Source organism: Rhinoraja longicauda, chromosome 3, assembly GCF_053455715.1.
Source record: "Rhinoraja longicauda isolate Sanriku21f chromosome 3, sRhiLon1.1, whole genome shotgun sequence".
Taxonomy (NCBI): Eukaryota; Metazoa; Chordata; class Chondrichthyes; order Rajiformes; family Arhynchobatidae; genus Rhinoraja; species Rhinoraja longicauda.
In genome coordinates this window covers 37,750,237-37,811,184 of record NC_135955.1, presented here as the reverse complement: position 1 = coordinate 37,811,184, position 60,948 = coordinate 37,750,237, and the positions used below count along the sequence as shown (strand labels likewise).

The following is a 60,948-nucleotide window of genomic DNA, read 5'->3' as shown; positions in this document are numbered from 1 at the left end:
CATGTGTCAAAAATCAAGCTTGTCAGAGGATGCAACTGATTAGTTAATAGGGCCAAGTAGATATTTTTAGTACATTTTAAGACAAAATAAAGATAAAGTGATTAGTACAATTTTAAAAGATAATTATTTTCTCTCCTCATTACATTTTGAAGTAAAGGAATCTTTTTTATAAATTAAAGGAGCTGCAGGGATAAGCCAGGTAATTATAAACTGGTGAATCTAAAATCTTTTGGTGAATAAATTATTGGAAACATTTCTAAGAGACAAGATTACAAGATTATTCCGCATATGGAAAGGCGGGAATTAATCTATGTTAATCAGAATTAATGGTTATAGGGAAACTTGTCTGAACAATTAGATTGGAATTTTAACGAAGGTGAATATGCTGAGACAAAAATAAATGTTATTTGTAAAGCCATCACAAGCATTTGACTTCATACCAATCTTTTATTAACAGCAAAGCTTAAATGTAATAGACATGTGACACAGGACCAACTTTCCAACACATCACTAAAATATTATTGCACATACAACCTATTTCTTTGTGTAAACAGTAGCTCAAAAAGGCAGTAATTTACATTATAAAATAATTTAAAGGGAAAAAATAGCTAATGAAAGCAAAAATGTAAATTCTTTAATAGGGGCTTTATTTACAAATCTGCATCTAGCTTTGTCCAGTTCCTCTTTAGCTGTAAATGTTAAAAATAAAAAGGGATATCAAATATAATTTAATAGCAAATAATATTTAAACTAGAAAGGGATGCAGTCTCCTGCAAGCATATATTTATGCAGTCCAACAAAGATGATTATCGGATGATAGTTGATATCATTGCATAGTTCCTTTTCGGTTTCTATGATTTCCAGGATACACTTCTTTCCAGTATTTGCTGGCATATGCATCTCTCACCATTGCTGCCAACTGAAGTCATCGTTCGTGCCAAAAACAACAAAAAATCCCAGAATGGTTGCAAAGATGATGATATTGCCCGTTAGTACCAGAGAACACGCTCCCCATTGAATCTGAAATGTAAAAAAATTACAAATTTGAAAGAAATTACATTACTGAAACTATTCATCTGTGATGTCCGTTAATGTCCAACATCATTTTGCTTTTATGTGTCGGAAAGAACTGCAGATGCTGGTTTAAATCGAAGGTAGACACAAAATGCTGGAGTAACTCAGTGGGACAAGCAGCATCTCTGGAGAGAAGGAATGGGCGTTGTTTCGGGTCGAGACCCTTCTTCCGACTGTCATCAGACTGTCATCAGTCTGAAGATGGGTCTGGACCCGAAACGTCACCCATTCTTTCTCTCCAGAGACGCTGCTTATCCCGCTGAGTTACTCCAGCATTTTGTGTCTACCATCATTTTGCTTTTGTTCTCATAACAACTTAGTGAACTAACATTCAGATTAATTTATATTAAGAGCACTATAATACAGTGCTATTTACATTCACATTTTCTGCATAACCTGGCTATTGATTTCTATAATGGGTGTAACATTTGTATTTCCTTTACAATGTTATGTGTAGGATGTAGGTTTGCTTTTAAAAAAATTATGAAATCAAATCTAGAGCACATACCAAACAGCAATGCTTATGGGCATTGCTCATAAAGAGGAAGATCATGGTAATCAAATTTGAACAATTCTCAGGATCTTAGAGATTGATGCCAACATTTTGTTTATTTGATTTCTAGAAGCTTTTGATAAATTTTGGTAATTAAACACCTAATTGACCTGAAAGCAAAATACTCTGTGTGATTGACACCCTAGAATAAAACAAAGTGCAAGTAATACTCATCAAGTCAGGTTGTGAAGAGAAAAAGAAAATTAATATTTCAATATAACAATCTTTCAAAAACTTGGAATGCTGGAATGTGAAATGCACTCTGGTTATTTTGCATAATTATTCTGCTTTTCCTAGTTATACTACATGGAGACTATTTTTGTGTTATTCATTCATTTTGTTTACTTCTTTTACCCTGCCTCATCACTGCTTTTATTATTTCATCTCTCCTACTTTCCACCCTATTGAGGATTTCCCCTTGTTCTCCGCTCTTTTATTCCTCTGCAATTTAAAATCTGTTTATCTTTTAACTATTCATAGATCGGTGGAACGTTCGTCCTACAATTATACAAAATGCCAGTGCAATTTTGGTCCCTTCAACTACAAAAGGATTTACTTACACAGACGGGGATCGCTGGGCGGCACGGACTTGGAGGGCCGAAAAGGCCTGTTTCCGGCTGTATATATATGATATGATGATGATAAAGAGTGCAATGGAAATTCACCAGACTGATTCCTAGGCTGGCAAGACAGGTATACAAGGAAAGATTGTTGAATATAGGCCTATTTCAATGGCCAATGCCTATTGTCTATTTGATTCAAAGTACAGAAGGGAGATCTCACTGAAATGAATAAAATTCTAACAGGGCCAAAAACTCCAAAGACGTACAGGTATGTAGGTTAATTGGCTGAGTAAATGTAAAAATTGTCCCTAGTGGGTGTCGGATAGTGTTAATGTACGGGGATCGCTGGGCGGCGCGGACTTGGTGGGCCGAAAAGGCCTGTTTCCGCGCTGTATATATATGATATGATATGATATATGATAAAAACGCCCGATAAATGGAGTGTTTTCATCTGGCAGAAGAATCTAAAATAATGATAATATATTTAGTTCTCAGATAAAATATGTCCAAGATGAACATTTGGAATTCTCTACCACAGAAGGTGGAGGAGGCCAAGTCACTGATTGTATTCAAGGAAATTGATACTTTTCCAGATTTAAAAGGCATCAAGAGTATATTACAAGCGGGAATATGGTCTTGTATAAAGGATAAGGCCTATGATTACTTTGAATTTGGAGAAGGTTGAGGAGCTGAATGGAAAGTTGGAACAAGAGATGGCCATGTTGCTGTATCACAAACCTGAAACAAACAGCATGTACATTTAGTAAAGGTTCAGACTAACAACGTGAGAGTCGATGTGGACAGCAAGAAATGTTTCACAATCTCAGGATCACTTCTGCATTTTATCTGCCACCTGTTAACATATTTGCATAAAGAACCACTCAAACTGATTTTTTTTCCAAAAACAGTTTGCTGCTGGTTTCAGAAAACAAGTGATTTGAAACAGGTATACATGTGGCAGATTTTGAATTGATGATTGCAATCCATAGATATTGAACAAATACATTTTTGTTAATTAATGGTATATGACCTTTGCTGGCAAGGCCAGCCTTCGATTCCCATTCCAATTGATCGTCAGCGTTGATTAGTAATGCTTTTTATTGAAGTATGGCAATCTATATGATGAAGATACAACATAGCACTGGTGGGTAGGGAGTTCCAATGAAGAAACAATTATATATTTCTAAGTCTGGATGCTGTGCAACTTGGGGCGTTCCCATGCACCAGTTGCTCTTAATCACAGAGCTATACAAAACAGAAGCAGGGTCTTCAGTCCACTTTGTCCATGCCGATGACATGACATACTGAACACGTCCCATTAGTCTGTATTTGGCCCACAAAGCTCTAAACCCATCATATCCATATATCTGTCCAATTTTTTTTTAAAGTCGTAACTGTACCTGCTTCTATAGCTTCCTCTGGCAGCACATTCCAGAAACGACTACCCTCCAGGTGAAAAAGATGGCCCCAAGCTCCATCTTAAATCTCTCCCCTCATTCCTTAAGTCCATGCCCTCAAGTTTTGGATGACAACTGTGTTTATTTTATCCAAGCCCCTCATGATCTTGTACATCTCAATAAGGTCACCTCTCAGCCTCTAAACTCCAAATAAAAAAGTCCCAGCATATCCAGTCTCTTCCTACAATTCAAGCCCACATAGCCCAGGTAACATTCTGGCAAATCCCTTCTGCACCCGTTCCAACCTAATGACAGGAAAATATTAGTCTGACGAGGGTCTTGACCCGAAATGTCACCCATTCCTTCTCTACCGAGATGCTGCCTGACCCGCTGAGTTACTCCAGCATTTTGTGTCTACCAACTTAATGACATCCTGCCAATAACTGGCTGACCAGAACTGCACATTGTAGTCCAAGTGTAGTCTCACAAAGGACATACAGCTGCATCAAGCTGTCCCAACTTTAATGTTTAATACCCTTGTCATCAAAAGCATGCATGCCAAAGGCCTCTGCACCACCCTACTCACACATTTCTTTTTTGAAATATTCTCACTGGTCCTACCATTCAATGTGTAGGTCCTGTGTGGTTTGACATACCAAAGTGCAATACCTCAAATTTGTTAAATTTCCATTTGCAAATACTTGGCCCAGCATCTCAACTGATCCAGGTCCTATGGTAAACTTCAATATCCTTCCAATCAACTATACCAACTATTATGGTGTCATCTGCAAATAAACTAACATTAATGATTTGGATCACAATATGATTAATGTATATAACATATAACAAAGAGTAGTGGACCCAGCTCTGACCTTGCGGCAATCCACTGGTCAGACCTCCAAACAGAGAAACAACCCTCCAAGACTCCTTCCTCCAAGATAATTTTGAATCCAATTGGCTACCTCACATTTGATTCCATGCAATCTAGTACAGAATCAGAGTACAAAAAAGAGATTACGAACCTTGTAAGCTGGTGCCAAAATAACCTCTCCCGCAATGTCAGCAAAACGAAGGACGTCTTATAGAGATATATAAGATCATGAGAGGAATACATAGGGTAAATATATAGTCTTTTACCCAGAGCAGGGAATCAAGAAGCAGACGACATAGGTTTAAGGTGAGGAGGGGGGATCGGAACCTGAGGGGTAACTTCTTTTACACAAAGAGTGGTAGGTATGTGGAATGAGCTGCCACGAGGTAGTTGAGGCATGTACTATCACAAAACTCAAAGGGCAGCAGGGTGCTACAGCAGTAGAGTTGCTGTCTCACAATGCTAGAGACGCGGGTTCGATCTGACTGCAGGTGCTATATCTATGGAGTTTGTACATTCTCCTTGTGATCGCATGGGCTTTCTCCAGGAGCTCCGGTTTCCTCCCACACTCCAAAGACATGCAGGTTTGTAGGTTAAATATCTTTAGTAAGAATTGTAAATTGTCCCTAGTGTGTTGGATAGTGCTAGTGTAAGGGGATACTTGGTTGGCGCGGACTTGGTGGGCTGAAGGGCTGTTTCTGCGCTGTATCTGTAAACTAAACTAAACATTTAAACAATTGGATTTTAGACAAGTACATGGATAGGATAGGTTTAGTGGGATATGGGCCAAACACAGGCACATGGGACTAGTATAGATGGGGCATGTCGGTCCGTGTAGACAACTTGGGTTGAAGGGCCTGTTTCCATTCTGTGTGACTTTCTATTACTCAGTTCGTGTTGGGTAGCATGTTAAAGGAGAAAAGAGGTAAAAAGGCTAGAAGGGATTTCTAAATCAGAGATTTTGCAGCTGAGGGCAATACTGTCAATGGTGAAGCAATTTAGTCTGGGGATGAACAGGATGCTGGAAATGGAGAAACAAATTCTCTCAGTAGCTGTGAGGATGATGGCAATTAGAAAGAAAAGGCTGAGTGAAGTCATATAGGAACTTGAAAAAAAAGACTAAGTTAATAGTGTAGCAGACGTAAATAGTCTGAGTGGTCTACTCGATTCTACATATCTTCCCGTCAGTTTCTATTCTAATCCATATGCATCTTCCCATCTTTATTTTTCTCTCTGTTACATGTTAATGAATTATACAAAATATTAAACATTCATATCTATTGCGCCAGAATTTATCAAACAGACTATGTAGACACAAATTCTTATCAAAATTAATGATTGGGCTTGGTTACTCCATGCCCCAGAACCTATTCTGTACACCAGTTATGAACACCATCTCCATACTGGATCCAATGTTTTGCACTGTACTGCTAGTACTTGTGACAGAGCCAGCCAGCTAGAAACTCTTGTCATATACACCTCCAGCATGGAGGCTTCTCAGGACCATGTATGGCATGAATAAGATAATGGAAAAACAGGGAACATTTAAGGGGGATGCAAACTAATTCCTACCATATAATAAAGAAGTTAAATGGGCATTTTTGAAGAACTGTGCACATGAATTTGGCATTTCACCAAAAAGCTGCCCATGTGTAGACACAGACTCTGGTTTTACCTCCCACTCTGCCATCTTATGGGAAAACTATAATTCTGAGAACCGGGCAGCTTTGGCTGATTGTGCAATATACTCAAACAGTATAATTTCCACTCCACATGAGCATTGACACACTGTTAAATAACCATGCAAAGCCAGCTGTTCCTATGACATTAAATGAGTTAAAAGAAAGCCAACCTTATCGCTGGTCATTTTGACAATTTCTAGACTATCAGTGCCAAGCACCCACATTTTTTTTCATGGGAAACTGCAATGGCCATCCCTAGTGCCTGAACACTATATCGTGGAGTGGTAGACCTAGAAGTAAAATGTGTCCTGTGAAAAGATACCAACAATTGAACTTGGGAATTATTGGTCATGTCATACTAAAGCAGTGGATTAAAATCGGCTTGATCAGTCTAGCCCGGTCCAGAAGCATGAAGATACAATGGGCTGCAGACTAGAGTCACCTACATTTCTATTACTGACTTCATAATGATATTTTATTATTTATAGACTTTTTTAGGATGTTTGTCAGTGCCACATTTAATGCCCATTCCCAATTAGAGAACATGGTGGTGAGCAGTCTCCTTAAATTGCCGCAGTTCTGAAGATACTCAAATATTCTGTAGGTGGGGAATTTCAAGATTTCGACCCAACATTAATGGCAATATATTTCCAAATGTGTATACTATGCAACTTCATTAGGAACCGTGAGGTAGTGATGGGCCCATGCACTCACTCTCCTTATCCTTTTGCTGATGAAAGCTGCAAGTTTGGGAGGTGCTGTGGGGAAATCTAGACAAATAACTACAGTGCATTTTGTAGAGGGGGAGGTTCTTTCTTTTAGTTTAGTTTATAGAGATACAGCACGGAAACAGGCCCTATGGCCCACCGATTTTGCAACAACCAGCAATCACCGCATACTAGGAACAATTTTACAATTATACCAAGCCAAATAACCTACAAACCTGTAGGTCTTTAGAGTGTGGGGGGGGAAATGGAGATTCCAGAGAAAACCCACGCAGGTCATGGGGAGACCATTTGCAAAAGACAAACTCCGTACAGACAAGCACCCGTAGTCAGGATCGAACCCGGGTCTCTGTCTTTGCAAGGCAGCAACTGTCACCGCCTTTCATTTCTATTAGTTTCCTATCCCTTCATCACTTTCTTCTGCTTGTCCCATACTGTACATTAACTTGCAGAAAATCTAAGTAAAAATGTATAAACATAATATTAGTGGTGGAAGTATCACAAAGGTGCATTTTTCACCACTGGTAATGGTTTAGATGGTCAGTTATTGAAAATATGCAGTCAGCATCACCATCTTCCACACAAGTCTTAGTTTTTCAGAGGATGCCAATAGGCTAAATCAGAATGTGTCTTATCATCTTTAAAGTGGAGGAAACCATTTTAGGATTGCTGCTTTTAGATCTAGTTATTATAGGCACGATGATGTCCAGGTACAATTTAACTAGCGTTTTATGAGGACAGAATTTATAGGAGTTTCTTGGAGATAATGAAATGTATGCTAGTTCCCAGAATGCCAAAAACAATTGGGATGAATGCCCCATGTGTTACCTTTTGCAAAATTTCTCAACTTTATGCAACTCATTTTTTGTTTACATTTCATAATTTATTTGAGGAAGAAGTCCAATGATTTATGTATCAATATGCACACTGCTTATTCCCACAAATGGCATTGATAAATGGCCTGATAATTTGTGTTTCCTGATATTGATTTCATTTAAGTCCTTAAGCCAATGTCAATTTTCAAAATAAGCTGAATATTCAAAGAACGTTTTCTATTCTACCTGTTTCCATCTCCACAGATGTCGTCTGGTTGTTGAGCAGTTCTAGCTCAAATATTTTTGCTAGCTGTCCAGAAACTTCAATACAATAGTTTGCTTCTGTGCTAAGCTATACAACCATGCTCCAGATCCAAGTTATCTATCAACACCATTTGGTTATTCAGTTGAAAATAAAGTAAGTATACTTTATGTTCTCCACAGCTCTGGATACATCAATACTTCTGACCTTAGTCCCATGAATGCATTCCACTTCCACCCTTCACATTAGCAATATGCACTATTGCAGGTAATCTTCTACATCAGTGCAGAAGTGAAATTCACCACATCGGCTCAGGAGGTAATCATAATTCACCAACAAAACTTGAATCAAGAAGGGGTTTAAAGAAGAAAGCCAAGTGCTAATTTAATGATGGGTCAAACACAGTAAAACAGCAGAGATGATAGAAACAAGGGAGGCTAACAAATAAAACTGCAAAAGTATCAATAACATTGATTCAAGGAGAACGTGGAGAATATAAATGGATGAGAATTACTTTCTGGAGTCAAATGCATTTAAATAGACAAGGGCTGATTAGGGATGGTCAGCATGGTTTTGTACGTGGACAATCACGTCTCACAAATTTGATTCATTATTTTGAAGATGTGACCAACAAGGCTGATGAAGGCTTGGATTTCAGCAAAGCATTTGACTGAAATATATGGATTTCAGCAAAGCATTTGACAAGATTCCACATGGTAGGCTGCTCTGGAAGGTTAGATCGCATGGGATCCAAGGAGATCTAGCCAACTGGATTGAAAGTTGGCTTCATGGAAGGAAGCAGAGGGTGATGGTGGAAGATTGTTTTTCAGTGTAGCCCAATGACTAGTAGTGTGTCTCAGGGTTCGGTGTTGGCCCAATGCTGTTTGTCATCCATATCAATTATTTGGATGAGAACATACAAGGCATGATTAGTAAGTTTCCAGATGATACTAAAGTAGGTGATATTGTAGATCGTGGTTGTCAAAAATGTCTTGATCTGTTTGGCAGGTGGGCTGAGGAATAGTTAATGGAGTTTAATATAGAGAAGTGCGAAGTGTCACATTTTGGGAAGTCAAACCAAGGCAGGATCTACACAGTGAATGGCAGTGCTCTGGGGAGTATTGTAGAGGGATCTAGGAGTGTAGGCACATAGTTCCTTGAAAGTGGCATCATAAGTAGATAGTGTGATCAAGAAGACTGTCAGCACATTGGCCTTCATCAGTTTGACTATAGAAGTTAGGAGGTCATGTTACAGTTGGAGCCACATTTAGAGTATTGTGTTGAGTTACGGTTGCCCCAATAAGGGAAAGGCTGTAAAGGATGCAGAAAAGATTTAGAAGGATGTTACCAGGACTTAAGGGCCTGAGCTATAGGGAGAGGTTGAACAGGCTAGGACTTTATTCTTTGGAGTGCAGGAAGATGGGGGTGATCTTATAGAGGTGAATGAGATCATGAGAGGAATGGATAGGGTAAATGTACAATCTTTTACCCAGAGTAGGGGAATCGAGAACCATAGAAATATAGAAAATAGGTGCAGGAGAAGGACATTCAGCCCATCGAGCCAGCACCACCATTCATTGTGATCATGGCTGATCATCCACATTCAGTAACCTGTGCCCAATTTCTCCCCATATACCTTGATTCCACTAGTCCCCAGAGCTCTATCTAACTTTCTCTTAAATTCATCCAGAGATTTGGCCTCCACTGCCCTCTGTGGCAGAGAATTCCACAAATTCACAACTCTCTGGGTGAAAAAGTTCCTTCTCACCTCAGTTTTAAATGGCCTCCCCTTTATTCTAAGACTGTGGCCCCTGGTTTAGGACTCCCCCAACATTGGGAACATTTTTCCTGCATCTAGCTTGACCAGTCCTTTTATAATTTTATATGTCTCCTCTCATCCTTCTAAACTCCAGTGAATACAAGCCTAGTCTTTTCAATCTTTCCTCATATGACAGTCCCGCCATCCCGGGGATCAATCTCGTGAACCTATGCTGTACTGCCTCAATTACAAGGATGTCCTTCCTCAAATTAGGAGACCTAAACTGTGCACAATACTCCAGATGTGGTCTTACCGGGGCCCTATACAACTGCAGAAGAACCTCTTATCTCCTATACTGAAATTCTCTCGTTATGAATTCCAACATGCCATTAGCTTTCTTCACTGCCTGCTGTACCTGCACGCCAAATTTCAGTGACTGGTGTACAAGAACACCCAGGTCTTGCTACACTTCCCCCTTACATAACCTGACACCATTGAGATAATAATCTGCCTCCTTGTTTTTGCCGCCAAAGTGGATAACCTCACATTTATCTATATTATACTGCATCTGCCACGCATCTTTCCACTCGCTCAACTTCTCCAGGTCACCCTGCAACCTCCTAACATCCTCTTCGCAGTTCACACTGCCACCCAGCTTTGTGTCATCTGCAAACTTGCTAGTTACTTCCAATTCCTTCGTCCAAATCATTAATACATAAACAGTTGTGGCCCCAACACCAAGCCTTGCGGCACTCCACTCGCCACTGCCTGCCATTCTGAAAAGGACCCGTTTACTCCTACTCTTTGCTTCCTGTTTGCCAACCAATTCTCTATCCATGTCAACACCCTACCCCCAATACCATGTGCTCTAATTTTGCTCACCAATCTCCCGTGTGGGACCTTATCAAAGGCTTCTGAAAGTCTAGATATACTACATCTGAAAGAGTTTAAGTATTTACAAAAGAAACAGGTCACCAAATGGTTGCCGGCTTCTACTTGCACATTGTAAATTGCTTAGCTAAGCAGAAAAAGATAAAGCTGTGTCTAACCTTGAGAAGTACAGCACGTACTTTTACGGAAAAAACCTGACCTTTAGTTGGCTTTGCTGAAAAAAAGAATAAGCTGAGATTGCTTCATTTCGAAAAAAAACCTGACCTACTGATGACTTCTTAATACCTTATATGGACATGGTCTTATTTCTTTCACTACCTTGTATGGGCATGATGTGAGTGGTGCCACCTCATTTACTGATAAGAAAAAGATATAAGGATACTGTTTTGTCCTTTGTTTCGGTGAGTGGGACACGAGTCGAGCTTGGGTGTCTGAATACACCCGGTGCTGATCTCCCCACTCCCGCCCGCCTGGCGTAATAAAGACTTTACTGTTTTACCACTAACCTTGTTGCATTGTTGTCTGTCTAGAGAAAACAAACTTTAACACATCCACTGGCTCCCCTTCATCCATTTTACTTGTCACATCCTCAAAAAATTCCAGAAGATTAGTCAAGCATGATTTCCCTTTCATAAATCCATGCTGACTTGGACTTATCCTTTTACTGCTATCCAAATGCACCGTTATTACCTCTTTAATAATTGACTCCAGCATCTTCCCCACCACCGATGTCAGACTAACTGGTCTATAATTCCCCGTTTTCTCTCTTGCTCCTTTCTTGAAAAGTGGGATAACATTAGCTATCCTCCAATCCCCAGGAACTGATCCTGAATCTATTGAACATTGGAAAATGATCACCAATGCGATCACTATTTCTAGAGCAACCTTCCTGAGTGCCCTGGGATGCAGACCATCAGGCCCTGGGGATTTATCAACCTTCAGTCCCATCAGTCTACCCAATACTATTTCTCGCCTAATGCAAATTTCTTTCAGGTCCTCTACCCCCCTAGATTCTCTGTCCTCCAGTGCATCTGGGAGATTGTTTGTGTCTTCCTTAGTGAAACCAAAGGACATAGGTTTACGGTGACAGGGGAAAAGATTTAATAGGAACGCAATGGGCATCTTTTTCTTCGCTAGGTATATGGAACAAGCTGCTGGAGAAGACACTTGACAAAGGTACTATCAGAACATTTAAGAAACATTTAGACAGGTACATGGATAGGGTAGATATTGAAGGATATGGGCCAAACACAGGCAGGTGGGACTAGAGTAAATGGGACATGTTGGTCAGCGTGAGCAAGTTGGGTCGAAGAGCCTGTCTTCACGCTGTATGACTCTATGACTAAATGAACGCATTGAGAAAAAAGTTGGGAAAACTGAAGTATTAATTGAGTGAGGTAAAACATGGTAGCCTGGCATGACGTAACAAAAATGGCAGCTACATATAATACTTCTGCAATAAATCAGTGTTTTATTAGATAATATAAATGGGAAATGTGATGTATCAATTTGTCTCACATGTGCATATAAAAGTATTCAGAATCATTTCAATTATACTCACCAGCGTTGCTCGAGCAAAAATTATAGGCAGCCCAAAAGCTGAGACGACTATGCCTGTGGTGAGAAATATGGCAAGTTCTTTGCAAGCACTGCTTGCTGCATCAGTGTCAGCAACTACTCTTGTTGCTATGCAGTATGGAATTGGAGAGATAATGTAAAAGAAAAGAACAAATAGTGGCCAGTATTTGCTGAAATAGAAAAAGGAAGAAGACAGGAAGAGAGTGAACTTTAAAACATATTCTATGTCCTTGGTAAATGCTCAGCAGAATATAATAAGGCATCATTTTTCCATTGCTTCATAATGACTATGGCTGTTACATGGATTATCTATATACTAAAGCTCTCGTTTGTTTGTCTGTTCCTGAACTACAGCCAAAACGGCACACGATAGCACTACAATTTTAGGCCCACCTTACTCACTGTTGTCCGTTTGGGCCCAACGGGTCCACTTGGTCTAGTTGTGCATTAAATCTTTTATCATGTCATGCCAAGATTATTTTATTACACAATAATCTCCTATAATCCAACCTGCTTGGGATTTTGATGGTACTGGATTAGCAAATTTTCTGGTTTATTGGATGCTATTGTCTATATATTTACCTTTAAAAAATATATATATTACATAGTATTGTAATACATTTCCAGTGAATCAGGCAGGTTTAAAAAAAGCATGAGAACCGGGGCTCTGGGTGAGTTGAATGGAGGTGTGGCAAACATAACCTGGTGAGCCAGATGCCAAACGATTGGGATCTACAAATGATCCGATCACAAATCATCAAAGTTTTACTGTTTTGAACATTTTCATCAGTGCAGGTAAATCGGGAAATATCACTTCAGTTTAAAAGTAATTAGCAACTAACCCAAGTTATTGTAGAATCACAGAATTATAGTATATAAGGATGCATACTAAAAGATTAATAGGAACATAAGATAAGTGCATGTCAAGAAAACAATTGTCAAAAATGAAAGGGTGGGACTACTTAACAACCCAAGCGGAAATCTCATGAAGGTACAAAGGATAACTAAGGTACTTAATTTAAACTGTATTCTGAACTATTAAAGACATTTGTTAAAGTACCAAAATATATGCTTATTAATAATACTCAAACCTGTGAAATTAAATATACAACAGCAACATGGTTACAAAATATGCTGTGAAGCTGAAAGACCAGTTTATGAGAGCAGGAAGTATATAATAATAATAATAATAATCCATTTATTTTATATAGCGCCTTATCGCATGCTCAAAGCGCTTTACAGAAACAATTAACATAGAAACAAACAGACAAACTATCCTGACGGAAAAGCGGCGAATACACAACGCCAGCGTCCTCTCACGTCAGGGTCCGGCAGTAGACATTAAAAAGCACAGGACACACAGATATAATTTTTTACACAAAACAGCCATCACAGTGATTGCTCTAGGCATACCCTCACTGTGATGGAAGGCAAAGTCTTATCTCCTCCTCATTCTTCTCCCGTGGTGCCACGAGGTGATCGAGGCTCCCAACTTTTTGAAGCCCCCACCGGGCGATGGAAAGTCCCAGGGCCGAGCCGAGCAGGCCGATGAAAGTCCTGAGCCCCCACCGGGCGATGGAAAGTCCCAGGGCCGAGCCGAGCAGGCCGATGAAGTCCTGAGCCCCCACCGGGCGATGGAAGGTGCTGCGGCCGAGCCATGCAGGGTGATGAAGGGCCTGCGAGCGGGTCGATCGTACCTCGCGCTTCTGGGCGGTCGAAGCTGCTACGGCTGGAGCTCCCAAAAGCCGGTCACCAGCCAGGGACCTGCGAACTCCCGATGTTGCGGTCTGCAGGGCCCACGGCCGAAGCCTCCGAGATGGTAAGTCCAGGCCCTGCGACCGGAGTCTTTGAGGTCGATCCCAGCTGGAGGCCGCCGACTCCACGATGTTAGGCCATAGCACGAACGGAGATACGACACGGTAAAGGTCGCATCTCCGTTGAGGAGGAGATTTGAAAAAAGGTTTCCCCCAACCCCCACAGTGCTGTTCATGCGTGTCAATGTTGGCACACGCTGCTCTTTTTGTAAAGATTAATGGCTTAGATGTTCAGAGTGTTTCCTTAAGATTTATCAGGTGTTGCAAACCTTAGAAATGTACAGTGAGAAGGTTATTAACATACTTTAGGAAGACGCTCTGTAAAATGGGCAGATTTCTCAGATAAAATTTAATGTTGGAAAATTTGGGGTTTTTTTAAGGAAAAATGATGAGAGGTAAGATAAATAGAATATTATAAATTTATAGGGACCATAAGACGAGAGACATTTAGGCGTTTATACACAAATCTTTGTTAACATGTTAAATTGATGGAATTGCTAATAAAGCCTGGGATCCTGTTGGCTTTCTAGACATGGAGTACCAAAGCAAGGAAGTTATGTCCAACTTTCACAAACTGATTAAACCTCAGCTAGAGTATTGTCCGTGTTTCAGCTGAGGTTTAAACATTTATCATACCCTGGGGGATTATGCAGAGTAGAAAAACTATAATGGCACAAAGGGTGTTGCTTATCTGTGTTCTAGAGCAGGGAACATTAATGGTAATTTAACAGCAGGCTGTAAATTTATGAAGGCCTCTTATAAGAGTCAATAGGAATAAATTACTTTCACACACACGGGTGTAACTAAAGGATATAAGTAAAATGGTATGATAACAAAAGCAAGCAGACACCCTACATAGAGAGTTATGATGGAAGCAAATTCAACAGTAAATCTCAAAAAAAGATTCATAGAACCATACAGCATGGAAAAGAGGTCTTTCAGTCCACTTTGTACATGCTGATCGTGACGCCTATCTACATTAATCCCATTCACCTGTATTAGAGCTGTATTCCTCTCCACCTGCATCCACTGTAGCACAGTAGTAGACTTGCTGCCTTACATCTCCACAGACTGGTTCGGTCCTGATCTTGGGTGCGATCCTGAACTTGGGAGCTGCCTGTATGTAGTTTGCACGTTCTCCCTGTGTTTCCTCTGAATGCTTCGATTTCTCTCCCACATTCCAATAATGAGCAGGTTGTTCGCTTTATTGGTTTCGGTAGTGTGTGGGGTGCAAAACTGGAATAACAAAGAACTAGTGTATGTCGAATTGGTGTTCGGCGTGGACTTGGTGGGCCAAAGTGCCTGTTTCCTCACTGTGTCTCTAAACTAAACCTTTCCTATCAAATTACCTGTATACGTGCCTTTTAAAAGTTTACTATCTCAACTTACAAAAAAAATCTTCATGTTTGTGGAAAAAGAAAAGTGGGCAGAGACTAATAAGGTGGTTTTGCTATAAAGTGTGTTTCCATGCTGTGAATTGGATATAAAGTGAGAGATGAATTGGGGAAAACTGCTTGTGTTACATGGGCCACATTGGTGACAATATAATTTCGATCGGGATCCGAAAAACCACTTAAAAGTTGCTTTGTCAATTGACAGAAAAAAAATGCTGTCTTGGGGGAAAAAAACTGTTTCTACGTAACCTCCTTGCAATAATCAAACATTATTGTCTCTTAACAACAAACGTACCTTAACTGGAGGTGGCCATAGAAATTGTAAAGCAACCGCTTCTATTGACACTTATATAATGATACTCTGTTCAACAATGTAACATATGGCCATTAACATTACCTGTACAATAATAAAAATAAACTTATTGCAATTGAAAAGTCCTTTATTTTTGAAAATCCTGTGGGAAAAATAACTTTATCAAGTCTGAAACTGTCTAGTCCTTAATCCCTTTACCCATTGATGCAGTTGTTTGATACCACGATTTTCTATAACACAAACACTCTTAGGAATGTAACTATCCATTGTAACAGAACTATATTTTATTTTTAGACAGACAAAGCCCAACTCCCCTATTTCTGTGAGATATGGATTAATGATTCAGCACAAGACAGCAAAAACACAACACACAGGGTTTTGATTCATAGCAAGATCTCGTATTTACTTTCAGTTCCCTTTTAGTTGCATTTATCTCAACTAGAATGACATGTCAAAATAGCTTGAAATAATTGATTTGCCATATTTCTCCTGTCGCAATTGGGAACAAATTAAATTTGTAACTTCTCTACTTCTATACACAGCATTTCTCAAGCATCACTTTTGAGGATTAGATTGTATTTTGTGAAGCATTAGGATGATATCCCCACTGAAAGCTGGCTACTATCAGCCTAGAATGATAAGATGAAAATCTCCTTTGACAGTTGATTTTAATAGTTCTGTGTGAAAAGAGGTGGAGAAGTTTCTGCCATTGCCAAGTGACATATGTTGCCAGCACTAAATTTTAAAAAATGCATTCATTCTGTTCCTTTTTCGATCTCAGCATGTCCAAAAGTGCTCTGAGGTGTTACCACTGATTAAATCTAAAAGAAAACAGCGGCCAAACTGTCATAAAGCAAGTTCTCACAACTGGTAATGTGATCCTGATAATATTTTACTTCTTTTAAAAGAGTAATGTTCATTCAAGGGTAAATGTGGAGACACAAGAGGTGCAGATGCCAGAATATTGAGCAGAAATCAGTGCTGGAGAAGCAGGATTTGAAACTATTACCCTTTTGCCTCAGAGGTCAGAACTACCAGCAAGCCAAGACCAACTCAATTTACCAATGAATGGCAGTGAACTTGAAATCTCATACAGAAGGGAGCATAGAACTTAAGGTGCGAGAGAAGAGCATTTTCCTACTGGACCCTTAGAAATGAGGACATGACTAAATGCAGTGGGGTCTTTACTACTAATCATGAATTCCATTGACTCCATTTATACCTCACACAGCCTCATCAAGGCATCCAGCATAATCAAGGACGAGTTGCATCCTGGCCATTCCCTCTTTTCCCCACTCCCATCGAGCAAAAGGTATAGAAGCTTGAAAATGCACACCTCCAGATTTCTTCCCAGCTATTATCAGGCGACTGAACCATCCTACCATAACTAGAGAGCAGTCCTGAACTATCTACCTCATTGGAGACCTTCAGGCTATCTTTGAACGGACTTTACTGGCTTTATCTTGTTTTTTAGACTGTTAATTTATTGAATTTTGGTTTATTATAAATTATCTATGCGCATTGTGTTTATGCTGCTTCAAATAAGAATTTAATTATTCTGTTGTAATTACATATGACATTTAACTCTCATCGCTCGTGAGCTTGGAGGTTTATTTTTATCCTGTTTCCACTTGGGTACATCTGACAGTAACGACCAGCAACACAGTGAAAACGATCACTGTGCCCTCCACTGCTGCCCAATTCATGGCAATCAACTCCACAAGCAGCACCCTCCAATATCATATCATATCATATATATACAGCCGGAAACAGGCCTTTTCGGCCCTCCAAGTCCGTGCCGCCCAGCGATCCCCGTACATTAACACTATCCTACACCCACTAGGGACAATTTTTACATTTACCCAGCCAATTAACCTACATACCTGTACGTCTTTGGAGTGTGGGAGGAAACCGAAGATCTCGGAGAAAACCCACGCAGGTCACGGGGAGAACGTACAAACTCCTTACAGTGCAGCACCCGTAGTCAGGATCGAACCTGAGTCTCCGGCGCCGCATTCGCTGTAAAGCAGCAACTCTACCGCTGCGCTACCGTGCCGCCAAATAATTTTAGTTGCAATGATCCTCTGAGCCATTCTACAGAAACTGTCTACACCGTGGCTTAAAGTGGCCACACGTCATCAAACATACAGCTACTCAGCTCAATTAGTCACTGGAGTATCCTCTGGTCCCCTCCCACACTAATTTAATGTTTAATTTTCTGGTCCCATCCCAATTAATTCGGGTTTTTTTTTACATCCTCTCTTACATTCTATCTCATTTAAGCAATCAAACAAAAAATCAAGAGATACTGTTAAATAAACAAAGCAAAAATGCCGATAGCAGCAAACATAAAGCATTCCTGACCCCTGTCCCAAACATCCATACAATCACCACATTAAACGTTCAGCTAAAAAAATCACACAACAAATTAGTGTGAATATTAGCTGAATGTGCAAATCAGGATTGTGTTGATGTAGATAAATATTACCGGATAGTGATGTCGACAAATGAAAAGGTCGATTTTGATACACAAATGTCATCAAGAGGCAGGGGGAAACGGGAGGGGGGGGGGCAGAGGGAGGGAGAGAGAGAGTGGGAACATGGTATTGATCAAGATCAACCGCGATTGCACTGAATGGCTGAGCAGCTCAAAGGGCCAAATTACTTATTCCTGCTCCCCTTTCTACATTTCTCTGAGGAGATGGACCCCAAAGAGCAAATCATCTTTCTTTTGAACCTCGTTTTAAACCCTGTAATTCTTTTTTTAATCTCCTACTGAAATCAAAACCAATTAAACTTCCATTATATAAAAACAATTTTCAATTAAAGGGAGTAATTGACAAACATCTCCCTGAATTAGTGATGAAAACGTGGTACACATTGTTTACTTGTACTCCGGAAGGGCACATCCAAGCATCAGAAACATCAGTCCAATGGCTCCACCAAATGACAGGCTGATCAAAGCTGGAAAAAGTAACGTGACAAAGCATGATAGTCTGTGAAATGGCAACACCCACCTTGTAAACTTCACAATGGGGTTGCTAAACACTTTATCACCCCCTCCCATTCCCATACTGACCTTTCTGTCCTGGGCCTCCTCCATTGTCAAAGAGTTAGGCCCAGCGGAATTTGGAGGAACAGCACCCCATATTTCGCTTGGGGAGCTTACCCTCAGCAGTATATTGACTTCTCTAACCAAGTAATTCTTTGCTTCCCTCTCTCTTCATCCCTCCCCCTTCCTAAGATCCAAAATGCTGGAGTAGCTCCACGGGACAGGCAGCATCTCTGGAGAGAAGGAATGGGTGATGTTTCGGGTCATGACTCTTCTTCGACCTGAAACGTCACCCATCCCTTCTCTCCAGAGATGCTGTCTGTCCCAGTTATTCCAGTATTTTATGTCAATCTTCAGTTTAAAGCAGTATCTGTAGTTCCTTCCTACACATTCCCCCCCCCCCTTTCTAGTTCTCCGGTGAGTCTGCCTGTCCCCGATTAACTTTTATCTCTGTATGCTTCGTTATCACCTTCTCCTAGCTAACAATGATCTATTCTGCATTTTCCTTGAACTCCATCCCCTTTGATGTCTCGTTTTCACACCTTACGCTTCTTTACCTCTGTCTCCCTCTCCCCACAGTCTGAAGAAGGGTCTCGACCCAAAACGTCACCCATTCCTTCTATCCAGAGATGCTGTCTGCCCGTCTGCTGAGTTACTCCAGCATTTTAGGTCTATCTTCACAATGAACACATTCCTTCTGATCTACAGACGTTTATAACTTGCGTAATTTAAGTTCGTTTTGTCTTTAAATTGTATGTGAACACCTTTAATGAAACTTCCAACAAACTAGGCTTCTTTCCACAGGCCACAGAAAAGAAAATGTTTCATTTCACAATGGCAGAGGTGGTGAGCATGGGGAATGTGGGAAGATGGAGGGGAGGAAAGCGGGAACGGAGTTGGGGGGAGGAAGAAAATGGGGGTGAAGAGAGAAGATGGGGTGAGGAGTGAAGATGGGGTGGGGAGTGAAGATGGAGATGGGGAGTGAAGATGGGGTGGGGAGAGAAGATGGGGGTGGGGAGTGAAGATGGGGATGGGGAGTGAAGATGGGGGTGGGGAGTGAAGATGGGAGTGGGGAGTGAAGATGGGAGTGGGGAGTGAAGATGGGAGTGGGGAGTGAAGATGGGGTGGGGAGTGAAGATGGGGATGGGGAGTGAAGATGGGGTGGGGAGTGAATATGAGGGTGGGGAATGAAGATGGGGGTGGGGAGTGAAGATAGGGGTGGGGAGTGAAGATGGGAGTGGGGAGTGACGATGGGGTGGGGTGTGAAGATGGGGATGGGGAGTGAAGATGGGGTGGGGAGTGAATATGGGGGTGGGGAATGAAGATGGGGGTGGGGAGTGAAGATAGGGGTGGGGAGTGAAGATGGGAGTGGGGAGTGACGATGGGAGTGGGGAGTGAAGATGGGGGGTGGGGAGTGAAGATGGGGTGGGGAGTGAAGATTGGGGATGGGGAGTGAAGATGGGGGGTGGGGAGTGAAGATGGGGAGTGAAGATGGGGTGAGGAGTGGAGATGGGGTGGGGAGTGAAGATGGAGATGGGGAGTGAAGATGGGGTGGGGAGTGAAGATGGGGGTGGGGAGTGAAGATGGGGTGGGGAGTGAAGATGGGGTGGGGAGTGAAGATGGGGGTGTGGAGTGAAGATGGGGGTGGGGAGTGAAGATAGGAGCGGGGAGTGAAGATGGGAGTGGGGAGTGAAGATGGGAGTGGGGAGTGAAGATGGGAGTGGGGAGTGAAGATGGGGATGGGGAGTGAAGATGGGGTGGGGAGTGAAGATGGGGTGAGGAGTGAAGATGGGAGTGGGGAGTGAAGATGGGAGTGGGGAGTGAAGATGGGAGTGGGGAGTGAAGATGGGAGTGGGGAGTGAAGATGGGAGTGGGGAGTGAAGATGGGGTGAGGAGTGAAGATGGGGTGAGGAGTGAAGATGGGGGTGGGGAGTGAAGATGGGAGTGGGGAGTGAAGATGGGAGTGGGGAGTGAAGATGGGGGTGGGGAGTGAAGATAGGGGTGGGGAGTGAAGATGGGAGTGGGGAGTGACGATGGGAGTGGGGAGTGAAGATGGGATGGGGAGTGAGGGCGGGGGTGGGGAGTGAAGATGGGGATCGGGAGTGAAGATGGGAGAGGGGAGTGAAGGCAGGGGTGGGGAGTGAAGATGAGGGTGGGGAGTGAAGATGGGGGGTGGGGAGTGAAGATGGGGGGTGGGGAGTGAAGATGGGGGGTGGGGAGTGAAGATTGGGGGTGGGGAGTGAAGATGGGGGTGGGGAGTGAAGATTGGGGGGGGTGGGGAGTGAAAGTGAGGGTGACCATGAACGGCCATGAGGAGAGCGCCATGAGCCGGGCTCTCATTCACATCTCACTCACCTTTGATGCCCGCCATGGCCACAACAACAAACTCCACTTCCGGGAGCCCCTTCACCCGCCGCTCCCCCACCGGCTGACGCAACATCCGGAGTGCTATTCCCGCCGCCGCCGCCGCAGCCCCGGTCGCAGGCGCCGCCGCTGCTGTCCTGGTCTCAGGCGGCCGCAGCTGCTGCCGCCACCCAGTACCCGGCTCTCCAGACACAGCACAGGCCCTTGACGACGGTCTTTGGCCATATTTGTTCATCTCAGTAAAACATTGCAGACTTGTGGAAATGTAAATGACTATAATTGAGCGTCACCTTCCACTGATCCGGATAGATAGCTGCAGCCAGTGGAATCGACAGAATCGTCATTCACACGGAACTATACAGCCCCCTCGTTTTATTGAGAGGAACAAATTTCGACTGAGCTTTTTGGAGACGCTGAAGTTTCGAAATGGTCCAGAATTTGGAGGCTTGAATGTTCTGCGCCGACTATTGCGCCAAGTTAAACTAATCCCATCTTCCTTCATGTGGTCCACATTGCTCTGTTCCCTGCCTGTTCAACTGTGACTAAATGCCTCATACATAATAATAATAATAATAATGCATTACATTTATATAGCGCTTTTCAAACACTCAAAGACGCTTTACAGGGATTACTAGAACATAGAGAAGAAAATAAATAGATAAATAAGTAAACGAACAAAAAGGAGACAGAAGGTGAGGTGACGGTCAGTGTTTGAAGGCAGTGCTGAACAGGTGAGACTTCAGTGATGTTTTGAATGTGGTGAGTGAGGAGGAGTCTGACGGTTTGGGGTAGTGAGTTCCAGAGGGTGGGAGCAGCGATGGAGAAAGCCCTGTCCCCCCAGGATCTGAGTTTGGTCCGGATGGGGGGACGGGACAGGAGGTTGGCAGCAGCAGAGCGGAGGGTGCAGGTGGGAGTGTACCTGTGGAGGAGGTCAGTCAGGTAGGATGGGGCCAGGTTATGGAGGGCTTTGTAGGTCATGAGGAGGATTTTGTACTGGATTCTCTGGGGGATGGGGAGCCAGTGGAGCTTGTAAAGGACGGGGGTGATATGGTCACGGATCGGGGAGTGGGTGAGTAGACGGGCAGTGGAGTTTTGAATGTATTGAAGTTTACTGATGATTTTTGAGGGTGAGCCATAGAGGAGGCTGTTGCAGTAGTCTAGACGGGAGGTGATGAAGGCGTGGATGAGGGTTTCTGCAGCTGTGGAGGAGAGGGATGGACGGAGACGGGCGATGTTTTTGAGGTGAAAGAAGGCTGTCTTTGTGATGTGTTTGTCGAAGGAGAGGGTTTGATCAAAGATGATTCCAAGATTCCGGATGTGAGGGGAGGTGGATACTGGGAGACCATCAATATTGAGGATGAAGTTAAATATTACTATTCTATTTGCCGGCAGCACGTTCAAGGCACCCACCACTCTAAAGTATTACATCATCTTTCTACTTGGTCTGAAGAAAGGTCCCAACCCAAAATATAGTATCTCCATTCTGTCCCCAGATGTTGCCTGACCTGAGTTCCTCTGGCTGGCAATTACTTTGTTGCTCAAAATTCCAGCATCTGCAGTCTCGTGAATGCCCTTTAAACTTTCCCTCTCATCATAAACCTATGCCCTTTAGTCCTGGGAAAGGATCAATTCTGACCTCCCATCTCTGGAAAGTTAGAAACAAAGCTACAATCTCTGGAGAGATTCTCCAGCTTCTCTGGAGAAAAAGTGATGTTTCGGGTTGGGATCTTTCTTCAGACTGACATCTGAAGAAGGGTCCTGACTCGAAATAATGAGCTAATTCTGCTACCACCATCGTCTACTGTACAAACCGACTGATTGTCACCAGAAGCTTGCGCCTTTTTCAGGACGGACGATGATAGTGATGTAACATTTGAATAATGGACACGCAAGAAGATTTCTTAAGTAATGGTTTTGGTGCTTTCTCCATCTTTTAATCTCTCACATTATGTCAACTTGTCTCCCCCCTTTCCCTCTTTCAATATTTGCATTATTAATCACTGTTCGGATAAAAAATATGGGTGCAGAGAGCAATTACAATGATGTTGCCAGGACTGGAGGCTTGAGTTATAGTGAAAGGTTGAGCAGGCTAGGACTTTATTGCTTGGAGAATGAGGGCGATCTTATAGAGGTATATAAGATCATGATGGGGATAGAGTAAATAGTCTTTTATCCAGAGTAGGAGAATCAAGAACCAGATGACAAAGGTTTAAGGTGGGAGGAGAAAGATTTAATAGGAACTTGAGGGGCAACTTTTTCACACAAAGGGTGGAGTATATGGAACAAGCTGGCAGAGGAGTTAGTTATGGCAGGTATTATCAAATTGTAAAAATAGATTTTGACAGGTACATGGATAGGAAAGGTTTAGAAACATAGAAAATAGATGCAGGGTTAGGCCATTCGGCCCTTCGAGCCTGCAACGTCATTCAATATGATCATGGCTGATCATCCAAAATCAGTGCTCTGTTCCTGCTTTTTCCCCATATACCTTGATTCTAGGCTAAATCTAACTCTCTTGAAAAGATCCAGTGAATTTAAGATATGGTCCAAATGCAGGCATAATATTAGAATGGATAGAAGATTGGCTAAATGGCAGAAGGCAAAGATATTGCGCAATTATATTGCGGATTCTATTGTTTGCAAATGCCTAATCTCTGCTTCCATGATTTAAAATAAAATAAAGAGATACAGCTCGTGGAGGTGAAATTAAAATTAACAGAGAAAGCAAAGAACAGTTCATTAAATATGATCAATTGGCCTGATGCAGAGTGGATCTCTAGTTCAAATATTCAATCAGTAACATCCAAAGTTTAAAGATCACGAAGCAGCAACTCTTCGAGAAACAGTTATAAATATCAACTTATCCAAGAAGTTGAACAAAAATAATTGTTTGCAAACATTTTATATACGAATAAATCGCAGAGAGTTGTGAACACTGCCAGTCTAGCTCACAGAATCTGCCTGCTGAAATTTACCCATGACCAACTACGGTTTTCGGAGTCGAGTGGTCTATCTTGCTCCTCTCGTATCTTTGATGACGACAGACGCCCCCGCCCCGCCCCGCGGCTCCAGGCAGGGTCAGCGCCGGGCCGGATGTGACGTCGCGCCGCCGCGCCGCCGCGCGGGGTTCACGTCATCGCATTGTCCGGGGCCGGTTGGCGGCGCCTGCGCATGCGCAGCACTGTTAGTGTCAGGGCGGCGCGGCGAAGATGGGCGTCGCGGGGCCGCTGTTGTTGCTCTGCCTTGGGCTGGCGGCGGTGGCCCTCATCGACTCAGGTGAGCGCTGCTCCCCCGCCCCCCGTCTCTTTCCACCTGTTGCACTCCGGACGCTGCGAGTCAGCTGGTTCGGCAAGTGGCCGGACCCACCCACCCATGTTGACATGTCTGCAAGTGTTGGGGGTTGTGATGATACAGGGTTTCTGATCTGCAATATAGACACGGAGTGGAGTCACGGTGCGGCTTGGCGTTGTCCTGATTGGTGAGGCAAAGATGAAGTGCCTCTCCATTTGATTTGGCCGCTGAGCCTGGGCCGGTAAATGGGAGTACAAACTTGCCCAGCATTTGCATTCCCTCCCGACCTGATAGGCTGATTCCAGAGGAACGGCGTGGCTGCTACATCTGGGGCCTACTTGGTTGCAGGAGTTGACGGAAGGCGGATACACGAGGGATCAGCCGACCGTCTTTAGGGACTCCAGCTCCAGTGCCTTTAGCTCTCCTGAGCCTTACCCACAAGGCAGCGGGGTGCTATTTAACCCATAGTTGGGACCTGGTTGATGGATGTCAGGATGTGTCCACACGCCGATGGGCCTGTACGTCGCATCTCTGGTAGCCAGAGTTCCTCCGAGATCCCCGCGCAGTTTAGCCTGGGACTGAAGGTGACCCCAGTTATCATGTGTTGCCACGAGGAAGCACTGCGAGAGTCTTGATGATGCAGAGGTTATGTACTGGCAGGGTTATGCATTCGGCTCCCTTTTTCGCAAAAATCGCTAGCCAGCGGCATCTGGATTGATATTAGGGCACTAGACACATGCAACAAACACCCTGTGGCTCGCGCCACCAACACACTACACTAATGTGTACACAACCCAACTACACTAGTCAAGTTAGTATTGCATCAAACAGACCATTCGGCCCTGAATGTGTGTGCCTGCCATTGTTTCTATCCATGTTGGCCCCTTTCACCTGCATTTGTTCTAGCTGATTTTTGAACTCCTTGAGTCCCCTATTGCGTGGGAAATTGTGTCTCACCCCTGGTCTCGACACGAAACGTACCCATTCCTTCTCACCAGTGATGCTGCCTCTCCTGTTGAGTTACTTCAGCACTTTGTGTCTATCTTTGGTTTAAACCAGCATCTGCAGTTCCTTTGATTTTTAATTTGGATGTGAAAGTAGGTGTATGATAAATATATTTATGGATTACACAAAAAATGGTGGTATTGTGGACAATAAAGAAAGCTTGATCCAATGGGACAAGGAATTGCAGATGGAGTTTAATTCAGATAATAGTTATTGCAGATTTTGCACAGTAAATAGTAGGGCTGTAGGGAATGTGAGAGAATTAGGGATGCAGGTACAGATGCAGTGTATTGTATATATGAAATGGGAAGTTGTGTTACAGCTACACAAGATGTTGGTAAAAACCCCAAAGACGTACAGGTTTGTAGATTAATTGGCTTGGTGTAATTTTTAATTGTCCCTAGTGTGCGTAGGAAGAATGGGAACAGAAGTTCTAGAGCGGAAAAGAAATTAAGGGCAGGGCCAATTGTGAACGATGTGAGAGAGGAGGTAAATACAGAAGTTAAAGTGTTGTACTTAAATGCGCGTAGTATAAAAAATAAAGTGGATGAGCTTGAGGCTCAGTTAGTCATGGGCAAGTATGATGTTGTAGGGATCACTGAGACATGGTTACAAGAGGACCAGGGCTGGGAACTGAATATCCAGGGGTACACAACGTATAGAAAAGACAGACAGGTGGGCAGAGGGGGTGGGGTTGCTCTGATGGTAAGGAATGATATTCATTCCCTTGCAAGGGGTGACATAGAATCAGGAGATGTTGAATCAGTATGGATAGAAATGAGAAATTGTAAGGGTAAAAAGACCCTAATGGGAGTTATCTATAGGCCCCCAAACAGTAGCCTCGACATAGGGTGCAAGTTGAATCAGGAGATAAAATTGGCGTGTCAAAAATGTAATGCTACTGTGGTTATGGGAGATTTCAACATGCAGGTAGACTGGGAAAATCAGGTTGGAAATGGACCCCAGGAAAGAGAGTTTGTAGAGTGCCTTCGAGATGGATTCTTAGAACAGCTTGTACTGGAGCCTACCAGGGAGAAGGCAATTCTGGATTTAGTGTTGTGTAATGATCCTGATCTGATAAGGGGACTAGAGGTAAAAGCCATTAGGAGGCAGTGATCACAACATGATAAGTTTTACTCTGCAAATGGAAAGGCAGAAGGGAAAATCGGAAGTGTCGGTATTACAGTATAGCAAAGGGGATTACAGAGGCATGAGGCGGGAGCTGGCCAAAATTGATTGGAAGGAGGCCCTAGCAGGGAAGACGGTAGAACAGCAATGGCAGGTATTCCTGGGAATAATGCAGAGGTTGCAGGATCAATTTATTCCAAAGAGGTGGAAAGACTCTAAGGGGAGTAAGAGACACCTGTGGCTGACGAGGGAAGTCAGGGACAGCATAAAAATTAAGGAGAGGAAGTATAACATAGCAAAGAAGAGTGGGAAGACAGAGGATTGGGACTCTTTTAAAGAGCAACAAAAGTTAACTAAAAAGGCAATACGGGGAGAAAAGATGAGGTACGAGGGTAAACTAGCCAATAATATAAAGGAGGATAGCAAAAGTTTTTTTAGGTACGTGAAGAGGAAAAAAATAGTCACGGCAAATGTGGGTCCCTTGAAGACAGAAGCAGGGGAATTTATTATGGGGAACAAAGAAATGGCAGACGAGTTAAACCGTTACTTTGGATCTGTCTTCACTGAGGAAGATACACACAATCTCCCAAATGTTCTAGGGGCCGGAGAACCTAGGGTGATGGAGGAACTGAAGGAAATCCACATTAGCAGGAAATGGTTTTGGGTAGACTGATGGGACTGAAGGCTGATAAATCCCCAGGGCCTGATGGTCTGCATCCCAGAGTACTTAAGGAGGTGGCTCTAGAAATAGTGGAAGCATTGGAGATCATTTTTCAATGTTCTATAGATTCAGGATCAGTTCCTGTGGATTGGAGGATAGCAAATGTTATCCCACTTTTTAAGAAAGGAGGGAGAGAGAAAACGGGGAATTATAGACCAGTTAGTCTGACATCAGTGGTGGGGAAGATGCTGGAGTCAATTATAAAAGACGAAATTGCTGAGCATTTGGATAGCAGTAACGGGATCATTCCGAGTCAGCATGGATTTACGAAGGGGAAATCATGCTTGACAAATCTACTGGACTTTTTTGAGGATGTAACTAGGAAAATTGACAAGGGAGAGTCAGTGGATGTGGTGTACCTCGACTTTCAGAAAGCCTTCGACAAGGTCCCACATAGGAGATTAGTGGGCAAAATTAGGGCACATGGTATTGGGGGTAGGGTACTGACATGGATAGAAAATTGGTTGACAGACAGAAAGCAAAGAGTGGGGATAAATGGGTCCCTTTCGAAATGGCAGGCAGTGACCAGTGGGGTACCGCAAGGTTCGGTGCTGGGACCCCAGCTATTTACGATATACATTAATGACTTAGACGAAGGGATTAAAAGTACCATTAGCAAATTTGCAGATGATACTAAGTTGGGGGGTAGTGTGAATTGTGAGGAAGATGCAATAAGGCTGCAGGGTGACTTGGACAGGTTGTGTGAGTGGGCGGATACATGGCAGATGCAGTTTAATGTAGATAAGTGTGAGGTTATTCACTTTGGAAGTAAGAATAGAAAGGCAGATTATTATCTGAATGGTGTCAAGTTAGGAGGAGGGGGAGTTCAACGAGATCTGGGTGTCCTAGTGCATCAGTCAATGAAAGGAAGCATGCAGGTACAGCAGGCAGTGAAGAAAGCCAATGGAATGTTGGCCTTCGTAACAAGAGGAGTTGAGTATAGGAGCAAAGAGGTCCTTCTACAGTTGTACCGGGCCCTGGTGAGACCGCACCTGGAGTACTGTGTGCAGTTTTGGTCTCCAAATTTGAGGAAGGATATTCTTGCTATGGAGGGCGTGCAGCGTAGGTTCACTAGGTTAATTCCCGGAATGGCGGGACTGTCGTATGTTGAAAGGCTGGAGCGATTGGGCTTGTATACACTGGAATTTAGAAGGATGAGGGGGGATCTTATTGAAACATATAAGATAATTAGGGGATTGGACACATTAGAGGCAGATAACATGTTCCCAATGTTAGGGGAGTCCAGAACAAGGGGCCACAGTTTGAGAATAAGGGGTAGGCCATTTAGAACGGAGATGAGGAAGAACTTTTTCAGTCAGAGGGTGGTGAAGGTGTGGAATTCTCTGCCTCAGAAGGCAGTGGAGGCCAGTTCGTTGGATGCTTTCAAGAGAGAGCTGGATAGAGCTATTGAGGATAGCGGAGTGAGGGGGTATGGGGAGAAGGCAGGAACGGGGTACTGATTGAGTGATCAGCCATGATCGCATTGAATGGCGGTGCTGGCTCGAAGGGCTGAATGGCCTACTCCTGCACCTATTGTCTATTGTCTATTGTCTATTGTCTCGGTGGGCCAAAGGGCCTGTTTCCACATTGTATGACGGGCAGCACGCTGACGCAGCAGTGGAGTTTCTGCCTTACAGCACCAGAATCCTGGGTTCAATTCTGACTAGGGATGCTCATCTGTATGGAATTTGTACGTTCCTCCTGTGACCTGCATGGGTTTTCTCCGTGATATCCAGTTTCTTCCCACACTCCAAAAATGTATAGGTTTATAGGTTATTTGGCTTGGTATAATTGCAAAATGTCTCTAATGCATAGGATACAGTGTTAGTGTGCGGGGATCGCTGGTCGGCGCGGACTCGGTGGGCCAAAGGGCCTGTTTCCGCACTGTATCTCTGAACTAAGCACATTTCGGGTGCTGTATGCAATTCTACTCCCCTTGCTATAGGAACAATGTAATTAAACTGCAAAGGGTACAAAAAAAATTACAAGAAACCAAAGGTTTGAGTTATAAGGAGAGGTTGGAAAGGCTGTTTCTTTTTTGGCCAGCTGGAGTCATAGATGAATGCTGTGGCATGACTTGCGTGCTATCACCTCCTACTAGGCAAATCTAGGCAGCATAAGTGGCAATAATAATAATAATAATAAGCATTTATTTTATATAGCGCCTTACCAGAAGCTCAAAGCGCTTTACAAAAACAATCATAACATAAAAACAAACAGACAAACTATCCTAACGGAGAAGCGGCGAATAAACTGCGCCAGCGTCCTCTCACGTCAGGGTCCGGCAGTAGACAACAAAAAGCACAGGACACACAGATACAATTTTTACACAAACAGCCATCACAGTGATTGCTCTAGGCACACCCTCACTGTGATGGAAGGCAAAGTCTTATCTCCTCCTCATTCTTCTCCCGTGGTGCCACGAGGTGATCGAGGCTCCCAACTTTTTGAAGCCCCCACCGGGCGATGGAAAGTCCCAGGGCCAAGCCGAGCAGGCCGATGAAGGTCCTGAGCCCCCACCGGGCGATGGAAAGTCCCAGAGCCGAGCCGAGCAGGCCGATGAAGGTCCTGAGCCCCCACCGGGCGATGGAAAATGCTGCGGCCGAGCCACGCAGGGCGATGAAGGGCCTGCGAGCGGGTCGATCGTACCTCGCGCTTCAGGGCGGTCGAAGTTGCTACGGCTGGAGATCCCAAAAACCGGTCGCCAGCCAGGGACCTGCGAGCTCCTGATGTTGCAGTCTGCAGGGCCCACGGCCGAAGCCTCCGAGATGGTAAGTCCAGGCCCTGCGACCGGAGTCTTCAAGGTCGATCCCAGCTGGAGGCCGCCGACTCCACGATGTTAGGCCGTAGCGCGAACGGAGATACGACACGGTAAAGGTCGCATCTCCGTTGAGGAGGAGATTAGAAAAAAGGTTTCCCCCACCCCCCCACATACACAGAGTTAAAAATAGAACAAAACGTACATTAAACGATGACAATAGACAAAAAAACAAAAAAAAGACAGAGAGACTGCCGGTGAGCCGCAGCTGCAGAACACAGCCACGCCCCCAATGATGCGTCACTGTCTCATTGCCTTGTTTGCATGGACCAGAGCACGATGTATAACAGTATAGTTCCCTCCAAACTGATCACCAATCTCCAAGATATGAGCTTCTGTACCTTTCTTTGCAATCGGCAGAGCTAATTCAGTGCGGATCAGTAACAACGACTCCTTACTGACCATCAACAGAGTGCTTAGCCCTCTGCTCTACTGTCTTTACACCCACAATTGTGTGGCTAGGCACAGCTCCAATCTTGTCTATAAATTCACGGCAGATACCTCTGTGGTTGGCTGAATCACAGGTAGTGTTGAATCAGTGTAGGAGTTAGGGAACCTGGGTGGGTGGTGTTGCAACGTCAACAGAACTAAGAAACTAATCATTGGCTTCAGAAACGGGAGGTCGGGAGACCACACACCACGTTTGCTCGGTCAATGGTAGAGCGAGTTGCAACTTCAAATTCATGGGAGTTAACATCTCTTATGGCCTACCCTGGGCATAGCACATAGCTGTAATTGTATAGAACGTGTGCCAGTGCCTCTACATTTTTGATGCTTAAAGGGATTAATTGTTTCACCAAATGCTCCGACAAACCTCCACAGATGCACTGCAGAAAGCATCATTGCCTGGTAATGGCAATTCCAGCACACAGGAACACAAGAGTCAGCAGAGTAGTCCACCATGGGGACAGCTGCCTCTCCACCAAAAGCATGGGTGGTGGGTGCATGGAACAAGCTGCCAGAGGAGGTAGTTGAGGTTGGAACTATCCCAACGTTTATGAAACAGTTAGACAGGTACATGGATAGGACAGGTTTGGTGGAATGTGGACCAAACGCAGGCAGGTGGGGCTAGTGTAGCTGGGACATGTTGCCGGTGGGCAAGATGGGCCAAATTGCCTGTTTCCACGCTGTATCACTCTATGACTCTGACATGTAAATGAGACGCTGCTTCAAGAAGGTGGCATCTGTCATCAAGGATTCCCAGTATCTGGGCCATGTCCTCTTGCTGCTATTATTGTGCAGGAGGTACAGAAGCTGCACACCATTAGCCCCTTTCCTACATTTATTAGACACTTGAACCAACCACACAACCCTAATGCTATCTTCAACAGAATGCTACGGTCCACCTCATGTGCTATACTGGACTTGTTTTTGTTTTTTTGCTAATAGTGTTTTGCACTAATGTCTCTTGCATGGGTTTAGGGTGTTTAAAATGATTGGACATAGTTTAAAAAGAGAGGGGAAAGATGAAAGTGGGGAAACCTGAGGAGCAATACATTCACATTGGGGAATGTTGTGTACATTGGACCGATTACCAGAAGAAGTGGTAGAGGTGACTACAGTTACATACATAGGAATGGTTTGGAGCCATATGGACCAGTCATGGACGTGGGATTAGCATAGTTTGTCAGTTTAATTGGCATGGACGAGTTTGGCTGAAGGGTCTCTTTCCTTGCTGTATAACTCTGTGCATGTGACCTATTCAGGAAACTCATTCCAGACTGCAATCACCCTTTGTGTAGAAACTTCCCCATCAAAACCTTCTGTACCTCCTGTTTGTGTGAAGAAATTTCAGCCCTTCTGTACCTCCTGTTTGTGTGAAGAAATTTCAGCTGGGTTAAGGATCTGACTGTACAGGAATCCACAGTTCGGTGTGGGATGTCAGACCGTATATGACCATGAGCATGGATCTGACTATATGTGGGCCATGGGTCTCGCTGGCCTGGGCCAGTGGTCTGACTTCACAGGATAAAGATCTCCACCTTTCCTACGACTGTAAACTAACATAATTCCTATCTTTCCTGCTTCGGACAAAGGGTTTTGGACCTGGTGCATTACTGAACCTGATGCATTACTGCTGCCTATCTGTTGAATTTTGTTTTTACTTAACTGAGTGCACATCTAGCTTTTCTTGTACTTCAGTGTTAGTCCATAAAGTCAGTGGTCATTCAGGCTTCTGTGAGTTCCCCAAAGCAAATGTCATTACAAGATTGCATAGACTGGGTTTATTTTCCTTGGAATAGCAGAGGCTATATTATACAAAATATATAATATTGAAGAATATGGAGAGGATATATAATAAGAAACCTTTCCTAATAGTAGAGGATATGAAATCAAGGGCACAGATTTAGGACATGGTGGTTTAGAGAGGAATCAGTAGAAGAATTTTCGGGAATCTGGAATGCCCAGCATAACTGGGTGGACGAGACAATTTCACTCAGATTTAAGTCGCTTGAATCACCAGGACAGAGAATTCTACGGGACCAGTGTGGATAGGCATTTGTGATTCTGTATAAGCGCGATAGCCCAAGTGCCTATTTCTGTACTGTATGGCTCAATGACATTGTCTGAGGAACAAATATTAGTCAGCTGCCAGTGGTCTTTCAAACATTTTTATCAATAACTTTACATTTTCAGAAGTACACTTTGGTAGCGATTGAATTGTGTTAACTGTCCTGTCTTCTCTCTGAACCTTGTTCATGTCCTGACTCCACCCTCACTGAGGCAGGCTTCATTAATTACCCTGGTCTTGCATGGACATTATGGTCACATAATGTGACATTTACAAAGAGTGATATTTCCTCAGGTATGCATCAACAGTACGATATGCACAGGTGATCCCCACCAGCTAGCACAATTTCTGTATTCATACTTTTTAATATCTCAAATCCAAAGGTAATTACATAAAATTTAACTCGGGGAGTGTAGGTTATGAATGATTAATTGAACGAGATTAAATGATAATAAACAAAGTGTTGGAGGAACTCAATGGTTCATCAGTGGAGAGGATAGACTGATGACATTTTGTGTCAGGACCCATTATTGGACTGATGGCATAAGGGGGAGAAAGCCAGAAAAGAGAGGTAAAGGTGAGAAAAAACCTGGTAAGCTTTCCCACTTCCACCTCTCTTCCAAGTTTCTCCCCCCATGCCCCAGTCTGAAGAAGGGTCCTGACCCAAAATGTCAGCTATGCAGTACCTCCACAGATGCTGTCTAACCTACTGAGTTCCTCCAGCACTTTATTTTTTATTCAAGATTCCAGCATCTGCAGTTTCTTATTTCTCAATTAAATTGTAATGTTTGTCTTTTTCCCCAGAACGAGTCCTCCTTCGAGAAGTCCAAAGTCTGACACTATATTCTGGGCGATATACAAATGGTCGGAGATCAAGCCCTGTGCCCCAGCTGGAGTGCGTTGGTGGCACAGCTAGCTGCACTTCCTTCATTCCACAAGTGGTGCAGTGTTACAATAAAGGATGGGATGGCTATGATGTACAGGTATGTAAATAGTTGGTATAAACACGATTTAGTGGTTTTGGAAATGCTTACTTTGAAAATAGTAACCAAAGTTACTATTACGTAAACGTCTTCCTAACGTCCGAAGATTATCACATAAATTCTTAATTTAGAAAAAGTCTATTTCTGAGATTCAAATTTGAGTTGAAAGGTAAAGATCACTTATCGCAAGGAATAGAGAATAAAACGGGAATGATTTCGGAGTTTAATTTTATTCACATTTCCAGAATTGGGCTTTGTTGGCAAACCAATATTTATTGCAATCATAATTGTCATTGATGAGCTGCTTATGAGCTGCCAGCTTGAACTAATTTAGTCCTTCTGATAAAGGTCTTGGCCTGGCAGCAAGTCAGGATGGTGTGTGACTTGGAGGGGAAGCTGCCAGTAGTGGTGTTACTGAGTGCCTGCAGTCTTTATCCTTGGTGGTAGAATTCACAAATTTTGGATATACAATGGGATTAGTTAACTCAAGTATATTGAAATTCCAACACCCTTGGAATCAGACTGGTGCCAGACTGCTGAAATAGCCCTAGATCATCTTCCTCTGAGCAGGAGAACTGTTCTGTCTAAGTACGAGGGGACAGTTGTGGGAAATGGAAGCTGGAGGTTTCTGAGAACTGTCAATAAAGCAAAGTTTCAATAAGTATAAAACACTGTCAGGTCAGATTGGAAAAATTGCACAGGTAGGCCCACGAGCCACAGATTAGTGCAGATCGTAGTTAATTTTGGATCCTAGCATGATAATAGCTAAATAGTACAAATATATACTACAGATTTGGAAGACCATGGGAGTTACCAGACCCCAGGATGCTAGACTAATGGGTTTCAACTGCATGCATTACAACCACCGTGTGCTATGTAGAGGAAGGAAAGAATGCGTATGGTGGGGGTACTTTGTCATGGATGGTAGATTCTTGGGTGTTACTGAAGTCGCATTTGCCCATCACACTTCTGATTTAAATTCTGATAGTGGAAAGGCTTTGGGTTTTTGTGAAGTAAGTCACTCCCTACCCTGATCTGCTTGTTTATCTACAGTATGTATGTGACTGGCCCAGTTGAGTTTCTGATCAATATTGATCCCCAGGATTTGATAAGTGGAAGGCTGTACTCCCTCTGCCTCTTTCTCTCTCTCTTCCTATCTACCTTGGTTCTTATAAACACCTTACGATACCCAAAACCATTAAGCTCCCTTTCACCCTGTTCCTTCCCCTGCCCCATCTCCCACACACTCCTCCATTGGATCGCCCCTCCTCCACTGCTGACCGACCCCTTGCCTACCCCTCTTTTGTTTCCTTCTGTTATCATCTCCCGCATTTGGTTCCACTCAACACGTTCCTTTCTTGTCAGATTCTGGAATCTGCAGTCTTTTGTTGTCTCCACTTATAACTGCTCACCTTATGTCACTAACTCCATCCTTTCCTTCTTCACATGTCTCCATCTGCCAATCAATCCCTCCTCGCCTATTTCCACCTATCATTTGCCAGTTCATGCCCCATCCCTCTCCCCCACCCCTTTGTACCATCTCACCTGCATGCTTTCAGTCCAGATGGAGGGTCTTGTCCAGAAATGTTAAACCGTCTATTTCCCTCCACAGATGCTTCCTGACCTGCTGTGTTCCTGCAGCTGCTCTCTTTTTTGCTGTTGATAGTTGGGACTTGGCAATAATAATGTCATTGAATGTTTACAAGAGGTGATGAGACTTGCTTTTGTTCGAAGTTGTGATTCTCTAGTAATTTTTCTGGCGCAAATATTGTCCAGCCCCTGTCTGAAATTTGATTGAGTCTTCCAGTAATGTTTAGTTTAGAGATAAATTAGTGATGATACCTTGATGTCAAGTGCAGTCACTCACATCTCACCTCTAGAATTTAGCATTCTAGTCCATGATTAGAGTAAGTTTGTGATGGGTCTGGAACTGAGAGCTCGTGACATAGTCCAAAGTGGGCATTGGTGAGCAGTTGCTGATGAGCAAGTGGTGCTTGATACTGCTGTTGATGACTCCTTCCATTACCTAGCTGTGATTTAAGGAAAGCTGGGTGGTAATTAGTTGCACAAGATTTGTGTTGCTTTTTTGTGAACAGAACATACCTCGGCTATTTTCTACATTGTTTTAGAGAGAGAAGATTAAAGTGCAAATATGAGTAATGGTTCTGAGTTTATTCAGGGTACTAAAACAATCCCCTGCATAATTTTGCTCACCAAATTGTGGCAGAGAAATGAGATATAAGAAATGTAGATGCTGGTTGTCAAAAAGAAGACACAAAGTGCTGGAGCAACTCAGTGGGTCAGGCAGCATCTCTGGAGAACAGAAGACCTGAAACATCACATATCCATGTTCTCCAGAGATGTTGCCTGACCCACTGAGTTACTCCAGCACCTTGTGTCTTTTTTTAATGACAGAGAAATCCTGGTTTTGGAGTGGATGCAGTGAAGGGCAATTCATACCCGAGATCAGGTACTTGAGGTGTGAGAGGTTACAAAGGCTGGAAAAATTTACCCAGGAAAATAAATAGCTCTGGGTATTATTCAAGATCCAAGAGAGGAGAAAACAAAGAAATGGCCACGTTAGCATTTTGTTTGAATGCATTTTCATGTGCTACTTAAAATAGTTTAATTTTAAGTCTAATCTTTAAAGATGATTGGACCTTTTGTGCACAGGTTGTACTTTTTCAAAAATTTGCACTGGATCATCCATGCTTTTGAAATACACATGCTTTGAGGTTGCTCGATGTGCAAACAGTGTAAAAGAGTATATTACAGTGCGCAACATTCAATTGAACAAGTCTGGGTATTAGTACCAAAGCGGAGTCAGTGGGGATCGACAGTCTCTTAACTGCTGTTGTGGAATCAGTGCCAGGTAGGTTGAATGTAGACACAAGGAACTGTAGGTGATGGTTTACAAAAAAGCCATAAAGTGCTAGAGTAACACAGCGCGTCAGGCAGCACCTTCCACCTTTTCTTCCACCTGTGTTCCTTCCTCTGGGTTCATAATTCGTCCGCTTCTATCCTGATCTCCCACATGGTATTGGGGGTAGGGTACTGACATGGATAGAAAATTGTTTGACAGACAGAAAGCAAAGAGTGGGGATAAATGGGTCCCTTTCAGAATGGCAGGCAGTGACTAGTGGGGTACCGCAAGGCTCGGTGCTGGGACGGCAGCTATTTACAATATACATTAATTACTTGGATGAAGGGATTAAAAGTAACACTGGCAGATTTGCAGATGATACAAAGCTGGGTGGTAGTGTGAGCTGTGAGGAAGATGCTATGAGGTTGCAGGGTGACTTGGACAGATTGTGTGAGTGAGCGGATGCATGGCAGATGCAGTTTAATGTGGATATTCAAGATGGCGGCGCCTAACGGCAGCGGCTGACTAGCAGTCTGTCCGTCTTTTTCCTTTTTTTTTTTTTGTTGTGTGTCGGTGTTGGGATGGTTTTTATATATATTTTTTTGGTTGTGTATGTGTGGGAGGGGGTGGTGGTGTGGGTGGGTGTGGGGGGGGGGGGGGAACTTTTCTCTTCCTCACGGCGCGGGGTGCGGCTCGGCTGCGGGGCCTAACATCCCCCGGTGCGGCTTGGCCGCTGGACTTTACATCCCCCGGTGCGGCTCGGCCGCTGGACTTTACATCCCGGTGCGGCTTGGCCGCTGGACTTAACAGTGCCCGGTGCAGCTCGGCTGCGGGGCTTAACATCGCCCGGTGCAGCTCGGCTGCGGGGCTTAACACCGCCCGGTGCAGCTCGGCTGCGGGGCTTTACATCGCTGGTGCGGCTCGGCTGCGGGACTTAACATCGCCCGGTGCAACTCGGCTGCGGGGCTTTACATCGCCCGGTGCAGCTCGGCTGCGGGGCTTAACACCGCCCGGTGCAGCTCGGCTGCGGGGCTTAACACCGCCCGGTGCAACTCGGCTGCGGGACTTAACATCGCCCAGTGCAGCTCGGCTGCGGGGTTTTACATCGCTGGTGCGGCTCGGCCACGGGACTTAGCTGCGCAAGGCTTGGTCGCGGGCCTTTCATCGCCCGGTTCGGCCGCGAGACGTTTCAGCGCCCGGTGCGGGGACTGTGCGGGTCGGTCGGGGACGAGCTGTCTGTCCGTGGGCGTGGGGAAGAGAGTGGAAGTTTTGTTGCCTCCATCACAGTGAGGGGGTGTTTGGAGTCACTGTGATGGACGTTTGTGTTGGGGTTATGTGTCTTGTGTTCTTTTTTTTCTTCTATGACTGCTATGTAGTTTCGTTCGGTACTTCGGTACCGAACGACAAATAAAGCTCTTATACCTGTTATACCTGTTATAAGTGTGAGGTTATCCACTTTGGTGGTAAGAATAGAAGGCAGATTATTATCTGAATGGTGTCACGTTAGGAAAAGGGGATGTACAACGAGATCTTGGTGTCCTAGTGCATCAGTCACTGAAAGGAAGCATGCAGGTACATCAGGCAGTGAAGAAAGCCAATGGAATGTTGGCCTTCATAACAAGAGGAGTTGAGTATAGGAGCAAAGAGGTCGTTCTGCAGTTGTATAGGGTCCTAGTGAGATCTGTACCTGTGCAGTTTTGGTCTCCAAATTTGAGGAAGGATATTCTTGCTATTGAGGGCGTGCAGCATGGTTTACTAGGTTAATTCCCGGAATGGCAGGACTGTCGTATGTTGAAAGACTGGAACGGCTAGGCTTGTATACACTGGAATTTAGAAGGATGAGAGGGGATCTTATCGAAACATATAAGATTATTAAGGGGTTGGACACGTTAGAGACAGGAAACATGTTCCCAATGTTGGGGGAGTCCAGAACCAGGGGCCACAGTTTAAGAATAAGGGGTAGGCCATTTAGAATTGAGATGAGGAAAAACATTTTCAGTCAGAGAGTTGTAAATCTGTGGAATTCACTGCCTCAGAAGGCAGTGGAGGCCAAGTCTCTGAATGCATTCAAGAGAGAACTAGATAGAGCTCTTAAGGATAGCGGAGTCAGGGGGTATGGGGAGAAGGCAGGAACGGGGTACTGATAGAGAATGATCAGCCATGATCACATTGAATGGTGGTGCTGGCTCGAAGGGCCGAATGGCCTACTCCTGCACGTATTGTCTATCTCCCTCCTTTTGTCTTTTCATCTCTGGCCTTTGTCCAACAATCTGCCTATCTACTCCCCTCCCCCCTCACCTGTATCTACCTATCTATCGCCAGGCTTTGTGCTGCCTCTCCTCTTCCAGCTTTCTCTTCCACCCCTCCCCACAATCAGTGTGAAGAGTCTTGAACTGAAACATTACATATTCACATTCTCCAGAGATGCTGCCTGTACCTTGTATTTTGTTTTAATTACCTCTTAATATGTGTTAAAATATGAATTCTATTTCTCCCTTTCCTACACAGTGGGAATGCAAGGCGGATATGGACATTGCTTATCGATTTGGAGCAGTCACAGTCAGTTGCGAAGGTTACAATTATCCAGAAGATCCTTACATTTTGAGGGGATCCTGTGGCTTGGAATATGTTATTGATCTTACTGAGGAAGGTATACGGAAGAAAAAAGATAATACCAGATTCGTTCATCAGCCACCTAAACAGAATGATCCCACAGTTGTCGGCAATTCATCCAATTTAATGATGTTAATCTTACTATTTGCTCTTGCCTATTTGGTGTATGTGACATGTTTGAGAAGCCAACGAAATGGTAACCAGCCTTCCCCAGAAGGCAATGAAGATGTTAACAATAAGGCAGGTCCTTCAGCATGTCCACCGCCTCCTGGCTTTAAACCGGAATACACGGGTGAGTCCACGAAGATCCTCTAGTAAAATAATAATGGACATAAGAAGGAACAACCATTAATGTGGTTTTAATGTGGAAGAGGAGGATATTGAACAAATGGCAATGATTAAAGTCGGCAATTAGTTCAATTTCCTATCCCTTTGCCAAACTTATAATTCTTTGTTCTAGTATTTTCTCCAGTTAAATCCTGCTGTACATTTTGTTTGCATCCCTCTGTAGAGCATTAATATTTAACAACGGTATAAAATGTTTCACCTTCCATGATAAGTAGTAAGTGGATAGTAGTAACAGGATCGTTCCGAGTCAGCATGGATTTACGAAGGGGAAATCATGCTTGACTAATCTTCTGGAATTCTTTGAGGATGTAACAAGGAAAATTGACGGGAGAGCCGGTAGATGTGGTGTACCTTGACTTTCAGAAAGCCTTTGACAAGGTTCCACATAGGAGATTAGTGGGCAAAATTAGAGCACATGGTATTGGAGGTAGGGTACTGACATGGATAGAAAATTGGTTGACAGGCAGAAAGCAAAGAGTGGGGATAAATGGGTCCCTTTCAGAATGGCAGGCAGTAACTAGTGGGGTACCGCAAGGCTCGGTGCTGGGACCGCAGCTATTTACAATATATATTAATGACTTGGATGAAGGGATTAAAAGTACCATTAGCAAATTTGCAGATGATACAAAGCTGAGTGGTAGTGTGAACTGCGAGGAAGATGCTATGAGGTTGCAGGGTGACTTGGACAGGTTGTGGGAGTGGGCGGATGCATGGCAGATGCAATTTAATGTGGATAAGTGTGAGGTTATCCACTTTGGTGGTAAGAATAGGAAGGCAGAGTATTATCTGAATGGTGTCAAGTTGGGAAAAGGGGACGTACAACGAGATCTGGGTGTCCTAGTGCGTCAGTCACTGAAAGGAAGCATGCAGGTACAGCAGGCAGTGAAGAAAGCCAGTGGAATGTTGGCCTTCATAACAAGAGGAGTTGAGTATAGGAGCTAATAGGTCCTTCTGCAGTTGTACAGGGCACTAGTGAGACCGCAACTGGAGTACTGTGTGCAGTTTTGGTCTCCAAATTTGAGGAAGGATATTCTTGCTATTGAGGGCGTGCAGCGTAGGTTTACTAAGTTAATTCCCGGAATGGCGGGACTGTGATGTGTTGAAAGACTGGAGCGACTAGGCTTGTATACACTGGAATTTAGAAGGATGAGAGGGGATCTTATCAAACGTATAAGATAAGGGATTGGACACGTTAGAGGCAGGAAACATGTTCCCAATGTTGGGGGAGTCCAGAACAAGGGGCCACAGTTTAAGAATAAGGGGTAAGCCATTTAGAACTGAGATGAGGAAAAACTTTTTCAGTCAGAGAGTTGTGAATCTGTGGAATTCTCTGCCTCAGAAGGCAGTGGAGGCCAATTCTCTGAATGCATTCAAGAGAGCTAGATAGAGCTCTTAAGGATAGCGGAGTCAGGGTATGGGGAGAAGGCAGGTACGGGGTACTGGTTAAGAATGATCAGCCATGATCACATTGAATGGCGGTGCTGGCTTGAAGGGCTGAATGGCCTCCTGCACATATTGTCTATAATCCAGCATGTTGTAGGTCTATCCAATAAATAGTTTTTCTACACATGCACTCTCACACTGTAGATGCGTGCACACATAAACACACACACACACTCTTATTACTGCCGCCTTGCTCCTCTCCTCTTCCAGTGTCAATTAAATGTTCCATTCTATGTCAATTGTGATGCAGTCTATTAATGTCTCTTGCGATTGCCACATTGCAGCTTGTATTTAGTTTAGAGATTCTGCATGGAAACAGGCCCTTCTGCCAACTGAATCCAAGTCGAACATGATCACCCATACACTAGTCCTATCCTGCACACTAGGAACAATTTGAAGAAGCCAATTAACTTACAAACCTGAACATCTTTGGAATGTGGGAGAAAACGGGAGCTCCTGGAGAAAACCCATGTCACAGGGAGAACATACAAATGCACCCATAGAATTCTGGTCTCTGGCACTGTAAGGCAGCTGTGTCATTGTGCCAACCTTACCTGAAGAAAGATTCAGTGTTTGGTGGCTTGAGTGGATATGGGAGGGTGGGACCTGCTATGTGCTAATGAACAATTCTACCACTATCTAATCACTCTTCATCTTGTTCATTTCTCAAATTCTTGAATGTATAATTTGCACTTGGGGTTAGGTTCATATGTTTATAATTTGTGTTTATGCAGGTGTGGTGTGGATTTGATATTAGTTTAGAGATACATCGAGGGAACAAACCCTCCGGCCTACCGGGTCCACAACGTGGTGATCCCCGCACACCAGCGTTATCCTACACACACTAGGGACAATTTATAATTATACCAAGTTAATAAACCTACATACCTATATAGTTTTGGAGTGTGGGAGGAAACTTGAGGAAACCCTCGCAGGTCACATTGTGAACATACTGACCAGCACCAGTAGTCAGGATCGAACCCGGGTCTCTGGCTCTGTTAGGCAGCAACTCTACTGCTGCGCCACCATGCCGAGAGTGATATATTTCCTAATTATTATTTTAAATGGACTTTACATTTCATGTAGCATTTTTGCCCCTAAACATTTTTCCGCCTGGAGTAGTTTTTAATTGCACTGTATTCTGGAAAACCACCCAGTTTTAATTTGATTTTAAAATGGTCAACATTTTGATCGCTAAAAGTTCCTTGACCCCAGATTTTCACTTAATCTGTTATAGATTTGGGGTGAATCCAATATTACTTTTCTCGTTTAGGTTCATTCACCTATATCTATTTTCAGGCTGCACTGCAGATGAAGGCCTGAATGACAATGCCTATCAGGGATCTAATGGCCAACAACCGGGAAGACGTAGTTCAGGACCAGGATTTTGGACTGGAATAGGAGCCGGTGGCATCCTGGGGTACTTGTTTGGCAGCAGAAGGTATGTTATTTGTAGACCTAATTTAACAGGTGCAAGCATTTTTCTTAGAATACCCTTCTATAATCTGCTAATCTAAAGTAAAATTATTGATTTTCAATATTATTGTTTTAAAATATTACTTAAACTTGATGATCTCAGTAAAGATATTGGAGTGAAAATGGGCTCTTTATTATCCCTTTTAGATGCTATCTGGATAAAACAATGAATGTAGTATTTATAACATGTATATTTCTGGTGGACTGAATAAAGGAGTGTGAATGCATTTGAAATGACAATCAACAGTGTGCAGAGAGACATATCATAACCAGTCAATATATAACTAACTGGAATATAGCATGGCACAGGAACATGAAAGTACTTGTACTCCATTTAAAAAAATGTTTTACCCTCTTTGTCCTCACTGAGTGAATGGAATAAAAGTCCTGTTCACAATCAATGGACTGTATATCTCCACTCTTTCTATGCTTGAATCTAGAGTTCCATGTGTCTACAGTTCCATGTGTCTACATTTCCAGGCTTGTGTCTCTATCCTGTAGTTTCGCTATCTGTCTCATTAGTGTTCAGTTCGTCCCATTTAATCATTTGCATTTATTCTAAATTATTCACATTCACAGAGTTTCTTTTATCATCGTGATTTGCCAAAAGATTAAGAAAGTTAGTAGAGCATCACTTTCTTCCCACATGTTACATTCCATACCATACTTTCAGGTGCGCACTGCCCTCTTAAATCCCCAAACTGGTGAGAAGGATATACTTGCCACCAGGCATATTGGACATTTCATGTGATTAGGAGTCACACTTACAAAATTACAGACCTGTCTCAATTTTTGGGCATCTGGCTCTGTATTTCAGGATAAAACTGCCCCATTGTTAGCAATAGAATCAGAGTGTGCATAGATTGACTGAGTTGAGGGCAGTTAATTTGGTGAACAACTTTGTCTGATTTATCCAGGAGACCAGTTGCAACAACTATCAGCCTCTGCATCTGCAAGTTTTGTAAAGTGCAAGGGAAGGTTCATGGCTTTAATGTCATTATATTGAAAAAAAGGGATTGGAAATGTTTTCCCCACACTCACAACATAAATAAGTTTCAATGGTTGCAGCAAGTTTTATTTTATCTATAATAGTGATTTAGGTAAACATTAATTATCTTGAATTATTTTTCTTCCTAGATCTCGGCCAAGCAATTCATTTTATCCAAACTACAGGGAGAATCCCGCACCTTACACATACCAAAGGCAGGAGACTGATTGGAAACCTGAAAATGCAGGAAGCAGAACAGTGTCAGGTACTTATAGTTTTTGCAAAGGTTGCAGGGTTTTTCACTGTCGTTTTGTTACTTTATGTTTTTCTCTGTTGTGCCCAAAATGTTTTCTCACTCGGATTCCAGTTATTGGTTTGTCCACTTGAAATACTACAAACTTCCAAGCAATTTGCAAATGAAGCTGAGGTTTTAACACTCGCACGTTAAATGAGTTGTCCACTTTACTTTATAAAGAAAGCACTTTTATCTGAATGCATCATAAATCCAAAATTTGAACGTTTCTGTTGGCGTTTTCCTTTGAAGAAGGAAGTTTCACGTATGACCTATGATTTTTTTCATAACCTTTTTCATATGTGCAGTTAATAGCACCAATGCTATTGGCATTGGCTTATTATTGTCAAGTGCACCAAGATACAGTGAAAACTGTTTTGTGTGTTATCCAGGCAAATCATAACACACATTTTGCCTTTATAAACCATAACACATTCAATCAGGTTGCTTCAGACTCTGCTCAAATACTCCACCCCAATCCTACCGTATTCCCTTGTATAACCTAGTCATCCTTTGCTTCCTCCTTTCCCACATCATCTGGAACTGTCCAATTGCATCCCCCTCAACCCAGTTGTTTTCCTCCAGAGAGTCATCAAAAGACACATTTTCTCAACTGATGTATCTCTCTCTTCTATCAATTTCATTGAGTGATTTTGTGTTCAAAGCAAAGCGAGCTGCCTTTCTTTTTGGCTGACTCATGGATATGAACAATTAAACTTTTCTGCCAAAATATAGGTGAAATCTGTTGTTTTCTGTTTGTGACAAAATATGTCCAGTTTTAAGCAGTTTGAGGAAGTTTTTTTTGTTATTTAATAAAATTTCTAGTTTACTGAACATACAAAAAGTTAGTCACTTTTTAAAATAAAAATATACATTCTAATTATTTTTCACCTAATTGAAACTGTTGAAACTTCTAGTTTTGTGTGAATAATTGTAGAAAATAAGTTAGTACAATCTGTGGAACCTTTAACACATTTCCTTCAGTAAATTCGACAAGAGATGTGGCATCCTGGATAACAGCATTTGAGACATCAGGATTGTGTATTGCTTACCTAGTGCCATTGTCCAAGGTGTCTTTGAGCGGCTGCATGACATCATTCTGGGGGGGGGGGGGGGGGGGGGCATAGACGCAGAGCCTACAAGGCATTTGATAACATGGGTTAGCAGCCAGAAGTTGTTGTGCTTGTTGGCACAATTGACACAGGTAGGAAAAGGGATGAGGTCCTGCCAAATGATTATAGGGAGTTAGGCAAAAGATTAAAAAGCAGGATTTCATGGGGGATCTTAAGGGTATTCTCAGGATTACTCCCGGTGCCACTACTGATATGGGTAGGACAGATGAATGTGTGGCTGAGGGATTGGTGTAGGGGACAGGAATTCCAATTTTTGGATCATTTGGGATCTCTTTTGGGGGCAGAGGTGACCTGTACAAGAGGAATGGGTTGTGCCTGAACTGGAGGGGAACCAATATCTTGGCAGGCAGGTTTGCTAGTGCTACACGGGTGGGTATAAACTAGATTGGCAGGGAGGCAGGATCCAATGCAGGGCTGAGGCATGTGAGAGGATAGAAGTCGGTATGGAACGCAATGAAAGAAAGTTCACTTGACAGGATAGGCAGGTAGTGAGGAAGGATTGTTTGAATGAATTGCACTAATTTTTAATGTGAGAGGCCTGATGGGTAATGCAGCTAAACTCAGGGCATGGATAGGTACGTACGACTGGGACATTGTAGCCGTTATGAAGACCTGGCCAAGAGAGGGATGGGACTGGCAGTTTAATTTTCTGAGGCATAAATTAGAGATAGTCAGCATGGTTTTGTACGTGGGAGATTGTGTCTCACAAATCTGATTGCGTTTTCTGAACAAGTAACCAAAAACGTTGATGACGCAGAGCCTACAAGGCATTTGATAACATTCTGCATCGTAGGGTGCTCTGGAATTTTAGGTTGCATGGGATCCAGGGAGAGCTGGCTGACCATTGAGAATTGGCTTCATTGAAGAAAATAGAGGGTGATGCTGGAAAATTGTTTTTTGCACTGGAGGCCTGTGACTATTGGTGTGCCTCGAGGATCGATGGTGGGGCAGTTGCTGTTTGTTGGATAGTATCTGCGAACTGGATGAGAATGTACAAGCCATGATTAGTAAGGTTGCAGATAAAACTAAAGTGCATGGTGTAGATTGCGAAGATGGTTATCAGAAATTACAGCAGGATCTTGATCAATTTCGCAAGTGGGCTGAGGAATGATTAATGTAGTTTAATACAAATAAATGCAAGGTGTTGCATTTTGAGAAGTCAAACCAGGGCAAGAGCTTCACAGTGAATGGCAGTGCTCTGTTTGTTGTAGAGCAGAGGGATCTAGTAGTGCAGGTACGTAGTTCCTTGAAAGTGGTGTCTCGGGTAGATAGGATGGTCAAGAATGCTATATGCACACTGCTCTTCACCAGTCAGGGTATTGAGTACAGAAGTTGGGATGTTATGTTACAGGATGTTGGTGAGGCCACATTTTCAGTGTTGTGTTCAGTTTTGGTTACTCTGCTATACACTGAAATTTAGAAGGATGAGGGGGGATCTTATTGAAACATATAAGATAATTAGGGGATTGGACACATTAGAGGCAGATAACATGTTCCCAATGTTGGGGGAGTCCAGAACAAGGGGCCACAGTTTAAGAATAAGGGGTAGGCCATTTAGAACGGAGATGAGGAAGAACTTTTTCAGTCAGAGGGTGGTGAAGGTGTGGAATTCTCTGCCTCAGAAGGCAGTGGAGGCCAGTTCGTTGGATGCTTTCAAGAGAGAGCTGGATAGAGCTCTTAAGGATAGCGGAGTTAGGGGGTATGGGGAGAAGGCAGGAACGGGGTACTGATTGAGAGTGATCAGCCATGATCGCATTGAATGGCGGTGCTGGCTCGAAGGGCTGAATGGCCTACTCCTGCACCTATTGTCTATTGTCTATTGAGAGATGAGTCGAGGGAGGGGGTATAAGGACAGGGGTTACATCGCCTGTGGTTCCAGGGCAAAGTACCTGGGAAGGGGGTGGTTTGAATAGGAAGGGATGAGTGAACCAAGGAGATGCGGAGGGAACGGCTCTGCAAGGTGGAAAGGGGTGCAGGTAGGAAGATGTGACTAGTGGTGTGATCACTATGGAGGGGACAGAAATGTCAGAGGATAATGTGTTGGATGCCGAGGCTCATCGGGTGAATGGTGAGGACCAGGGAAACTCTATCCTTGTTTATCTTGGGGAAAAGATTGGGTGCAGAACAATGGGACATAGAGGAGATGAGGGTGAGGGAAACTAAGAGGAGTTGAAAGAAAAGTCGCGGAGGGTTAATTAAATAATTAATTTGGTCGCAGATTAAACATTGGCTGTTAAATTTCAACAGGCTGTTGATTTTTTTTGGTCAAATATTGCAATTGGTTATTTTACTTGTAACTGAGCAATCAGGTGGAATTTCCTCATTCCAGGAACTGTATTGACAATACAGCTATCCCTTATTGCACTGAGATATAAACTCGAGTCTCGAGAGTGTGATTGATCCCCGCAGATCTGATTTGCAGATTAAAGACTGTCTTAGTGAACCATAGTTGATAGTGTACTTTCACATAACATAAGACAATGTTATCATAGTTGTGGTGTTACATAAGGCTGAAATTTGAATTAGCAAAGTAATGAATTTGTGCTTTTGGATACTATCAATAATGAAAATTAAGCCATCTTTCATGTCATTTTGCGATAATTCATTAAACAGATTACTTGCCTTCAAAATGATAGTGTTTGACCAGGATATAATGTGCTTTAACTTTTGTCTAAATCTGAAATGAGTAGCATATTGAGAAGGTAATTGCATTAAAATGTGCTTAATCATTCTTGGTAAATGAAATAAATTACATTTGTTTCTCTTTCACAGGATTTGGTGGGACAAAAAGAAGATAAGGAAATTCGAAGTACAACAGCAATGCAAAAGTTTAACTGTTTAAAGGTTGCTGCTTCAGTCGTACAGTTTATTGTGAGGATGTTGAAGAAAGCGATTCTTGGTTCAATTCATAATTTTAATTGCCTTATGTAAACTTGCTACTGTATTCAATGACTGAGTTTGGAACCAGGAAACAATTAGGGTGGATTTTAAAATCTGGAACATATCCATGGGTGTATGAGTATTTAAGTCAAGAGTGGGGTTCTAATTATCTGCATCAGTTTGAAATAATTTCCAAATTTTGCTTCCTTTAAATTTATAATCTTGCGTTTAGCTGTAAATATTCCTTATCAGTGAGACACAATTAACATTTTCTGGTGGATCGAAGTTGGTAGAATAGAAAAAAATCATTTGTTCAAACAAATAATTGTTTTGGTAAATTTGCAGTCTGTCACCTCAGATATCACTTTGTTCAGTGAGTTTGTCAATCTTGTGAATTAGTTTAGAATCCAATATTTAATAACTAAATATCTTTTGGGGCAGGAGAGCAGCTAATAGTTGCCAATAAGTTTGATCCAGCATTCAGCAGCAGGACCTGCTCCACATTTCATTCTACTACTCAAAGTAAAGTTATGTGCACACCGGTTTTGTGGGGTTTATCATGGATTTTGTTTCAAGCCCCATTTGTTTTGTTGTTGGGCTCGCTTTCAAGCATTGTCAATTTCCTTCTGTCCTGTATGAATGGCTACAATTCGTCCAAGGCTCATTGATTGTCCTTGACTCGTTTCACTGTTTTGAAATCTTACACTATAAAGTGAATCGTTAATTAAATATCAGTCTGGTCAACCTTTGCATAAAATTTAGTTTGGTCTTTGTGCTAGGTAGGATCTTACGCTAACATCGTGAAACAGAAATTACTAAGTGATTTATAAAAAACAAGGATCTTATCTAGTTTCGCCATAACTTGGAAATCAAAAAAACTGCTGGAAATCTGAAAGTACTAGAAGTACTCAGCAAGTGAGACATTTCTGTTAGAAATGTAAACCATTAATATATCAGCCCATGCATTCTTCATTGGAGTTAGGAAAATGAGAAAGGAAGTTATTTTAAGTTTTGTAGGGGGTTGGGGTGGGATGGATCAGACAAAAGGATGGGTGTGGCCAGGGTTGCTGAAGTGATGCTGCTCTTCATGGAAATCGCCAGTTGAGAGTTTCTATCTCCAATTGTCTTCATTATTCTCAGCAAAGGGAAATGGTAAAGTGAAATGCAGGTCAGGATTGTGTCTGAATCCTGAAACCAAAATAAAAATCTGTAATAGCCCAATAGATCAGGCAGTGTCAGTAAAGGAAAATGTTGAATTAATAGTACAGATGGATAACCTTACATCAGAACTAACCAGTTCTGGCACAAGTAATTATTCTACTATCCTGGTGGTCATATGATACCACAAAAATATTTTTAAAAGTCAAAGTGCGGCAGATCAGGCAGCAACCCTGAAGATGTTGGACAGGTGATGGTTTGGTGGGGACCCTTCTTCAGACTGATGGGGGGGGGGGAAAGAAAGCTGGAAGAGAGGTTTGAGCTTGATGCTTACTGGATAGTAAATTATTTGTGATTAAAGACACCAGTGTTGATCAGTTTGTTAATAAGATCTACTGCCATATCCTCAATAAAATTCTGACACATTCTTGTCTGAAGACACTGCTTGCACATCACCCTATATTATCCCCCTGGTGTCTTTTAAACGTCACACTAATAATGAATTATTTCTATTCAACATCTGTCATGAGAGGCTATCATGGTAAAGCTGCAGATTTCTGCTGCGATCTTGCACCAAAGTTCCTTGAATTTGTTCGCCTGATGGAAGTGAGAATTTGCAATTAAGTACATATACAATTTAACCAATAGCAAGAGGACTATCGTTCCCTGGGTGGAATCTCACCTTGGGCGTTTCTCTTCCATCCGAATGTTGTTCTGTTTATTGGGAGCGAAAAGTAGGCTGTGATGTCTTGAGTGCACTGTGAGTGAAAGCATACTACATATACCTGGGGATTATATGAAAAAAAACCATTATCAAGTTCTTACATAAATTGGTGATTCTAGGCTCCAGCATCAAAATTTGTGCCAGCACATTGTATAAATTCAGGAAGTTCCCATGAGCTGATCTTTTGTCCAGGGATGAGCTGATGTAAATGGGACGAGGATGGTTTTGTGATGGGCAAACCAGGTATATCAAACTGGAGTAAGGGGAATGGGCCCACATCTATCCAACAACTGCACTTTTAAATTGTAGGTGTGGAAAGCATCCATCCCTAGGCTATCTAAGTCCCCTGCTCATTTTTGCCACTTTGAGTTTGCTAGGATTCTCAAGATACAACTATCTATGCCTATTGGCAGGGAGGTAAATGGCAATATCCTCGACTCAAACATCTTCAGTTGCTTTATCAATGAGGTTAGAGATGTGCCGATGATTCCACAACGTTCAATTTAATTTGCATTCTTCTCAGCCAATGGAGCAGTCCATGCCAACATGCAGCAAGACCTAGACAACATTCAAGCATGCACTGAAATCTGACAGTAGTGTTTGTGCTTTGAAATTCATTCATGACCGTCATCAAGTAGAATCTAACCCATCCCGATAATTCACAAGCATTATCATTTATGGATTACAACAAGCAAACTCAACTGGAATAGCCACAAAAATACTGTGGCTATAGGAACAGGTGAGAAGCTGGGTACCTGGCAGCAAGTGATGCACCTCCTGATACCTGTGTATCTTCTCCAAGATATAAGCAAGGGCCACAGAGGTGTACTTTAAACTTGCCTGGATGATAACAGTTTCAATAACAGCTAGCAGTTTAATCTCATCAAAGAAAAGGCAATTTGGGATGAGAGGGGATCTTATTGAAACATAAGATTATTAAAGGATTGGACACGCTAGATGCAGGAAACATGTTCCTGATGTTGGGGGAGTCCTGAACCAGGGGCCACAGTTTAAGAATAAGGGGTAGGCCATTTAGAATGGAAATGAGAAAAAACTTTTTCACTCAGAGTTGTAAAGCTGTGGAATTCTCTGCCTCAGAAGGCAGTGGAGGCCAATTTTCTGGAGGCTTTCAAGAGAGTTAGATAGAGCTCTTAATGATAGCGGAGTCAAGGGATATGGGGAGAAGGCAGGAACGGGGTACTGATTGAGAATGATCAGCCATGATCACGGTGAATGGCGGTGCTCGAAGGGCCGATTGTCCTACTCCTGTACCTATTATCTATTGTCTAACCCACTTAATTCACACCACTGGCTGTCTTAAACATTCCTTTTTCCTTAATTGCTATTATCTACAGAATGTACTGTGCTATGCTGCTTTGACAGTGCCCCAAATCATAAACTCTCTGAACAATAAGTCCAGAGAGTCAAGAGTGTTTAATAGTCATATGTACTAAAACGGAACAATGAAATTCTTTCGGCAGCATAACATTTAAAAACTGCTCAATAGATAACACAATAATCAAAGAAAAGGTTCAATTAAAAAAAACAATATTAGTGCAAACAAAAGTCCGAAGTCCCTAGTGCAACCAAGACATTTTGTACTTTAGTTTGTATTTGTAGTGTTCAATATTGCATGGTTGTTGGTTGTTAGGATGCACCTACCTCTGAACATGGACATCTTGGTTTTCGGGTTACCACCTTCCTAGATGGAGCTAGATCTAGACCTAGATAGCGGAGTCAGGGGGTATGGGGAGAGGGCAGGAACGGGGTACTGATTGTGAATGATCAGTCATGATCACATTAAATGGTGGCGCTGGCTCGAAGGGCCGAATGGCCTAGTCCTGCACCTATGGTCTATTGTCTATTCCTGATAGCAGGAGTGAAATGTAAGTGTGGCCAGGCTCGTGTGGGTCCTTGGTGATGTTGGCTGCCTTTTTTTTTTTAGGTGGCGCTTCCTATCGATCCTTTCAATGGTGGCTGACCTGGCCAATAATGTTGACATTGCAACAAAAAAGCTAAATATTTGAGTCATCCACTGAAATTCTATTTGCTATATGCACCATCATTGGTGTGTACAGCTGAAGATCAGTAATATTGCTTAGACACAAAAATCTGGAGTAACTCAGCAGGTCAGGCAGCATCTCTGGAGAAATGGAATAGGTGATGTTTTGGGTTGAGACCCTTCTTCAGCTGCCCAAGTGAAATATGAGGTGCTATTCCTCCAATTAGCATCTGGCCTCAATCTGACAATGGAGGTGGATCAGGCCAGAAAGGTCAGTATGGGAAGTTGAGTTGAAATGTTGAATTGCAACCGGGTGATCGCATAGGTCAAGGCGGATGCAATTAAATTGTTTGTTCACATGAAGCTCAGATGGTAAACAATATGCTGTACACACAGTGATGATAAATACAACAAGTGCAAAAGAGCAGAATGGTGCAAGTTTGTAGTGGGAAAAAAATGAATTGTACAAAATAATGTTAAAGTACAATCATGCAATAATTGAATGAGCTAGAGTTAAGAGTAAGAGCAATACCTCTGACAATCGGGTGTGAAAGAGGTGATTCATTCTGGAGTCAAGTATCAGTGGGGAAGATGTTGTTCTTAAGTTTGGATGTCCAAACTTTCAACCTCCTGTATCTTCTCCCAGAAGATAGAATGGAGAAAAGGGAATTGCCAGGGTGCCAGGCATCCTTGAAATTGCTCCAACGGTTAAGGTGATGGAGAATTTTAAGAGCATTAGAAGCAGTTTATTATGGGCAAAAGGATAAGTAAGGTGGGAATAAGTCACCTTAAAATTTCAATTTGGTCATCTATGTGTGGGGCCACAGTAAATGGATAAGGATTTAAGTGGATATCTCTCTTCCCCAGAAGGTCATAGAAACTAAGGAATTATGGGAAATGACTAGTGGTATCTTGGAACATAACCAGATTACAAAAGAAGAGGTTCTGGCGGTCTTTAAGTACATAAAGATGGATACATTCCTGAACATGATCAAATGTATTCTCAGACAATGTCTGAATACAGGGAAGACATTCCTACAGACATATTTAGTCCCACCACCAGTCACATATTCCCATCCCCACCCCTTTCTGCTTTACATCAAGACCACACTCTCTGCTACTCCTTGGTTTTGTAATCGCTTCCCAACCGAGCGCCTCCCCAGCACTTATCCCAGTAAGCCCAGTAGGTGTAACATTTGTCACTACATCTCCTCCATCAATGGACCCCAGTAACCCTTCCGGGTAAGACAGGTTTACATGCACCTCTTCCATCCTCCTCTATTGCATTTGGTGCTCACAACGTGGACTCCTTTAGTAGGTGACCATTTTGCCAAATCTTGTATGTCCACCCAGGCCAGCTGGAGCTACTAGTTGCTAGTATTTTAACTCCGCTTTTCTTTACCATATCAACCTTTCTGTCCTTGACCACCTCTATTACCAGAGCAAGGTCACACATTAACTTAAGGAACAGCACCAAATATTCCACTTGAATAGCCTTCAACTCAATTATATGAATATTGATTTCTCCAATTTAACATCCCCACCTCCTCCCCCCCACTCCCCTTAGCCTCTGCACCCCACCCTGGTGTGCTCTCCCAACAACTCCTACCATCCTAGTTACTTTGAGTCTGAAGAAGGGTCTCGACCCGAAATGTCACCCATTCCTTCTCTCCAGAGATGCTGGCTATCCCACTGAGTTACTCCAGCATTTGTGTCTTCTAATTACCCGGTTCCTCATCTTTATGCTCATCTTCCATTCCCAAGTCCCACGTTTCCCTTTATCCAATTCTTAAAATCTCCAATTTTAGGTAAGTACCAACCACCCCCTCCCCTTTCTTCCCCCGCCCCCCACCTCCCCTGTCCCCCAAATGGACGCACCTATTTCTCCCCTCCTCCTCCTCTTCCACCTACATTTCTTTTCCAGCTCACAGCACAATGACACAGTTGGAAGGGCTGCGGCCTCATAGTGCTAGAGACCCTGGTTCGATCCTGACCTTGGGTGCTATTTTCGTGCAGTTCTTCCCTGTGATGCTTGGATTTCCTCCAGCTGTTCTGGTTTCCTCCCACATCTCAAAGATGTGCATGTTTTTAAGGGTAATTAGCTTCTGTAAATTCCCCCTGGTGTGTAGGGAGTAGATGAGAAAGTGGGATAACAGTACTAGTGTGAACAACATGGACTCTATTAAGATTAAATTATATATTTTTTCCAATAATAAATTTTATTCAGAATAAGGAACATATACAAAACAAAACCTCTCAATATATTCTCAGCGTCTATACATTCAACAGTGTCATACTACCAATTTCACTAGAACATTATTTCACTTGCAATGTTCATCACACTTGTCCATTCATCTCAACCACACACAAAGGCCCTTTTCAACTCTACAGACCTCTTATCCTGCTGGATATAAACTCCTGGGATATCTCCACTATTTTAAAATTCTTAGGATGTCCGTTTCTGTTCCTTTGAAAGCCTCCGATCCTTTGTTCTCCCTGTTTATTACCAATATGAAGTGATGCATTTTTGGAGGACAAACTAGGTAGAATATGCACAGTAGACTTTACGGTCCTAGGAAGCATTGATGAACAGAGGGGCCTTTCGTCCACAGACTTCTGAATAAGGAAGCACTATTGCACCTTGCAATAAGTAAGGCGAAGAAGACATAACGGGGAATATGCCCCGATCTCTATCAAGGGGGACAGTGTGGAGAGAGTGTCCAGCTTCAAGTTTCTGGGCACTCACATTTCGGAGGACCTAACATGGTCCAATAACACTGCTGCGCTGGTCAAGAAGGCACAGCAACGACTGTTCTACCTAAGAACACTGAAGAAGTCTGGTCTACTGCAACAGCTGCTGATGACATTCTACCGCTGCACCATAGAGAGCATCCTAACACATGGCATCCCTGTGTGGTACCTCAGCTGCACGGAAGCAGAGAGGAAAGCTCTTCAGCGGGTAGTCCATAGAGCAGAGGACCATCGGAACACAGCTACCAGACTTGGAAGGCATCTACAACACACGATGCCTCAGAAAAGCCACCAGCATCCACAAAGACTCTTCACACCCCTGCAACAGTCTGTCCGAACTCCTTCCATCGGGCAGACGATACAAGGCCTTCTACGCCTGCACCTCCAGACTCAGGAACAGCTTCATCCCCAGGGCCATAGCTGCTATGAACCGGTCCTGCTGAGCCGGATGGTCACATCGCACAGTGATCCGGCACAGATCAACTTGCACTTTATTCTGTCTTAAAACTGTTACAATTTGTTTCGTTGGGTTGCTGTTGTTTAAAGTAACTAAATTATTGCATCGTATGGGAGGCGCATTCCCAATCTCGTTGTACCCCTGTACAATGACAATAAAGATATATTGTATTGTATTGTATGTCTGTGGCACAGAATATAAGAGCTAGGATGGAATGTTACAGTTTTATAACACATTGGTTTGGCACACTTGGAATATTGTGTACAGTTCTGGTAGCCACATTATAGCACGGATGTGTTTCTGGAGAGGAGATTCACCAGCATGTTGACTGGATCGGAACATTTCCGTTATAAGGAGAAATGGTGTAGACTGGATTTGTTTTCCCTGGAGCTGGGCAGATTGAGGGCTGGCACGATAGATGTTTATAAAATTATGAGAGGGATAATAAGGGTAGATAGAAAAAATCTTTTTCCCATGTTTAAGGTAAGAGGGCAGAGGTTTAAGATGAGAGGTAAGAGACTTAGGGGGAATCAGAGTGGGAATTTTCTCAGAGAGTGGTGGTATGGAAGATATCACCCAAGGAGATGGTGGAGGAAGATACTCTCATGACATTTTAGCACACCAAGGACTATCGCAGGTTAATGGTAGTTTCAGCAGAGTCCTGGTTGCACTCATAAACAAGATACTGAAAACCAACAGGCAGCCAGGAAGGGAAATAGAGCTTTCAAGGAACAGCTACAAAGGCCAGGAGAAATCGAGTTTAAGCCCCTCCATAGACCAATGTGTTATAAACCTGTAATGTGTTATGGTCCTGCTCATATATTCTGTGCCACATACGATGAAGACAAGCATCCCATATGCTTTTAACTTTCAGGTTTGTAGGCTAATTGGCTTGGTAAAATTGTAAATTGTCCCTCGTGTGTGTAGGATAGTGTTCGTGTGCAGGGATCGCTGGTCGGCACGGACTCAGTGGGCTGAAGAGCCTGTGTCTGCACTGTATCTCTAAACTAAACTAAACTAGATAACAGGACAAAGGATCAGAGACTATGAAAGAAGCAGCAAAGGACACCCCATGAGTTTAAAAACAATGGGAACAGAAACGTTAAGAGCATAATGAGTCAGGAACACTGGCCCCGAAATTTAAAAATAGCAGGAACAAAAAGGTGGGAGAATCAAGATTCATAGAGCACAGAAATATATATGGCCATTGCCCCAACACTTCTTGTTGGTTTACACTTTTATTTTGTTTTTTCTTATGTAAATAATAGAAAATAGAAAAATATATGAAGTGATATCCCTGCAAATTCTTGAATTCCTGATAAATTGTGCATTTACATCCCCAATAAACATAAATCCCTTCACCACTGCCCCCCTCTGTATCCTCATTAGCAATAGTTGATTTCACTTGAAATATGGCTTCTTTAAGTTCAGCAGGAGATGCTCCACCACCAGGCAGCCTATGATTAATGACTCCAAATGCAAGTGTTAGACAATAGACAATAGACAATAGGTGCAGGAGTAGGCCATTCAGCCCTTCGAGCCAGCACCGCCATTCAATGCGATCATGGCTGATCACTCTAAATCAGTACCCCGTTCCTGCCTTCTCCCCATAACCCCTCACTCCGCTATCCTTAAGAGCTCTATCCAGCTCTCTTTTGAAAGCATCCAACGAACTGGCCTCCACTGCCTTCTGAGGCAGAGAATTCCACACCTTCACCACTCTCTGACTGACAAAGTTCTTCCTCATCTCCGTTCTAAATGGCCTACCCCTTATTCTTAAACTGTGGCCCCTTGTTCTGGACTCCCCCAACATTGGGAACATGTTTCCTGCCTCTAATGTGTCCAATCCCCTAATTATCTTATATGTTTCAATAAGATCCCCCCTCATCCTTCTAAATTCCAGTGTATACAAGCCTAATTGCTCCAGCCTTTCAACATACGACAGTCCCGCCATTCCGTGAATTAACCTAGTGAACCTACGCTGCATGCCCTCAATAGCAAGAATATCCTTCCTCAAATTTGGAGACCAAAACTGCACACAGTACTCCAGGTGCGGTCTCACCAGGGCCCGGTACAACTGTAGAAGGACCTCTTTGCTCCTATACTCAACTCCTCTTGTTATGAAGGCCAACATTCCATTGGCTTTCTTCACTGCATGCTTCCTTTCAGTGACTGATGCACTAGGACAACCAGATCTCGTTGAACATCCCCTCTTCCTAACTTGACACCATTCAGATAATAATCTGCCTTTCTATTCTTACTTCCAAAGTGAATAACCTCACACTTATAATAATAATAATAATAATAATGCATTACATTTATATAGCGCTTTTCAAACACTCAAAGACGCTTTACAGGGAATACTAGAACATAGAATAAATAGATAAATAAGTAAACAAACAGAAAAAGGAGACAGAAGGTGAGGTGATGGTCAGTGGTTGAAGGCAGTGCTGAACAGGTGAGACTTCAGTGATGTTTTGAATGTGGTGAGTGAGGAGTCTCTGACGGTTTGGGGTAGTGAGTTCCATAGGGTGGGAGCAGCGATGGAGAAAGCCCTGTCCCCCCAGGATCTGAGTTTGGTCCGGATGGGGGGGGACAGGAGATTGGCAGCAGCAGAGCGGAGGGTGCAGGTGGGAGTGTGCCTGTGGAGGAGGTCAGTCAGGTAGGAAGGGGCCAGGTTATGGAGGGCTTTGTGGGTCATGAGGAGGATTTTGTACTGGATTCTCTGGGGGATGGGGAGCCAGTGGAGTTTGTAAAGGACGGGGGTGATATGGTCACGGATCGGGGAGTGGGTGAGTAGACGGGCAGCGGAGTTTTGAATGTATTGAAGTTTACTGATGATTTTTGAGGGTGAGCCATAGAGGAGGCTGTTGCAGTAGTCCAGACGGGAGGTGATGAAGGCGTGGATGAGGGTTTCTGCAGCTGTGGAGGAGAGGGATGGACGGAGACGGGCAATGTTTTTGAGGTGGAAGAAGGCTGTCTTTGTGATGTGTTTGTCGAAGGAGAGGGTTTGATCAAAGATGATTCCAAGATTCCGGATGTGAGGGGAGGTGGATACTGGGAGACCATCAATATTGAGGATGAAGTTGTGGGTGGATTTGGTGAGCGTTTTTGGACCAATGATGATGATTTCAAATTTGTTGCAGTTGAGTTTGAGGAAATTTGATTGAAGACAAGATTTTATTTCAGTGATGCAGTTTGTCAGTGTAGAGTGTGTGGTGGTGGAGATTGACTTGGTGGAGATGAGGAGCTGGATATCATCGGCGAAGCAGTGGAAGTTGAGACCATGACGGCGGATTAATTGACCAAGGGGGAACAGGTAGAGGATGAAGAGGAGGGGGCCAAGGACTGAGCCTTGGGGGACACCTTGGGGGAGGGGAGCGGTGGGGGATTTACAGTTGTTAATGGAGATGAACTGGTGCCTGTCAGAGAGGTAAGATTTGAACCAGGATAGGGCTGTGCCGGTGATGTTAAAGGAGGTTTCAAGTCGGGTGAGGAGAATGGAGTGATTTATGGTGTCAAAGGCGGCGCTGAGGTCAAGTAGGATGAGGATGTTGAGGTTGCCAGCGTCAGAGGAGAGGAAAAGGTCGTTTGTGATTTTGAGGAGCGCAGTTTCAGTACAGTGGTTTGAGCGGAATCCGGATTGGAAAGTTTCATACAGGTTATTGGTAGAGAGGTGGTATTTGAGTTGAGAAGCTACAGCACGTTCCAAAACTTTGGACAGAAAGGGTAGGTTGGAGATTGGTCTGAAGTTGTTTGGGGTGTTTATCTACATTAAACTGCATCCGCCATGTATCCGCCCACTCACACAACCTGTCCAAGTCACCCTGCAGCCTTATTGCATCTTCCTCACAATTCACCCCAGCTTAGTATCATCTGCAAATTTGCTAATGGTACTTTTAATCCCTTCATCTAAGTCATTAATGTATATCGTAAATAGCTGGGGACCCAGCACCGAACCTTGCGGTACCCCACTGGTCACTGCCTGCCATTCCAAAAGGGACCCATTTATCCCCACTCTTTGCTTTCTGTCTGTCAACCAATTTTCTATCCATGTCAGTACCCTACCCCCAATACCATGTGCTCTAATTTTGCCCACTAATCTCCTATGTGGGACCTTGTCGAAGGCTTTCTGAAAGTCGAGGTACACCACATCCACTGACTCTCCCCTGTCAATTTTCCTAGTTACATCCTCAAAAAATTCCAGTAGATTTGTCAAGCACGATTTCCCCTTCGTAAATCCATGCTGACTCGGAATGATCCTGTTACTGCTATCCAAATGCTCAGCAATTTCGTCGTTTATAATTGACTCCAGCATCTTCCCCACCACTGATGTCAGACTAACTGGTCTATAATCACCCTTTTTCTCTCTCCCTCCTTTCTTAAAAAGTGGGATAACATTTGCTATCCTCCAATCCACAGGAAACTGATCCTGAATCTATAGAACATTGAAAAATGATCTCCAATGCTTCCACTATTTCTAGAGCCACCTCCTTAAGTACCCTGGGATGCAGACCATCAGGCCCTGGGGATTTATCCGCCTTCAGTCCCATCAGTCTACCCAAAACCATTTCCTGCCTAATGTGGATTTCCTTCAGTTCCTCCATCACCCTAGGTTCTCCGGCCCCTAGAACATTTGGGAGATTGTGTGTATCTTCCTCAGTGAAGACAGATCCAAAGTAACCGTTTAACTCGTCTGCCATTTCTTTGTTCCCCATAATAAATTCCCCTGCTTCTGTCTTCAAGGGACCCACATTTGCCTTGACTATTTTTTTCCTCTTCACGTACCTAAAAAAACTTTTGCTATCCTCCTTTATATTATTGGCTAATTTACCCTCGTACCTCATCTTTTCTCCCCGTATTGCCTTTTTAGTTAACTTTTGTTGCTCTTTAAAAGAGTCCCAATCCTCTGTCTTCCCACTCTTCTTTGCTATGTTATACTTCCTCTCCTTAATTTTTATGCTGTCCTTGACTTCCCTTGTCAGCCACAGGTGTCTCTTACTCCCCTTAGAGTCTTTCCGCCTCTTTGGGATAAATTGATCCTGCAACCTCTGCATTATTCCCAGGAATACCTGCCATTGTTGTTCTACCGTCTTCCCTGCTAGGGCCTCCTTCCAGTCAATTTTGGCCAGCTCCTGCCTCATGCCTCTGTAATCCCCTTTGCTATACTGTAATACTGACACTTCCGATTTTCCCTTCTGCCTTTCCATTTGCAGAGTAAAACTTATCATGTTGTGATCACTGCCTCCTAATGGCTCTTTTACCTCTAGTCCCCTTATCAGATCAGGATCATTACACAACACTAAATCCAGAATTGCCTTCTCCCTGGTAGGCTCCAGTACAAGCTGTTCTATGAATCCATCTCGAAGGCACTCTACAAACTCTCTTTCCTGGGGTCCATTTCCAACCTGATTTTCCCAGTCTACCTGCATGTTGAAATCTCCCATAACCACCGTACCATTACATTTGTGACACGCCAATTTTATCTCCTGATTCAACTTGCACCCTATGTCGAGGCTACTGTTTGGGGGCCTATAGATAACTCCCATTAGGGTCTTTTTACCCTTACAATTCTTCATTTCTATCCATACTGATTCAACATCTCCTGATTCTATGTCACCCCTTGCAAGGGAATGAATATCATTCCTTACCAGCAGAGCAACCCCACCCCCTCTGCCCACCTGTCTGTCTTTTCTATACGTTGTGTACCCCTGAATATGCAGTTCCCAGCCCTGGTCCTCTTGTAGCCATGTCTCAGTGATCCCTACAACATCATACTTGCCCATGACTAACTGAGCCTCAAGCTCATCCACTTTATTTTTTATACTACGCGCATTTAAGCACAACACTTTAACTTCTGTATTTACCTCCCCTCTCACATCGGTCACAAATGGCTCGGCCCTTAATCTCTTTTCCCCTCTAGAACTCCTGTTCCCATTCTTCCGAGAGTCTTCTGCAATATCTCCTGTATTCCCTTTAACCTCATCTTCATATTCACAATTTGTTAACCCCTCCCCCCCCCCACTACTTAGTTTAAAGTCACAGGTGTCGCACTAGCAAACCTGCCTGCCAGAATGTTTGTCCCCCTGCTGTTAAGATGTAACCCGTCCCTTTTGTACAAGTCACCCCTAGCCCAGAAGAGATCCCAGTGGTCCAGAAATCTAAATCGCTGCTCTCTGCACCAGCCCCTCAGCCATAAATTCACACCCTCTCTGTTCCTGGCCTCACCAGCACGAGGTACTGATAGCAGTCCAG

The 60,948-nt window shown here is 43.3% G+C and overlaps 2 protein-coding genes across 2 annotated transcripts; one reads left to right on the top strand and one right to left on the bottom strand.

Annotated features, from left to right (window-relative positions):
• Nucleotides 1-343: 343 nt before the first annotated feature.
• Nucleotides 344-21,164, bottom strand: LOC144591926 (leptin receptor overlapping transcript-like 1). Its single transcript, XM_078395953.1, has 4 exons — nucleotides 21,099-21,164; nucleotides 18,580-18,655; nucleotides 12,154-12,340; nucleotides 344-1,020 (listed from the first exon to the last, which is right to left on the bottom strand). The coding sequence occupies exons 1-4, from the start codon at nucleotides 21,112-21,114 to the stop codon at nucleotides 904-906; spliced, it is 396 nt and encodes a 131-aa protein (XP_078252079.1). The 5' UTR covers nucleotides 21,115-21,164; the 3' UTR covers nucleotides 344-903.
• Nucleotides 21,165-24,243: 3,079 nt separating this feature from the next.
• saraf (store-operated calcium entry-associated regulatory factor) lies at nucleotides 24,244-49,056 on the top strand. Its single transcript, XM_078395951.1, has 6 exons — nucleotides 24,244-24,383; nucleotides 33,387-33,565; nucleotides 38,937-39,333; nucleotides 42,132-42,273; nucleotides 43,446-43,561; nucleotides 47,494-49,056. Exons 1-6 carry the CDS (start codon nucleotides 24,317-24,319, stop codon nucleotides 47,517-47,519), a joined length of 927 nt encoding a protein of 308 aa, XP_078252077.1. The 5' UTR covers nucleotides 24,244-24,316; the 3' UTR covers nucleotides 47,520-49,056.
• The last annotated feature ends 11,892 nt before the right edge of the window (nucleotides 49,057-60,948 follow it).

What these genes read in the sequence shown, in the direction of transcription:
- saraf (XM_078395951.1), top strand. Translation starts at nt 24,317, where the DNA reads ATGGGCGTCGCGGGGCCGCTGTTGTTGCTCTGCCTTGGGCTGGCGGCG. An exon ending in GGTGGCCCTCATCGACTCAG is followed by an intron (nt 24,384 to 33,386) that starts GTGAGCGCTGCT and finishes CTTTTTCCCCAG; the next exon opens with AACGAGTCCTCCTTCGAGAA. An exon ending in AGGAAGCAGAACAGTGTCAG is followed by an intron (nt 43,562 to 47,493) that starts GTACTTATAGTT and finishes TCTCTTTCACAG; the next exon opens with GATTTGGTGGGACAAAAAGA.
- LOC144591926 (XM_078395953.1), bottom strand. An exon ending in TGTGCCCTTCCGGAGTACAA is followed by an intron (nt 12,341 to 18,579) that starts GTAAACAATGTG and finishes TTTCTATTTCAG; the next exon opens with CAAATACTGGCCACTATTTG. An exon ending in TTTTTGCTCGAGCAACGCTG is followed by an intron (nt 1,021 to 12,153) that starts GTGAGTATAATT and finishes TTTACATTTCAG; the next exon opens with ATTCAATGGGGAGCGTGTTC.